Source organism: Poeciliopsis prolifica, unplaced genomic scaffold (assembly GCF_027474105.1).
Source record: "Poeciliopsis prolifica strain line A6 unplaced genomic scaffold, Auburn_PproV2 SCAFFOLD020, whole genome shotgun sequence".
NCBI lineage: Eukaryota > Metazoa > Chordata > Actinopteri > Cyprinodontiformes > Poeciliidae > Poeciliopsis > Poeciliopsis prolifica.
The window spans coordinates 3,283,406-3,341,327 of NW_026562395.1; the positions used below are offsets into that span (position 1 = coordinate 3,283,406).

The following is a 57,922-nucleotide window of genomic DNA, read 5'->3' on the forward strand; positions in this document are numbered from 1 at the left end:
GGATATTGTAATCTCTTTCCCCTAATACTTCTTGTGATCTTTCGCTCTGCACGGTTGTTTTTATTTTTTCTTGTTTATTCAAATCACATCATCGAACATGGTTTCTTATCTCTCCTATCTGGAGACCGTATGTCTGCAGCCTCCTCGGCCCCCCCGATCTAAAACTGCTTTGAATTTGGTTTGTCCACGTCTGTCATCAATTTTTCGCCTTGATAATTTTATGAATGAGTTCGTGTTAAGCCCAAAACTCCCCGGGGCGCAGCGCAGCCGGTGGGGTTCGCCTCTGTTCTACATCAAAGTGGAAAGAGGTGTCTCCTATTCAAACTGCGCGGAGATCACAAAGTGTTTTTGGGAAGCCCCAGCATGTCAGTGCGTCTGTGCCAGTGTGCTGACAGGAACCAACTCTTTCCACAGGGACTGACTGATCATGGTCGCCGTGGTCCGCTCTTTCATGGTACTGCTGCTCGCTCAGGTGTTGCTGGAAGGTGCTGCGGGACTCATCCCCGAGGTCGGCCGGAGGAAGTACAGTGAGTCTGGGAAGCAGAGCCCGGAGCGGTCGGAGAGTTTCCTCAACGAGTTCGAGCTTCGGCTTCTCAGCATGTTCGGCTTGGGGCGCAGACCCACCCCCGGCAAGCACGCCGTGGTGCCGCAATACATGGTGGACCTTTACCACATGCACTCTGCGAACGGAGACCACAGCACGAAACGACCCAAGAGCATGGGGAAGCACGCAGAGAGGGCCGCCAGCAAGGCCAACACGATTAGAAGCTTTCACCATGAAGGTGCGTATTACTGACATACCTTCACCTGTCAGCCCTCTCAGACAACCCAAACCCGTATTTAAACATGACTCAGTGCGTCAAGCTGAGCTTCAGAGTCTTCGCTGTTTTATGAAGGTTGAGTCATTTACGCACGACATGCATTCAAGTTATTTGCGACTCTTAAGAATTAGAAGAAGGAGAAGAAAAACTGTTAAAAGTGACTCGACTGATAAACAAGCGCCTCACGCACAATTTCACCAGCTCCGCGGTGACGCAACGACGAAGCCAAACACGCCTCCAGCAGCTGTCACGGGCTTCACAAACATCAAGGGGCAGCGGTATCCCTGGGGTAATTTGTTTCTTAATAATTGATGGTGTTTGCGTGGGCTGTGAAAACAGTTTTTCCAGACACGCACCACAGGCACGGGATAAAGGGCGGTGTGCTTTTTTTGCGCAGGTGATAGACATCACCCTGTAGCTTCAAAAACACCCCGCATTAAAGCAGCACGCACCGGGACAAAGTCGTCGTGTCAGACTGAGTCATTTTAAACAAGACTGAAATTATTTGTTTGTAACGGTGGAAAGGAGGGGCGGGGTGTGGTGGTGGGGTTGCCCTCCTTTTTCTTTCCAAATCGGCTCTCTCCGTCTCCCTCTCTCTCCGTGATGTGCGCAATTACGCACCTTCCTGTATCACCATAACTGCCCTCTCAGTCTAGGGGACACGTGGTGATTTCTGGAGTGAATTTTTCAGTTTAACTCCATAATAAAAGAGCTGCTAAGATGGAAAAAAAGTGGGATAAAGCAATACTTTTATTACATTCTAAAAGCACTGTTAAAGTAGTTTTTAATTGATCTATCTCTTGATGAAATGAAAACAAAATATATATATTTTTAAGATATTATTACATAGCTTTGTGTTCAGACTTGATGTCAACTAAAGCCTGGAGTCGCTTTGTAGGGACTATTCGACTTCCTATGATCCAAGTAGTTCTTTGTGCAGCATACACATAACCAAGTCCATTGGGGCCCTACACAGAGTCCTCATACAGAGTCCTGTGTTTGACTGGAGAAGTTTCCATCAGGGTGAGTCAGAAGGGTGGTTGAGTGGTTGCTTGGGTGCTCTCCAAAGCCCTAGTGCAATGACACCAAGTGGCTAAACTGACACACTACAAACAATCCTGGCTTGCGCTGCAGGGCTGAGTGACTGCTCCCAGCCGACTTCTGGAAACATCTGCTCTCAGCCAACACACCTTGACACCACTGGCCATTACAAATGAGTTTAGACTGCATTTAGACATGCTGCCCCTAGATTTTTATTTATTTTTTTTGCCTTCACTTTCAGGGCTACATGGTTCCTACTCTTCTCGTGTCGCGTCAATGACGCTGTCGTGTTTGCTGCGCCATGTAATAAGCATGCATGTACAAATGTCAGTGCAGCACATAAAAGCAAACACGAGCCATTCATCTCATCTGCCATTTGATATTCATTTCTCTTGGATAAGGAGACTCGCTGCTATCAGTTTTCAAAAGTAACCGATTTCCATGCCAAACAGAACAATTTCACTGTTACAAGGGAAGCGATTGCCAGCAACAGATCTTAAATGAATGACCTGACATTAGCTTTCATCTCCTATTTTGGCACACAGCACAAAAAGAAATTAGGAATGTCGACTCACTCATATCTGCGGTTCATACGCTTTTGACAAGCCTAAGCATGTTCACAAAGCAGTCTCAGAGAGATTGAAAATACTGTAGCAGAACCAAACAGAGAAAACAGTGACAAAGGAATAGACGGCAAGAAAAGAGGATTTGGGGGCTAAGAGAACAGAGAGAAAATGGGATTTGGGTGCTGATGAAGGAAAGGAAGAGCCGGATCGAAAACCCAAAGAGAGGGAACGAGACACAGGGGGTTTTCCCACATCAAATGAGAAGTGATGAGTCTAATTGAGCTCTTTGTGCCTTTGGAGGGAGGTTTAGGATGAGATGGTGGAATTTCCTAAATGCCTCCTTTGAAAAGCTAATAGTTTTAAGGTTTGTGTTTACTTTGCCACACCAAACAGATTAAAATGATGGCCTATACATTTTCTATGATCTTTATAAAGTAAGAGTTCAAAGCAGGGCTGCCTGAAAGAAAATTGCAGCTTTTACTAACACTTCTGTCATTTACCGTATCCAATTGAGGGGAATGCCAGTTAACTTAAGTATAAGTGTTACTTTCATATGCCTCAGGACTGTTAAGAGTAGATATATAAACGATAGAACAAAGAATTTGCAAGTTTATGGACAACAATCATGTAAAAAAAAAAGTCATAAGGATACTGGCAGCTTCAGCTTCAGCTTCTTTTGCATTTTTAAGGATCATTTTTACATAGACCAATTACTGACTGTCAGTAATCATCTTTGATCATAGTTCACTGCTTAGGCAAAAGGAAGTTTTCTACAGTGACCAATTGTCCATGCAAATGAGCCGAATGACTAACTGATCTGTCTGATCTTATCAGAAAATGTTTGCACACTGCTTTCATCCTTTGACATTTAGCTTGACTTTAAACGATTGTTTTACATCCTAATTGTCGTTTGTTTGACTCACACCTGATAGACTGATTCTAATTGCTTAACAGTGGCTTAACACCCACACTGTTTAATCGCTCGGCATAGCTTGAATCTACTAACAATGAGATCTTCATCAGGGTATATCTGGAATGTGAGGAAAATAATTATTTTCATGTCAATGCTTCTTTAATAATAAGTATTTACTTGTTAATTAAACTTTTGTTTGCACAATCTTACACTATGGCTGTCTATGTTGTTTCCTGTAGAATCAATGGAGGCACTGGCCAGCCTGAAAAGCAAAACAACCCAGCAATTCTACTTCAACCTCACATCTATCCCTAAAGAGGAGCTCATAACATCTGCAGAGCTCCGCATTTACAGGGATCAGGTCATTGGAGCTGCACCTCCTAAGAATAGCAGCTCTACTGATGGTGCTCTTGCTGGAGGCCTCCATCGTATCAACATCTATGAGATCTTCAGAGTACCAGTAGGCTCCAACAACACAGAGCCTCTGGTCCGTCTGCTAGACACCAGGCTGGTTCAGGACTCTTTGAGCCGCTGGGAGAGTTTTGACGTGAGTCCTGCTGTATCTGAATGGACTTCAGGGAATGGCCCGAATCATGGCTTCATGGTGGAGGTGCTTCATCCAGAGCAGACGGAGAAAGAGGCAGAGCATTCCCAGAGAAGAAACAGGCATGTCAGGGTGAGCCGGTCCCTGCACCAGGACCAGGACTCATGGCCTCAGGCTCGGCCCCTGCTGGTAACATATGGTCACGACGGCCGTGGGGACTCAGTACTCCATACACGGGGGAAAAGGCAGGCAGCAGTCCGGAAACAACGTAGGAAGCATCAGCAAAAGGCAAGCTGCAAAAGGCATCCCTTGTACGTAGACTTCAGCGACGTGCAATGGAACGAGTGGATAGTGGCACCCCCAGGCTACCACGCCTACTACTGCCATGGGGAATGCCCCTTTCCATTACCAGACCACCTTAATGCAACTAATCATGCCATTGTACAGACACTTGTCAACTCAGTAAACTCAAACATCCCCAGAGCCTGTTGTGTGCCCACCGAACTCAGCCCCATTTCGTTGCTCTACTTGGACGAATACGAGAAGGTGATTCTGAAAAACTACCAGGATATGGTGGTGGAGGGTTGTGGCTGCAGATGAGAAACAGGTTGTGTGGACACAAAGCGTGAGTGAGCAAGAGAGAGAGACTAAGTGTTTAAGCTCTACTATGGACACCCAGTTTCCCAATGAAGACATTTATTTATATGAAAGAAACAAAATAATAGAGATATTGAGGAAGAAGTGAAAGTATATATGAATATATTTATGTCTACATAAAGTTGGGAAAAATAAATGTTTTAATCAAAGGAATATTCCTTTACTGGTTCTGAAAAAGCATTTCTGTTGTACATTTTGAAATGGGTGCAATACCACATGAAGTATAATGCTCAGATGTTTATTTTGTATTTATTTCTATTATAACCACTTTATTTGTAAATAAATAATGTGTATTTATCATAAAAAAAACATGCAATTAGTCCAGTTTTGTAAGATCAGCACCAGCTGGGTCTGAGCAGTGGACTATAAGGTGAAGACGTAAAGATGGGTTTTAAATCCTAACACTACACTAATCGCAACAAAAGCAAGGAAATATTTAGGTAAATGTAATTAGAAACTGAAAGCAAAGATCACCAGCATAACCAGCTGCAGTATAGTGCAGGATCGCACGACAATTTACATGCCCACAAATGTAATAGACTCCCATGGGAGGATTATAAAAACAGCCAAGTGTGTTTTTATACATTACATGTCACTGCAAAGATTCCTGGGAACAATCTTCCAAGAGCTAGCTCTCGTGTTTATTCTTCTCCAAACCAATATTATCAGAGGGAAAAAAGTGTAACTGCAGTGCTTATGTGGAAGCTCTGACAGGGTTTATTTACAGTACTATTTGACATCGAAAGACTGCACACTGTGTTGAGACAGGGACAGCAACAAGAACAAATTTCACCAGCATTTTAATTCAATTGGATAAACATATACCTGCACCTGTCTATGTGCGGCACACGCACGCTCAGACAAATATCCACCACGATGTCTGTCTCCCTTTGACATGTTTAAATCAGGAGGTTTTAATTAGTTTAAGCTTTCAAGGAAATATGTTGCTTCCAAAACGACACAACTGAAGCGCATAAGGCACAGCAATGGCAAGAGACTCATGTTTTATATGGAGTATCTCACAATATAAATCCTGAAAACTTATAATGGGCATTTGAGCTACATGAAAGAACAGATATACAATCTGAATGAAAGAGAACGGCTCAGAGCTGCTCCAAATAACATAGAGGAGATATCTTGTGCTGCCATAACATCACATCAGATAATAAGAGACAAAAGAGAAACCCAAAAGAGTTTTGCGGAGTAAGAATGAGTGCGCTGGCTGCTGTGTTTGCATTAGAAAGGGTTTTGAGGGATCACAGTGCAGCTCAAAATACTTTAAATAGAATGTTTTAATGTGAGTGCACGTTGGGACCATGGAATGTTGGTTTTCAATCTCAGACACATGCATATGCTTGCATGGAAAACCAACGTGGTTGTTTTTTCAATCATCTATTCAAGGATTTCCTGGTGGGCTTTTTCTCTTTGAAAACAAATGTGCATTAAACAAAGATATGCTTGTTACTTATGTGGGAAACATACATGAAAACATTAAGAAGCCCTCGTGCTTCATATAAAAAGATGCATAAACTCAAACAAAAAAAAAGCTGCAGTCTATACGAGTTCAAGTTCCCTCTGAGTAATCATGCCGACTGAACTGCTCCTGTCACTTAAAAATCACAAGCCTTAATGTAATTTATTTGGTGTGACAGACTAACTCAAAGTAGTGCATTACTGTGAAGTAGAAGAAAAAATGATAGACGGCTTTCAAATGTTTTACAAATAAAGATCTGAAAAGTGTGACGTGTGTTTATATTTAAAAACTTTGAGCCATTACTTTGTAGAACCACAGTTACGGCAATTAAAGCTGCAAACCTTTGGGGGTTATGGCCCAACAAATATGAAATATGTATAGACTGTAGTACTTAGCCAAACTTCAGTACTAAGTACCTCAAGTTCAGTCAGATTTGATGGAGCGAGCCTGTAAACTTTGAGTGGACCATTCTAACACACGAATATGCTCTCGTCAAAACATTTCCACTGCATCTGACTGAATGTTTAGGGTCATTAGAAGAGTTTCTAATGACCCATCAGTTATCAGCAGTTTCCCTGTCCCAGCTAAAGAAAAGCATGCTAATAGCAGGATGCTACCACTATATTTTACTGTGGGGATTTTGTATTCAGGGTTATGTACAGTGTCGATTTTCTGATGCAAAAAATCTTTAGATTTTGATCTAAAGATCCTTCTTAAGTATATATGTTGAATCATCTACATTTGGTGGAGCATCTACATATTTCTTCTTTGCATACTTCTGCTATCATCCATTAGCTACGAGGGCAAACATTAGTTAATCAGCAGATTATCACAGGGATGTGAATCTCACTATCTCATCCACAGTAAACATGGGTATGTAGAATGCTTCCCTGATTAATCCTTTCCTTAAATAGCTCATCATTTTAGGTAAATATCCCCCCCCAAAAAGTGTTGTTAGGTTTGTTGATGTACAATTCTCTAAATTTTTTGCATGATGCACTGATCGTTGCTTCCAGATATGTTTAAAGCTTTAGAATACTGTTTGAAAACCCAACCCTCCTGTAAACGTTCATGAGCTTCATGATACTGACTTCACTCATTCCACATTCCAGTTATGAGTTTCCTTGTTATTTACTCCATGTGGTCCTTCTAAAATCCATTATTATTTTTGGTTGCAGTGGGACAAAATGTGAAACAGTTCAATAGATGTGAATAATTTCCTAAGGCACTTAATCAAAGCCTGTAACTGTTTAATTTATTATCTTAACATTCAAACTCAAACTCTTTTCAACGTCAATTTTTTGCACTTGTTTTTGTTCTGTTCTCCTTCTCCACCCCCTCTTGGTCCCATCTGGTGTCAATTTTTTCTTTGTAGATCCCTCCATACCACAACACTACACATGAGCTACACATACATCCCCCAGTAGCTGCCTATTTTAATAGACTTTAGGAGGAAGTCACTCTGTTGGCACATTTAGCAAAAAATCAACACAGAAAATCTAAACTCCACAACAGTTCCTGCCACAAATTCCAGCAGTAATGGCAAGAGTGGGATGTGGGGATTTTTTGGAGTTAAAAAAAGTGTTAGATTTAGTGGCTTTATAGTTCAAGTCCATAAAGCTTTCATTGGGTTGGGTGGAAATACTGCTCCCAGAGTGGGCGACACATGGGCAGCACTCCCAAAACCCTACTTCGGCACCCCATCCCAGCTGAACTGAGTTTCAGTTGTACTAAAACTCGACCACTGTTTCACCACCTACTGGGGTTTCTCGTTTTGGAGCCCTGTTAGTATCAGAAAGCTCCTTGGGGACCACTTCTAAACTTTTCACTAAGGAGAAGGGATCAGGGGTCAAAGTAATAAGGACCAATTATCTCCGCCCATTCTGACTGACTTCCAGGCTCATCACGTCATCATGGTCTAGTGGCTTCGAGTGTGGTCAGCCACTGGATGGAACTGAGAATGTGTTTGTTTTTTACAATCCATTCGTTTTATCCTACTTAGAAACAATCTTTATTTTAGCACCATTTCACCAGAGATGATGATTCAAGATTGAGCTAAAAAACACAGCTGTTAGTCTGTGTATTTAGCAAGTTTCTTTTCACCTGCTGCACAGACGTGGACAAAGGCACTTTCAGAAAACAGATTTTTTTATTTTCTTTCCCTCTCCGCGAACATCTGGCAAATCAGTTAAAGGTGTCCTTCACTGTCTTTGTTTACACACAACAGAGTAACCACACAACTGATGTACATAACACTAGGAGCTGGGGCCCACTAGCATGGCAAGACTCATTCATTTTGTTTGTTGCGCAGCAAACCTCACTAAAACTGTCTTACAAACAACCTGAATCTTAAGGGTTATAAAATCAGATTTCCAGATTTCTGGCTGGAGCAGAATTGGAAAATATGTGGCTGTGCTGTGCATCTTTGATGAAACAGAGAGCTCCTGAGATTTCAATGGGCTCTGTGCCAAAGTGGAAGATGAAAATTAGGAGAAATATAAAGAGAAAGCTGCCACTTTAGAGACCTTTTTCCAACTTGGGATCTTTTCTTCTTTATGTGCAGAACACTAATTTTAGAGGTGGTGTACATGGCGTTTCTGTATTCTGAGAACAGCCAGTGAGATGACGTCCGGCATAGCTAAGGCTGTGGCATCTGTGTAGCAGCTCTGAACACATCAAACAAGCAGGCGTCCACAGTTTCTGGAGCAGAGCAAAGATGGAAATTACTTTTCCAGAATAACTGTATGGTTGATAGTACCTTTGCGTTTATACAATTGTTGTCCTTCATTTTTTTCTCTAAATCTATGTTTCTACAAGAATGTGAGAACAAAAACGTATCTATAAGATCTTTGCAAAAAATTAAGAATTTGTGTTTAATACATTTAAGCAACTTCCTATTATAAATACATTACCACTATATGGCTGTTGGAAATAAACCTGGGTGCAAACTATGCTCTGGTACTCTTATTTAAGGGCAACATAGTAATTATTCTCTTGGCTTCTTCAAATTTATATAATAATTTGTCAGAAGTAAGTAAATTAGCAAATAATTTATTATACTAGCAGTTCTTATTCCAGATCCCTTTTGTATCTGTCAATGATCAAGAGAATCAGAATACTATCTTCTCTCATTGTGCTCTTAGCCAAGCATACCCTATCTTCTTGACATGGTTTTTAGTATTCTGTACTCAGTAATATAGGTTTATTGGAATAAAAGTTAATAGTGATTCATCTAAAAAAATAACTGCAATTTATTTAATTACTTTAACTGTATAATCAAACAGTTCAAGATGTGTGCTTTAGACTTTGAGGACTCACACTTTTCCACAGATGACATAGAAAGACTTCCATATGGCCCACATGTGGACAAACAAGCTTGAGGTTGGATTTGCCTCTAGACACTGACCTTAGATCAGTGTCGCGTTTTTGCCTCTCGTGGTTACAGTTAGGTTTGGAGTAAAGGGTAAACCCGACAGATCCTGGAACCTTGCCGTAGGGCGTCTCCTACACACCAAGCTTGAAAGAGTTATTGCGGTTACATGAGCAGCCTCCATCTTTATAAGAGGAAGTGAATAGATCAATCAAAGAGAGCAGCGTGACATCCCCCGGCATGCCTGTTAAATAAATGTCAATCTCAGACACTGTAAATCTCATGCGTCACCACATTTACAACATCAAAATAGTGTTTGCATTTAAAGTTGGCAATGAAAAGAGAGCTACAAACATAGCTGTCTTGTTAGATAGAAGAACAGTAGCAAAAGATTGAAAATGCACACTATATCAAATAAGTGCAACATATAAAGACAATACACCAAGACTTATCTTAAAAACTTGATACATAAAGCCCTAGTCAACAAAAACATAACTAATCGACATGCTGTACTGCCGGGGTTTTTAGCTGCAGTCTCAGAGAACAATTCTGATGCAACTTTTAGATGCCCATATACATCTAAAAGTTGCATATGGGTCACCAAATTCACCGAACATGAATTCGGTGACCGAATTACCTCGTCAGCATGAAAGCATGTCCTAAAGAGGTTCATGACTTTAGTGTCAAAAACAGTAAACTTGTGTCACACATTTTCTTATCTTGCCTTATGTGTTATCATATCTGTTTTACTAGAGTCTCAACATGAAGCAATGAATTTCATTTTGTGAAACATAAACTCTGGTCCACACACAGTCTGTGTGTTACTTGAGATAGGCTCCTTTTTGTTAACTCACTTTTGTTTTTAAGACATCATTTTGTTGATTTATTTTTCAGTGTTCAAGAAAACTTTGAGCTATGCTACCAAACTGGGAGATGTGGAAGATGTTTTTGAAACATGCATTTACTCACTTGCCTCAGATTTGTATCTATTCAACTGAGGATATTGAACTCAAACATTGTCATATTTTACATTGTACATGGAAGATAAACATTTTCTAAATTACAGCTGATGGTGTTATAGCTACAACTAATGAAGAGCGTGGTGACATGCCTGAAAAGTGTTGCTACTATTATTTTTGTTGAAATAATAAAAATGTAAAAAGAAATGGGATTTATTTTTAATGTAAAACATTTTCTACTATGATATTTGGTAGGAAAAAAAGTTTTACATGGATAATATTTTCAGTTTAAGAGTATAAACATCTTCAAATAGAATTATTTTTGTTTTATATATTCTTATTTATGTCAATGATTGCCGTTCTATGTGTGAGTTTATATGTTAGTACTTCTTATTATTATATTATATTATATTTACATGAAAGCATTTCATGTAAATATTAGTATTAAAGCATTGATAACTAAATTAGACACTCACTCAAGGGTTAAAAACAGCTGGTCTGTTCCACATAAATAAATATACTTAAATCAAACTCGCAAAAGAGTTTCTGTTTCTCTCTTATTCTCTCGGTTTGCTCAGCCACTGAACAATCTCTCCACAGCTAAAGTCCATGAACCTGGTATTCTGCAGATCACCACGGTGTGCAGAACATCGAGTGTGTTAATACGATCAGGACTGGTTTGAGTTTCATCGAAAAGGCACCAGAACCAGTTGAGCAGAGCTCTGAAATAGGTTCACTTGTATTTTACTATGTATGCAGCAGCAGTGACTGGTTCCGCTTTGCTCCCATTCCTGTGCTACAATATAGCTCAGCTTGGATGTAGTGCAAAATGTGCCTTGATTTGAAGTCATGTTGCTGATAGAAATGCAAAGATCTGCTAAGGAAAGCTGTTACCATGAAAACAGCTTTTTAATCCTAAATGATTCAGATTCTATTTGTCCCTTTAACTCTCTGCAACCACTGCAGACTTTGGCCACAAAGCTGTCAGACATGTGACATCAGCACAATACATTACATGCTAACTGTTTTTATTTTCATCACAAATGTGAGACACTGTACAATCCTGTGATTTTCAAGATTTTTATGAATGCCAATATCAGAATCAAATTTTATTACCATCCCCAGTTCACTGGCTAGGAAACTCCTTGGATATAATGGTACAAAATAAATAATTAATACTTCTGGCTCTGATTGGTTGTTTATTGACTGGGAGCAGTGCATTTCTTCAAATGGCAACAGAAGGAGGTTGAGGAGCTCAATCCTTTAGCAGATTATCTCTCTCATACCATACTATCATGATGTAGTCACAATTTTAACAAATACATGGAAAACATTTGTTTAACAGAAGTTACTTCCTGCAGTTTTAAGCAAAGTAAGGTAATGTGCAACTGAAAGACACGGGAGACAAGCTAAATGTAGAAATAACACAAACATGGTTCAACCACAAGATAGAAGAACAGACCCCAGAGGTAAGTACTCTCTATGCTTTAGATCTTTTTCTGGGTCAGGTGGTCCACACGTGAAACAAATGATTGTTCATTACCAGGCCTTTGCAGAACAGCATAATGAATGGTATAACATACTTGGGAAGTAACTCCACCATTTGAGACAGCTGTGTTGGCACAGGGGAAGAAACAAGTACGAACACAATTACTCTGTACCTTTCACAAGATGCAGCAAAGCTTCCCTCCCTAATAACCCTCTACAATATCTGTCTTGTGGAATTTTATGGGAGCTTCAGTGCAACTCAATTAAATAATGAGAGTTGTCATATACCCAAGACGATATAAAGTCTTGAGCTCCAACAGTGTTGGCTATAATCTAAACCCATTTGTGAAATTCATGTGAAAGTTGGTTGGATGAAATTTGCATAATTTCGCAGATTTAATTCAATTCTTTTGTCATTCTTACAGTCAAAACATAATCCAATAGAAAATGGGGAAGATTTATTTCACTACTCATCAGTAAAGGATTGGTGTTTCATTTCAAAGGTCTCGACTTTTCATGGCTATAGAACATTAAGTCTCTTTCAACGAGTGCAGTACACCATTACACCCAATGATGCTGTTGTCACGCCACTGATTCCCCACTGCCATCTTGTTGTGTTCAGGCACACACTGGCACAGCGCTGACCCAGTTTGTGCTGTGTTTGTATAACCAAAGAGAAACAGTGCAGGCTTAGTGAAAACATATTTTTTAAGGCATAACCAATGTGTAAAAAGGCCTCAGACAGAACATGGCTTATGAAAAAGAAAGTTCTCCAGGTTGTTTGTGCCTTTATGTCTAGTTGTCCTCCCTGAACACTTTTGCAATCAGTCTCTGTTTGTTTTGGTTTTGGCTGGGAAAAACCTGCTTGTTTTAAAAGTTTTGAAGGTTTGCACAAATGTACCTGCTTCGAAGGTATATGGAGACGGCCAAAAGAAAAATCTGAACAGGTGAAGTTGAAGACTTCATCAACACTTGAAACAGCTTGGATAACCAACTGTCTTTTCGCTTGTACCCTTGACAGAAGGACTTGAGGGATAATCCTGATTTTTGTCACATCTGGACATGTTCAGTCAATTAAGTTCTGTTTTTTTTAGGCCTTTAAGTCTCTTTGAAAATAATCTCCGACTAATTTGACAGGGAGACTATTATCATTACTCATTTGAAAGACCAACTTTGACTTTCTGGCTGATGTGTTTACATCCTGCTTTAATATTTTCTCAAAATGTTCTTTCTCCCATAATGCCATTGATTCTGAGAAGTGTACCCATCTCTCCTGCAACAAAACATAATGCTATGCGGCCTCTATACTTTAGAAATGGATTGGTGCTCTCATGTATGTAAGCTTTCCCCCTTTGTGCTAAAAAGTAATTATGGTTTCTATAACATTATGGAAAAATATGAATACATTTGCTTCAACAGGATGTTGATATTTTTGGGAAATTATGTAAAACAAAGTCTTTTCCAACCTAATGACAAGAAAAATAGATTTTAGTATAATAATTTGGAAGTTCGGTGTAATAATTCCATGGAAAAAAATGCTAAAATATGCATTTGTCTATATTTAAAAGCAGTAGATGGTTCTTTATCATTTTAGGTGAGCCTTTTAAGAGCTCTTTTGGAAGATCCAAAGTACCACAATTGCAGAACAATGGCATAATTGGACAGCAGCTGATTAAAATACAAAATATTTTGATATATAGTGGAAAAGACAGTTTTCCAATCTCCGATGTTTAACTAAATCTCCAGGCTGTCCAACTAATCCCGGCATGTGCAAAGAGGTTGCACATGCTTGTTTGCCTAGAAACGAATTGGGACACTGTAGGTCTTCATTAAATCCTATAAATGTTTCCAAGGTGGAATTGTAAAGTTGAATATATCAATGCTACTTTGGCCACAACTAACTTTTAGATAAAAAAAAAAAACAAATCTGAAGAGTCTCCTAAATTAGAGAAAATAAGAGGCCTTATATATTTAGAAGTTTTGACAAGCACCTTGAGTTGTCAACAAATCTCAGTTCCCAAAGCAAAAGTTGATCCTAGCTAGGAAAGTCTGAGACCTGTTATGAAGTTCAAACCTCACTTGGTGGTCTATGAGAACAAGCTGGTGCTGAACCTTTTGTTCTTAGAGCAGATTACCAGGAGGCCACTTCCAGATGCAGTACACCAGGGTAAACAGACTCCACTTCCCTGGGTGGTATGGAACCAGCCAATTCCCCACACTTTTCTCATTAGAGTAATAAGCTTTGTATAAACTACTGGACTGCCATTGTCAAGGACACATGCACATCTCCTTCGTTCATCCATCCATCTGTCAATTTGTTACAAATCTCCATGCTGGGGATTTGAAGGTTAGTAAAAACTTAAATGATGAACTGACAACATATACTTATGAGGCTAAACACCTTTTAAAGTAAACACTCTCTGAATGAAAATCACAGATGGTAAACAAATGCTAGACGTCCAAACTAATATAATAGTTAAAATGCGGAGAGACATCAGATGTCTGAAAAGTAAATAGTATTTGTTTTTGCACACCACACGCACCCTTGTTGAAAAACATGTCTGTTATTCTGGAAGGACCGAGACGACAGATGCCTATAAAGCAGTTCCAAAACCTAGGGGACTCAGCCAATTAAGCCACCAAGTATAACTCACAGCTCTTCACATTGCACTCCCACAGCCTGTCATTGGCATGGCAAAGTCTGCCTCACCAAGCTTCCTGTGACTCACTTCCTGTCCCGGCCCTGCACCTGCACTCCCCTGGGTGATGTCATGGCAGGTTTTCCTATTAGAGTCTTACACTGAGCACCCTCCCCCTCTGGCAAAATGTGCCATAAGCACGTATACATGAATGTGTTTATGCTTGTAAATCAGCATGCCTGGTGCAGACATCTTTCAGAAAACGTTTAGCGTGCGTGGGCCTTCATGACTTGGGTGATGACCTATACTTTTCGGCCAAGACGTTGGTGACAAACACAAATCAAACAGACATTTAGGGAAAAGAACAGCCTAAAGTCATTTAATTGTCATTACATTCTCCCTTCCATTCTTTGTACTCCCATATGTCAATGTGTTACATAAAAGCCTTCATCTCTGTAAAAAAAAACAAAAAAAAAACACTTTAAATAATTTTTTTTAAAACTATTTTTCACTCAATGTGCAAATGTTTGTATCAATTTGAATTAAAAAAAAAGGTAGATACTTCTTCCATTTCTATAATAATGAATTTAATTAATTTAAGGTAACGTTTTTATGATTTAATAAAAATACTGTTTTGGGGAATTGGAGAAAACTGTTGTAGTCCCAACCTGTGCCTTGGAAGTTTTTTTTTTTTTTTACCCTCAAACAGAAGTTGTTTGCCAAGACAGAGAAAGACTTATAATAGTGCAATGCTTTGCAAATGTCCTGAACTTTTCACATTCTATCACATAACATACAATAACTTCAATGCATTTCTTGGGATTTATGCGACAGACCCAACATGATAAGTTAATTCTAAAGTGAAAGCAAAAAAACAAAACCCTTCTTAATTTTTGGTGCATATAAAAGTCTGAAGAGTGTGACGTCGGTCTTAATTAGAGGGGAAAGCGGGTTGAGGAAGCAGTTTATGAACATGCACTCCACAATCTTCTTCAAATTTTCATTCATGAAAAGTCTAAAAACAACTCCGTGCCACAACTATGTGCCACTGTGTCTAAAAGCATAATGACAGTGCAATAAAATACACACAAATTGTGGTTTTAATGTGACAAATGTAAAAAGTTCCAGGAAATAATTTTATAAGGAAGCGTTATAGTTTCAGGTCCTGGGTTTGATTCTCGGTTGGAAGTCTTTCTGCACGGAGTTTGCATGTTCTCCCTGTGCATGCGTGGTTTCTCTCCAGGTACTCCGGCTTCCTCCACAATCCAATAACATGACTGTCAGGTTAATTGGTCTCTCTAAATTCTCCCTAGGTGTGAGTGCATGGTTGTCTGTACTGTCTGTCTGTGTTTCCCCTCCAACGTTAGCTGGAGAGAAGCACCAGCACCTCCTGACCCCGCTAGGGACAAGGGTGTAAGAAAATGGATGGATGGATGGATGGATGTTATAGTTTCCTCTTCTGCTCTTTTCCACCTACTTTTAAATAGTTATACATCGTGTTGACTGTTATCGCTATCTTTTCTGTACTATTTCGATTTGATTGCTGTCAGCTGACATTATAAGCTATCCTAACGGCTATCTATGGGACACTGCACTCTGTCCTCCCTGTTAGTGTATTCTTACACAACAAGTCATCTGGCTGTCAGTTTGATAAATGATAGAGTAGAAAGAGTTGAGTGTAAAGTAAGGGAAAAGTTAGACCAATGTGTTATTATTTTTGCCCTAGGATTCTCGTTACCTAAAACATTCCTCATCACCTGCACAAAGAAAAACACTCTTTGTGTATATTATACTTTTTGACGGAACAATTCAATTATTTAGTTCAGCAACAAGACATGATTCTTTACTTCTACAGTAAACATACTGCATGTATACTTAGAAACTTCCTTCCTTTATTAGAATGGGCAGTATTTAGAATACCACAGTTTACCAACATTCGGGGGTTGACTTTGGACTTCGTCTTCATCGTGTCACTGAGCAAACACCGGGCGTTCTGTTGACTGGGGTATAAAATAGTGCTGTTGGGTTTTAGGTTTCCAGAGCGGATCAGGGCTGCAGTATATTGAGTCCATGTGGGGAGTACGTTTTTAATCTGAGCTTTACCCACAGTCCTTCCTGTTTCTAATTTGGCGCTGCAGCGGTTTTGTCCCGAGGCCAAGAGCCTCTCTTCCACAGAGTGTCTATTTCCTCTGAAGTGAATAGTAGCAGGTGTGCTGGCCTAAGATCCCTTGGAGAAGTCTGCTTATGAATGGCCCACATCTCACTCTTTCTCGCTTGTCTTTGTTTTCTTTTTCCTCCTTGCATTCTTATTTTTCTGCACGTCTCATGTTCTTTTTCTTTTTTTTTCGTTTTCTGTCTTCCTCAGCTGTTTTCTCTTCACCACTTTGTGGTTTCTTTTTTGTCTCCTTCATCTTTCATTTTATTGTTCTCCTTTGCTGTATTTGCTGTCTTGAAGATCAAGCGGAACACTTTGAATAAGTCATAAAGATGTATAGCTTGTTGCGATAAAGCAACAGAACATGATAAACAAAGGCAGCTCAATAACATCTCCACAAATCTGAGACATCTGCTGCAATAAAATATAAAAGTGTCAATATCTAAATTAGTTTTTGAATGTAGTAGAAAGAAGTCAGCTTTACTTTTCAAAAACAAAACTACTTGCGCAAACACCATTTCCATCAGGAATTAATTTTGCTTATGCAACTGACAAATGTGCACATGCAGTGCAGGAGGAGAGAAACGTGTATGTGTTTGTGAGAGATAAAGAAACAGAAAGGCAATCATCCCAGTAATGAGCCTCTTGTCATCACGTCAGCTTGATGGACAAAAACGCATCCAATATTAGTGGAAGAGAAATGTTGTCATGCCGCTTCAAGGAGGCTGTGCATCTGGAATTAACCTTTAGAGACCTTCGGTCCCCTCCCTTCCCTAAAACACACGCTTTAATGAGTCAGATTCTAAAGGGTGCAGCATTTTAAGGCAAATAACTCCTATCGAGCCTATGTCATATTCTTACTTATCGCTGAGAGAAAAGCAGCAAAATAAACCATGTTTGGGGCCAACACTGTGTGACTAAGCTCAGGGGTGAAATCCAGCTGCAAAGCCATTAAGGAAATGAGAGTATAACTAAAGGGTTGTTTAACAGAAACACATGAACTCTTAATGATGTTTGTGTTTCTTCAATTTTGCTTCCACATCATTGTGCCAAGTTGAATTTGGTGTAAAGGTTATGAGCGGATGTTGCAGACTCTGTTCCCAGTAAATGCAAGAACATGTGATTTAAAAATTTTCAAATTTTCAAAGTACTTTAATAAAAAACAACAAAGAGGCTATGCACTTCATGAGGCATTGCTACAGGACAAATTACAACACTAATGCTAAAATTATTAATCCTCGATTATAATCTTCCCACCACATCACTCTAAATCAATCTATAAAATTTCATTGCAGTCATTCGGAGTAGCCTTTGACCTTCTGACAAACAATGGACATACTCCTGCTTGTGTTTTTGCTTCATCCCCGTTTCTGCTGCCCTGATTTTCTGCCAAAGTCAACTATGGGCATTTTCATTTCCAGCCGTGGCATTTCCGGCATCTGCACACGCTTGTGTTTACACAGGATGTTCAAACTCGATGCAGATTACACAAATCCAATTTGGAGGCCGAGTTCAATCACCTCCTTTATTTCAACATTAAGTAGACGAAGCTGGGAGCCAGATCACCACATCCATTTCCAGGAGGATTGGGAAAGGGTAATGAACTGTACATCAGTAAGTTCAGAAAGTATTTTGGAGAAGGCAGATGGATGTCATCCATGGGTTCCCACAAGCTTGCATGTGGTTGAATTTACTCAGTGTAGTTAAGATTATTTCTTTTTCATACATTTTTACAAAAGTTCTGATCCCTCACTGACAAAGAACTGTGAAGAAACTAAAGGAACATACAGAATTTTAGTACAATTCCCACACTTGAGGTATAGGTCTCAGTTTATGCTCACATGCCAAGACTAAACACACGTAATGCAGCTCTGTGTTATGAACCATTTTTCATCTAAAATCAGATAATCACTGATTACTTAAACTCAGGAAACACAGTATAGGTCAGACATCAGTGGTGCCAAGTCAGTTTTCACATATTGTACGACAAATTATTTCCAAGTTTGGCTGAGGGCGACCTACAGGCGTGCTGGCCCATTCACTTGTTTGAGTCCAGCTCCAACTCAGGACTGAGATGGGAAATGCAGCGGAAGACTCAATGGTCTCTGACCTTTTCACAAGTACAAAAGGACCTTCTCTGTGTCCAGAAGGGCAGTCATTTGTTCAACAGGATTTTAATTACTGCTCACTTCAAGCAAAAGTTCTTTGGCTGGTGTCTGTGCCCTCACCTGGCTCCTCTTTTGCATTTGGGAAGGGCATTGACCTTCCAAAGCACTGTTTGGCCAGAATAGGGCTGCCAATCTGTCCTGACTGAGGTAGCCATCCCACATCTTTGGAGAAACTCCATTCATTGCAGCTAGTTGTCTGCCTAATTGTATCACATTCTGCGTCTTTGTGCTAGCATTCCCTGGGCAGCTAAAGGTTGCCAAAATCTCATCCGCCACATCAAAAGGGCCCTATTAACCCCTGACCTATGGTTGGTGTGTGTGGACAAGGTCGCTCCTCACACCCAACCGGGCCCATTAACACGTCGCCCCGCAGCAGAAGAACTATTTTGACGGGCTGTAATTGGTGCTAAGTGATGGTGGACAAAGGCCCCCTCTGTGCTGCCTACTGGACTGAGCAGTTCTGACCACTCTCCGAGCTTCACGCTTGACATTTCCCTTCTGAGTCCAATGTGAGGAGAGAGGAACTGGAGAAGCCCCCTTCCTGGACAACCACCTCCTAAATTTCTTCATCTTTTCAACCCCCTTCCGTTTGCCATAGCACTCCTTTGAAAACGTGTGATAATGAGGTTCTAGAGGGGAGAACAAGCTGGAGCAGAATTGCATGGTCAAGATCAGTGGAAACTGATTAGTCCAATGGCAGACCATTCCTTTCAGAGCGACCCTAATTAGTTTATGTTAGCTAGTGAAGGTCAGGGGGCGTGTTTGACTCAGGCCTTTTCTTTAAATGCCACAATGGTGCGATGATCTGTCGATGCAGGTGCAGCTTTCGGCTGCTTTTATGTTGCTAATCTACTTTGGGTATTGCTTGTACGGTTGAGCTGCAAAATGGTGCAGACAATAAGGTCTTTTACCAGTTATTATATGACATTTATGAAAACTCGTCTCCAGCAAACCAGTTTTTTTCTGTCCCTGTCTATCTACATTGATTAGTCATGGACTGCAAAATTCTAACTTTTCAAAAAACCAGAAAGCACCTTCATTTTACATGCAATACTTATTATCTTATTATTTTAATACTAAAGGCAAGCCACATTGTCTGAACAAGCTAAAACTAGAGAGAAATAGTTTATTGTCTAATTTGGAGTCCACCCAGTAGGTTGAGCTCTATGACTGAATTATTGTCATTTTCCTGCCCCACTTCCATTGCAGTTTACAATCACCGAATTTATGTTTGTCACAAATTACAATTCTTCCAATCTATAACTGCAATCCCAAATGCCCCATTGTTGTGTATAGTGTGAGTCCATGGAAACAGCTCTGTGGACCCAAGCCAAGGCTTCTCTTACACAAAACTCTATACTTAAGACAGGTCTAACTCCCTATCCCGTAGGCCATGCCATGCTCTCATCCCCGTATTTAACATTCTGACGTCAGACAGGAGCAGAGGAGGCAGCAGAGGCGACTTTAATACTAAATCTCTCACCCTGTCATTATCGGCCTGTGTGACCGCCTATCAGGGGCCTGTGAGTGATGTGGGAAAGCCTGGGCCATGTCCTCCCAACTCCTGCAGACCAGGCCGCCTGCTCTGTCCAAACCAAACTGAAAAATAAAGGATAGGCACAACTACAGCTGACATCAATGAGATGCTGGGCTCTTTATGCCCACTCTGTGGTTAGAAGGAGAGAAGCCTGTATATTAATCTCTTTCTAGTCTTTACTCTTATGTTTTCTTCCTCTTTTGCCTGCTTACCACACAAATGGTATTTCTGGGCCCTCCATTGCATTTCTGCTAACTAAAACAAAGGCAGGGAATGTAGTTTCTAATATCTATTGACTGTATAGTTTCTCTCCACTTCTAAAACACATGCACAAAAAAAAAAGAAAAAAGAATAGACTGGCCTTGCATAGTTATTGTGATGGATAGTCAGATGCCCAAGTAACGTCTTAATGTCAACTGGCTCAGTAATTGTTAGGTTGTTCCGTTTCAACTTGAGCAAATGAGTCACGCTATGCTTCACATTCAAGACTCAAAAAAGCCAATTACAATTCATTCAATACATAAATGTTGGTAATTGACCTGTACTTTTATAATATTTTTTCAAGTTAAGAGGACCCCAAAACACTTTGCATTACATTCAATCATTCATTCTGTTGAGAATAAATAATTCTGTGTTTTCCTCTATCTCTAGCTATTTGCATGCTCATATACGCACACATGCATGCACATACATCACATGTGCGTAAAGCTAAGGTTAGAGGAAATGACATGTTAGGAAACACCCTCACAGTTATGCACTACATTTTGTTGGTCTAACACATAAGAGTCCTAGAAAATACATTGTAGTTTGTGGTTGTAACATGACAAAATGCAATAAATTTCAATGGATATGAATACTTTTGCAAAGCACTACAGTGTGTTAATATAAAAACATAAAATGGTATCTAAAGCAACAACTTTACTGACTGTAAGTTGCCACAGCATTGTCTAGACACCTGTGGTGGTGAAGAAAGGAACCAGACCATGCCAGCTGAGTCAGTCCAACGGGCCATGTGATGTGGGTCTTTATGAGAGGACACCTGCAGGACCGAGTGCCCCAGTCAGCTTTGTAAAAGCTTCGATACTGGGTGGGGGCAACAGGGAGAGAGCAACAGGGCCAGTTCCAGGTTTGGCCCTGAGGGCCATAACTATCACTCCAGTTCATGGGTTGCCTTTGGCCTTGCTAACTGTTCCATGAAATGGGCCCCAGAAACAGTGCAAACCTCCCAGAAACAGGCTGCTCACTGTTAACCAACAGTGAACTCTTTGTGTGAAAACTGTCAAAGCTGGCCTTTTCAGCACCGGTCCTGCCTTTCTTTTGAGTCTCAGCTGTGAGCAAACAAAACAGCCTTAAAGGTTTGCATGATGGTGAACTAGCTCGTCGGCTATTTGTATCTATGTTTGTGCCACTGAGAGCAATGGACTTTCTCTGTTCAGTCAGCTGGCCGTCGGAGGAGATGATAAGAGACCATTGTCAGACTTTAGAAAATGCAAAGTTAATGTGCAGTATGTTATTTGTAGTATCCTTAACATGGTATATTTTCAGAAATAAATAGACAGTAATGGTCTATATCATTATGTAAACATTTGTTTCAGTGTGCATGCTGGAAAATCCTGCAGTGTAAGTGGTTTGCAAGCCTGAAAATCGTATTTATTTAAGCAAATATTCTATGTGTTTTTGGGTCTCTGTTTGCATGCAATAAGTTTCTGATTTGTTTCCTACATACAGGTATAGGACCAAAACAATAAAAATGTCTCAAAACACTAAAGAAATATTTTTGTCTCTCCGTTACACAGAAAAGCAGTTTATTTCAAAAGAGTTTGACAGTGTTGTCAGTGCATAAAATGTTTAGTGAAAACAAAAGAAAACATTAAATGATATTTGTTGTAAGGTTTAATTTGAGGCTGAAATGGACCATCAAGTACCCCAGTGTTAATAAATTCCCCAGAAGCAATGTTCACTCTTACAGCTGCATGTAACACAAAGAAGCTATACAGCATGGCTAAAATGAGCTACAGCTACAACTGTCATGGAATGAATAAACGCTTCAATATATTTATTAAGGTGGATAAACTCTGCAATAACAGCCTTTTTTACTTTTTCTCCTGTTGGATGGAATAGAAAACCAGTAGCACTGGGCTTAACCGCGTTTCACTTTGCATAATCGTTCCCAAGGTTGCCGTTTTTTACTTCTAGGCATTCTGAGCCAATATAATTCAATTTTTGTGGCAAGGGCAAATTTTTGCAGCTCGGCTTTTGCTTCTAAACTAAGATGTAGTTTGGGTGAATGAGGTTTGTCTCGCCGCCACCACTGCTATATAGTCAAAGCGATATTCAGATTCACTTTCCTTCAACAACAACGCTGCTTCTCATCACACAAACAGTCAACATGCAAAGTTATGAGAAATACAACTTTCTCTGTTGCACTATGAAATATTTACCTAGCAACAAGGTGAACATACATAATCCTGAGCAACAAAGTTTCATTACACCTAAGTCAACATATTACTATGCACAAAGCTACATACTGGATGGTTTGATGGTAATGTGACTGTTTACTACATAGGAACAGATGACACCAACTAAATAGAGTCAAAGTCATTTACAGTTAGTTAAAATTCCCTGCTGAGAGGCCCTGTTAAATGTTTCTTCCACAGACTTTGCTGGGAAATATTTGCAATGGTTTCCATCCAAATGTGGGTCACTCAGTTCTGCATTCACGGCACAGGTGAGCTGGACCAGGTTTGTTTGGCTTTGGTCGTTGGCTGTCCTTTCCTTTCCACAGGACTGGGAAAGCAGCACCACAAACAGCTTGAGACAACAAGAGATGCTTTTGTCCAGCGTACCACAGCGAAATGACACAGCTAATCTACCTGCTGCCAATGTTGTCCAGGTCTCCTCGGACTGTCCCTAGAGGCCACAAGACCTGCTGCAGGCCAGTCAAAGACAGGCAGGAGAGTGAGAGCCCTCAGGAGAATAGGTAACACTGACAGCCAGTCATTCTGCAGTAGCATGCAGATGAAAACAACCTCTTTCACATGCCATGTTTTTTGGCTCCCAAGCCTATAATCATGCATGATTAGCTTAAGAACTCAATTCCGAGCTGGGTCTATTTCTTATTCCTGTCACACTGTCAGAAAATATATTTACCTACCATTTTCCCAACTGTCTCAAGACATGAAGGAGGCTTGAATGATCCATGGAAATTACGTTGGTGTGTGATATTTATTTTAAATATTAAAAACTACCTTTCAAACTGTGACATTTAGAAATGGAGAACTGTTATGATCAATTTTAAATTGGGATCAAATTGTTGAGGTTAAAGCATTTGAATGTGGCGTTACATCAGAAGGGTTCATTCTTATTTTATAATTTGCTCAATTTGTCAAAAATAGTTTTGCTAAACAATGCAATGTCATCCAGGTGATTCATTACATCCTTCTCTCCAACCTTTTGATCTTCCAACATTTAGAAGATGTTATTGATCAGGTTGATCAGGATCAGCTGGTGATCAGAATCAGTCGGTATTCCACTTTACCAGCAAGTGATTGGTGATCAGCCAGCCAGAAATAAAAAGAACATTTTCAATTTTTTTTCCTATATATCACTTGTAAGTTGTATCATGTCACAGTAAGTACAACACTCTTCAGTGTGGAAGTTGTTACTGAAGAAAGAAGAGGTCAGAATTACATCAAAGGAAGAGTAAAAGCTGATACAAGCATGTAGAAAGGAATCAGAGTCCTATAAAGGCATGTCAGCAACTCATTGAGGCTGCCGCTGGATTGAAACAGGAAAACAGATTAAATTAGAATCAAGCCTGAACCTACTACAATAAGGTTCACAGTTCAGTCTAATTTCATCTGTGATGAAAAATGTAAGGTTCTGTGTAAAACTCGACACTCTCGCTCCCACGGGGAATGATGTGTCTCCTGGATCGAGACACAGTGGTCAATGATTACAAACTGATTCCATAAGACTAAATTAGCAGTTCAATTAACTTAAGGGACCTGCTAATAACAACATGAGATGGCAAACCAAACTTTTTTCTTAGCTATCAAAAACGTTCAGGTACAGTTGGTTTTAAAAGGAATAAATTAGATATCATTTTAGTTATGTTTGAAACATCTGTTAACTTGGAGGAATTCACCTTGTTTGTAGATGTCTAGTGAGGCAGGTCTGTGTCCCGGTCCTTTTTTCAGAAAAATAAGATTTTATAAAGAACAAAAGAAGTTAACAAATTTGCTTATTCTGACTGGGTAATATATTTCCCCCAGAGTGTGAAAAAGCTTCCTACTACAATTGACTAGAATTAAAATAACACATTACTTAAAGTTTGTATTTTTGTCCCAATTTTGGCTTATTTAAACTTTGTAATTTTTTTATGACTATTTGCAATGAATTTTTCAAACAAAGTAAAATTTTGCTAGTTCAGGTCAGCTTGTTTTCTGCTATTGACAGCGGTCGCCATGAGGTCGTCTTGCTGCACCTTGCCATTATTCTTCACGTGAAAAATATCCAGTTAAGTCTTTTCTCTCTGTGCCCATCAGAACACTAAAACTGCTAAATATATTGTTTATTTGTATTTTTAAGGTAAAAAAAGAAAAGAGAAAAAGAAAACCGGTGTAGCGTGAAACTCTAAAGGTGTCACTCTTTAAAACATGTGAAATATATTCCTGGATTCAATCACCTTTCTAAAGCATATGCTTATTATAAAAACCCAAAATTGAATAAGACAGCCATACACAGCTGCTGGTCTAATTTGCTTTAAGCATGTACAAATAGGACGGCCCACAGTGACCATAAAAGTAGAGTGGAGGTTTTGCTCAACGCGGCACTTTTGTCTAACCAGAGGCAGAGGGACGCCTTCCAACCAACAAACAGATCACAAAAGGAAAAAGTAGCAAAAACACACACAGGGACTCTCACATGATGGTTAGAAATACAGCAAAATAACTCAAGAGGCTCACAGATCTCTTTTGCAGCACTGTTAACTAATAAAAAAAAATTCTATATGTGTTAAAAATGTTCAATTGAGCTTTGTTGACGTTTTAGGAGAGTGTCATCTACACATATCAGTAAACTCAAAAGTATTCATACTGCCTAAACTTTTTCACATTCAATTTAATCCAAATTACAGCTGCAAATATAAGTATATTACATTTGTCATTAGTTGGTCACAGAACAGGACAGTGAAGGACAGTGAAACCCGATTTTCAAATCGTGGTGTGCATTTGGATTCAGCCCTTTCAGTCAATCCTTTGTAGAACTGCATTTTGATGCAGTTACTACCACATGTCTGCTGGGATGTACATCTGCAAGCTTTGCAAGTTTAGCAAAATTGCATCCATTGGTCTTTGTAGAATAAACTATGCTTAGGCAACTTGACTGGAGAGTCAGAGAATTACATAAAGCCTGCTGCACATTTTTCACTTAATCTTACATTTGAATTTGGGGTCAATCTAACTCTGTGTTTCACAGTGAGATGGTGTCTTCAGGGTGTTGTGCTTAATTTTGGTCTAATTTGATCTGAGCGCGTTCTTCCACATGTTTGTTCTATCCCACTTGACACATTTTGAACTGCATTTCTTAATAACTACAGTTTTCTTGCTACTTGTCATACTGCATTACTCTGTGTTAGTTTACCACATAAAATATTATATCACAAAATTGAAAAGTTCATAAAGTGATGAATACTTTTGCTGCACACTGCAAAAGCCTATATTTTTAGTCTTTTGTAATAAATATTTTCTGAGCCCCTATGGATATATTTTTACTACTTTTTTAGAGTTGTTTCTCAGCTTAAAGCTGGCACCAATGTACCTCCTGTGTGTTGTCTATACAATTTATTGCACCATGAAAAGTTTTATTTGCTCTTGAACCATTTGCTCTGGAAACCCCCTGTGGATACGATGTGCTTTGTACATTTATATAAGTACACACTATGTTCCTGCACATTAATAGACACGCAAGGAAATATGCAAAACACACACAATCACCCACACAGCTGGATGTATATCTGGGATTTCCCTTTAGATACTGGAAAAATAACCAACTTCAAACAGTAAACTAGGTGCTAATGAACTGGATCCTGACAGGGTTTACTTTCCGCTAGCAGAGACCCAACCCACAATGGATCTATTCACGGTATCTCAGCCATGGAAAGTGTTGGTAAAGTAATCTCGCTAGAGTTTATGTGACCTTTTCTAACTCTCAGTACAGTTTTCTGTCCTCATGCCTTTGAGGTCGGGCCAAAAACAACACCGAACTGCATCAGCTGATACAAGCAAAGGCTACCTATTTTGTATACCAAAATGGCACCCATTCATAACTAGTTTGCAGATTGATGCGGGGAGGAAAGGAGCACAACGCCCTGCTTCCTGCTACGCCGCACCTGTGATTTCAGTCACGGTTACTCCAAGGTTACTTGTTTCTTCCAGGAAAGGCCATAGCTGGGGGGCATCTGACTGCTTTCGTGACCGTTCAGGAATCGTCGAAGAAGAACATGCAACAAAAGGAGACAATTTATAGGAAACAAAGCATGAATTGTTCTCCACAAAGCTACGAAAAAAAATAATCACAGTGCTACATATGGCTTTATTCAACAAGTCTTCAGATCGGAAATGTCAGCAGCTGCTTCAAACTTTCAGGCACACCTGCTGAAACTAAACAAAGAAGGATAGACAGAGCTTTTGGCTATAAAGGACACTGAAATTATCAGCTGTCATCCCTTTATGTCTTTGTCTTAGTGTCTGCCTGAGGAATACAATTACAATCTATCCATAAGTCTCTGTTCATTCACATATTTTTTATGCTTTCGGCAGCAAAACATAAACAATAAGAAATACAGTCAGTGACAGGTAAAGCTATACTCTGCTATGAAAGCTGTTTTACAGTAGCCACTTTTCAGAAAGAAGCACAATATTTAAATACCTGATACCCTGTTCCAAACCACACTTCAGAAAAAAAGCCTCTCTTTTAAATGTGAGGGTCACACTGCACCGACAACCTGTATTTATGGCTATCTGACCTGACACCATGAAAAAGTTTTATTTCTATCTGATGTTCCAAAGCAAAGATAAGGCCAACATGGGGGGGGAAAGTAACATTTGATGAAAAAAACCAAGATAAATGCACAAACTTGTATGTTTTAGCTTCACTTTTTAAATCTATTGAGAATATGGTGGCTTTTGGCTTCGTATGTGAACACATGCTCGTTTCCATAATGAATAAAATAGCCTTTCTCCAGAGACAGTCCTTCGTCACAGTCCGTCTGAGGAGAAGTATGAAGTCAGGCAAATACTAGCACTATTATAAACTTGATTGATGGAGCCTGTTTCTTTATTTTGTGTAGAACACATCTAGAAGTCTGCAGCATAAGAATAAAACAATTTTCTTGAAAGAAAAGTAGGAAACAGACATGCAATGGTTTTTACAGCTTCAAAGAACGAAACTGAATCCGACCTGTAACGCTTTCCAGCCCATAAGGCAGTGTAGCTTTGTTTCCCCAGAGCCCTGTGCTGTCAAGAGCCGCACTTCAAATTCTGCTTCTCATGGTTTCTGACCCCCTCAGCCTTCCATCCCCCTGGACAGAACCTGTGAGAGTATTTTGGACTGTATCCAAGGAGATGCAGGAATTGACGTGAACCGAATATGAAAGGTCAAGGTGAGGGGTGCACAGTAACGCTATGAAAACTACACCTTTGGACAATATTTACCCCTAAAATCCACATTATGTTTGATAGAGAGCCCTACATTCGCCTGTCAAATAGAACAGCGAGGTAAGGTGGGGGGTTTTTAATATATTTATTTCTCTGTTTCATCCATCCCACCTATCCACTATGTGCCTAAAAGAATAAATCCCCCCACCAACACCCCCAATTCACCTAACCCCCAAAGCGAAGGGCTCTGCAGCATGAATGGAGCATTGTGATGCTTCTCCGTCATGGCAGTGAATGTTTTCACTTCCATTTGATCCGTCGGCAAGGCTGCTAATTGGGTAAGCGTGTTCCCAGGTCACCGGGAGGTTTCTCTTTCAGAGCGCCAGCGAAGGCTTCTACAGATGTTGTTTCCCACCCGCTTCCAAGTGGGTTCAGACCAGCTTCAGGTAGTAGATGTAATTTATTGTGTCTGAAACCACACTCCAAAAGTTTTCCTTTCCTCGCTCTCCATCATCCCAAAGAGTGCAGTTTATCATTCTCCCAGGCACTGAAATAATGTTCGCTATTGTCCTTATTCTTGTGCTTGAACTCTGTGTACCAAGTTGCCAGCTGAATCCCTGGTGGGATGATGATGTGGACGTACTCTCCAGATCTTAAGGGCCCAAATTACACTATTTTCCATGTGCTGTTACATCAGTGTCAAGGTTTATGAGGTTCAGGGTTTATTTATTTGTTTTGTCATGGAATTTAAATTTCCTCTCTTACGCAAGCACTCAAGACAACCGTATGTGCCAGCACTAAACACAGCAAAGAGCAGAAAGCTCAGCAGACACATTCACAGGCACGTTTGCTACTCCTGTTCTGTAGGGTGTGGTCAAAATGGTCAAATTGTCAGAGAAAGTGTCCTTGAACTTGAATGTCTCTGGTGAAGTTTGTGTGTTAGCAAGCAACCACGAAGCTATGGTGTCCTTGAATACTCACCAGTTCTAGGAGTTGTTGTTTCTTTCCCAGCACCGGCACTCAAGATTGTCCTTCCTGTACAAGAAATATAAAGACAAGTTCATTCAATCTTAAAAAAAAAAAAAAATTACAAAAATGCTTATTGAGACGCTTGACTACTCTGAAAATCATAATCAAGATGATTAATATGTTTGTGTACATATAACCGATTGTTTTTTGTATTTTAATGCAAAGATTTTTATAGGAAGAAACAAGATTATCTTTATGCAGACAGACAGATGAATAAAAACTGTTGATCCATCTCAAAGCAACAACAGTGAATTGAAGGAAGCTGCAGGGTTGCCCTGTTTCTATTGGAAAACAAGAAAGCTTCCACTAAAAAGCTGATACTTGGGTCCCTTCAGTGACTTTTGTATGATCTAATGACGCCACCATGTGGTTGAGAAATGAAAACATTCACAATTTTCATTCAGGTTTCTGCAAAAAAGTGGAAGAGTGCAAAATGTTTAACAGATTTATATATAAAGAGGTTTTGATTAGTGGGTTTGTATTTCGCAAGAATACAAACACATTTTTGTATTCCAGAATTTTTATAATAATCAGCTGCACTAGTGGGAATATTATAACAGTTTAAACTCCTGTTTACCATTACTATGCATCATATTCAATGCAACAACGTGAAACATTGTTTTAAAATGCAGACCCAGTGAGGTAAATATAGCAAAATAAGTTATATGCAAGTAAACGCAGATTGTGGAACTTAAGCCAATAATGCATGAGTTGGTTACATGATGTTGGCTACACAAAGACTTAGGTGCGTCTAAATATATCCAAATTATTTAAATGTTAAATTTTCTGGTACACACAATGTAATGTCTTTTGATACAGTGATATATTTTAACCATTTATTTCTACTGAAACTGATAATAATAGCTTATAACTAATTATAACCCAAGTTGAGTTTGTCAAAAAAAAAAAAAAGATACAAACAGATTATTACACAAAGCCAATGCAAACATATTTTGTTACAGGAATGTTGTGCTTGTGTTATGAAATAAAAATAAAAAAACTCGAGTCTGTAATCAACGAAATTTGCAGACATAAAACGCTTGAAACAAATCAATCTGCATGTCATGAATCTGTGTAAGACATATTCATTTAAGTCATTTAGTTCCTGAAATTAACAACCTTTTTGATTATTTTCTCACTCTCTGAGGAGTAGAAATTTCACTAGAGTGCATTCCCAACTCTGATATTCCCAACTTAAGCCAGAAGGTGGCCCCCTCATCACATGTATTAACATAAAAAGAAATTACTACAAAATCGCAACAAAAACAATATATGACTGGCTAATTATCTGTGGGAAAACAAATATAATCAATGCAACTTAAATGTTTTTGTTTGTAAACAATATGGAAAGGATTAACTGAAGTGATTTATGGGATTTATCCATTGAAGAAGGTGTGGGCATTTAGAAGGTGGGCTGACTTGACTGAAGTGAAACATTACTCATCCTATTGTTGGCTTTTCTCTTTCAACAACAGTAAGACTTTTCAACCTTTCAGTTCCTCCATTTTAAAGGGGTGAATTCTAGTTCCTCTGTGTTTTCTACACACCAAAGAGAAAACCATTCAAGTTCAAAGAAAACACATTTTTAAATACATAGCAAATTTATGCTGCCATTTAGTCATGTTCAGTTCATACAAATTACTATATGCTTCTTCTTCACTAATGGTGTGTGTGTCGTCTTTTTTTACTAGATAAGATCCCAGTGATTGAGCTATTACATTACAAAGGCATAACTTTTTAAAAAGAAAAAGATTCACCACACCAATCATTTTAAAATGATATCCAAACAGTTAGAATTTGAAGTCTAAATCAGATCTAAATCAAATCTAAATTTTAGTTTTAAAAATAAATACAATATATAAAATGCACTGCAAGGAAGACAGTGTTTGAGTTACAACACTTACACAAAAGCTGCTTTGGTATTTATCGAGTGCAAAAACTGAATCTTTGGGACAAGATGGTAGTTTAGCCAAACATTAGGTCCTAAACTGGGACCCAGTTAGGCTGAAATAGGAAATATAAGAAACCAACACAAAGAGCACAATAACATGTACAGGTTTGATAATGACAAAATAAATAAAGTAAAAGAACTTTATTCTTTTACTTTATTTTAAAGTACTAAATTGTCTGTTATACTTTTGGATACCTGCTAAATGAGCACTTGGTGTTCCTGGGTTGTGCAAAGTATTGTCTCCTTTGTCTTTAACAGTACACAAATGTGCTATTTCACAGTTTTTCAAAGTATCTGGAATATTTTATCATCTCCAGTTCAGAAAGTTAGCCAAATCTGAACTGGATACATACAAACCCAATCGAAATTCTGAAAAAGCTCAAGATTTGTGAAAACTGCTTTGAGTGAACCGTGCTGCATAATTTCTTCGACCACGATTACTTTAGACAACCTTGTAGGTTGCTTTGCAACTCTGACAAAGTGAACTGAACCAATTTAATAGGTAACTCAGTCTTCCGCCTCTATAAATACTCCTTATGTCCCTCACTTTCAATAAAAATGCCAGCATGCACAACTTGCTGCTTTACAAACTCCTCATTAAAGATGCCACTGACTTTCTGCTGACCATCTGTAAGTTCACAAGTTTCACCCATGGTGGGGTAACATGAAGCTTCTCGATTTTTTAAAATTTGTATTATTTGGTAAAAGTCATGTGCTAATAGACTCATATGTTTCAAACGCATTGCTCAGTGAGGGCGTCACTTTATTACTGTACTGCACTGCAACTTTTTGAAGTCATGATTTTCTCGTTTATTGATATCGATATGTAAGGGCTATTTCTAAAAACCCCACACATAATTAATGACAGTATGAGCAGTTAATTAGAATAATACGCTTCCTTTCTACATATTCTCGCCTTCATTTGGCAATTTTCCTGACTTCATTTAACGTACAGAAACTTCTTAGGCCCTTATGACGTCACTTGTAAGTAAACTCACCTTTGCGACTCGTTACTCGTGTCGATAACGTGTCTATTCGGTCACTTCCTCCTACGTTTCCACCTCCTCTCCCTCTCCTACCTGTCTCAACTGGGCGTGTTTTTCTTCTTCTTCTTTTCTTCTTCTTTTTTTTTTTACTTCCGAGGGACCTTTATTCCCCAATTCATTTCGCTTGAAAAGAAATATTCTAAGAATAGTTCGCCGGCCGACAACTTAAAGCTGAGGTAAGAGCGCTTTCATACTCGACGTGACCGCGGTGGGGAATCACGTCCCCCCAGTTGTGTGGGGCAGTTAAACGCGCAGCTGCGTTTGGTTGGAGCTGGGAATCCCTCCGCACCTGAAGCTACCAGCCCAGCTTCGGTGTCGGGAGTCGGTGTTGGGCCAACAGAGGAGGAAGCGCATGAAGCGTCACGTATTGATGGGTTTTAATGAAGACAATAATAATAATAATGATAATACAGACCTTTGGGCAATTAAATAACCTAGAAACAACATAATATGTCGGAGAAAACATAAAACACAGAAACCCTTCAGCTGTGAGTTTGACAATGTCTGTGATTTTAACTAAAATGAGCAGGTTCATCAGACTGTGATTTACAAATGTCTGCTGGAGCTCAAACATTTCTGTCTGGGGCTTCAGATTCTGTTTTTGGAAAATGCAAAACTGTTCATGTGTAGTTTTAGTGTCATAGATCAGCTGTAAAAGAAGGTTTTATGTGTAATTCTACTTGTGTGTCATGCTTTTGTACAAAAACATCTGGATAAGTTGGTATTGGAGACATTTCCAAGTAGGAAATCCGTAATGTTCTTTTTTTTCTTCTTCTTCTCTTTTCCTGTTGCTAGTGCAATATTCTGTGTCCCAATTCATCATGCTCTAACACATCTCAACAAGCCTTCCCTCAGCAGGCTCACACTTTAAAACTGTACCCTGCAGCAGCACAAAGAGAATAGAGTGTGTTCATTAAATCAAGCCTCTTTGCAGTACAGCTCCACACAGCACTCTCTTTCAGTGAGCTGTGTGGGACAAGACGGAAACAAGGATGATCACATTGCTCTAGGTTGGGTTGTGTGAGTCTCTCTCTGTGTGTGTGTTTACTCACAGTGTTTCAGACTTCTGATTAACAAAGCCTGGTGCAGTGTGGGCTGATTGTTGTTTTCTACATTCCCTCTTGCACCAGATTCGTGTCCCTGCTCGTCACATTCCACAGCCATAGCCCTCTGTTCTCCTCCCCCCTATTCTTCTCCCCCGACTTGCACACTTCAAGTCTTTCATTTGTTCTCTTAGTTTATATAAAATCAGTCAATTGCCCGGTAGATCTTTGCCCTTTTGGAAAGGGAGTTCTGTAGCTTCATCTCCTCTTTTTTTTGTGGTTGTACCACCCTGCTTGTATGTTACACTGCTATTAAAAATGTATTGGCTTATACTGGAGTAGACAAGGGGGCTGCAGTATCATTGCAGAGACGTTGCAGTACAGTGAGACAAAGTTGTTTCACAAGTGGCTGGATACAGACTGCATGCGTCAGTGGAAATGTTAAGGACATTTAATCCACCAGCACTGTTTTTTTTATTTTATTTATTTTAACCTAAGACTTTCCGTATTTGCTTCCATACAAAATAGCTCAAGGAAAGACACATTTTAATGATGAAAACTTGAAATCTTAGTGCTCTTTTATTTGAATAAAAAAAATTGATCAATCAGTCCCAAAGCACATCATTTTTTTTCTCTGCCTTTTCAATGTCTTTACAACAAGGCCATGATCAAAGGGTCAGCGATAGAAGAAAAACCATGGCAGCTGGCTATCCAGGTGGATCAGAAACAAGGCGACGAGTCCATGAAGTTCAAACTCAGCGTGACAGGTGACTTGCACATCGGAGGACTCATGCTTAAGCTGGTGGAAAAAATTAGTAAGTGTCTAAGATCAATAAGAAATTGAACAAGCTGTGTGAATGTTATACATATTTATATTAATACACCATTTAGAACGTAATTTGCTGCTCAAGCATGTTGTGTTGAATTTGCCTTGTGTCTGCTGCTGCTGCTACAACAGCTGTGTTTGTCAAGCCACGCCTTTGTTTGCACTGTTTCTCTACAACGCCGTGCCATTGTTCAGCCACAACGCATCGGTATGTGTAGCCTTAGGGGCCAAAGTATATTCAGAGCCTTATCTGCTTTCTTTTTGCAGTCCTCTGTAAACATAGCGGAGCTCATGAACGTAATATAAGAGGGGACTTTTTTCGTGAGGTGGTTTAAAAATCATGTGATGTGAGAAGATGACTAAACGTCACGTCATCAACAGATGGATTTAAGCCCAGTATTACAAGATGATATCAGGTAGACTCAAACCACACCACCTACACACCAGTGGGTACAAAGAGTATTTCTGCTGCTAGCAGTTTTTAAGCACAACTCCAAATAATGAGCGGGTCAGATAAAGAGCGGTAATTCATGTAAACGAGCAGGCGGGGCAAGAAGTCTCGTCTAAAGTCTGCCTCGAGTCAAGTACGGGACACACCAAGCAAGAAGGTTTTCTTTTCAGATGAGAGCAAAATGGGAACTTTTTGACATATGTGAACTGCTATGTGTGGGTAAAAACTAACACGGTACACCAATCTGAACTCCTCAACCCACACCACGGAATATTGTGGCAACATTATGGCACTGATATATGGAAGTTGATCTCTGAAGGATGACCCTATGAAGCTTAGTGGGTCATCCTGGTTGAAAACTTGTTAGAAGTTGCAACTTTTGGCAGTACAATGACCCAAAACACGCAGGAAAAGCTACAAAGGAATGGTCTCGATACAAAGTTTTTGAATGGCCCAGTCAACGCTTTGTCTTGCAACTGGAGGAGCAAAAGGTGGTACTACAAAATACTCATTTAGGAAATAAGGAAACAATGTGTCCCTTTATTCCATCTTGACAAATATGCACTACTTTGGAAATGTTCTAACACATAAAATCCAATTAAGGTGCATTGAAGTTAGTAATGTGACAAAATGGAAAGGTTTCACAGTAATTTGGTAAGGAATTGTTTAAGTTATGCCTGGTCCAGATTTCACTGAGCTAATAAATAATTTGACCTACTAAGCTAAAGTATTTAGGATTTTATCTCTTGTTATTCTGCAAATAAAAGTTGCATAATAGTGAGATTAAATCTAGATTATGCGTTTGCCTACAGAGACTCAGCAGGACTGGTCCGATCATGCGCTGTGGTGGGAACAGAGGAAATGCTGGCTGCTCAAAACTCACTGGACATTGGACAAATGTGGGATCCAGGTAAACCGAATGACATAGCAATTCACAGTTCTTGCGGTTTCCCTGAAGTGTGTGCAAGCAGTCAGAGAGCTATCTCCTTGGGAATGTCTCTTTAGTCAAAGCATAATAGATAAATCCTGTGTGTGCTTGCAGGCTTGAAATGTGTGGAGTTGTTAGTTATAGCTGAGCTTGGAGGCTACTAAGCAAAAATCATATCCACCTTTGAATAGTGATACCTCATTTATAACTGTTTAGTGGAGCAAGAACCATCTCATGTTGACATTTATGTCCCAGTTGTTTAATAGCACACAACAATGAAAAATGAATTGTTTACCATGGCAAACACATATATGTCAAATTATTCCAAAATTAAATTCAATAAATATGTTTGAGAAAAGTTTATTTTGTTTTTTCATCTAAACTATGTGCAACTTTTGTCCACAGGCTGATGCCTTTCTGCGCTACACTCCCCAGCACAAACCACTGCTGCTGCAGCTGCCCAATATGAAAACCATCAGAATGACAGTCTGCTTCTCCAGTATGGTGTTCAAGGCAGTGGAGGAAATCTGCAGAATTCTCAGTTAGTTTATATGGTTCCTGAACATGGGACTTTTCTGTCCAACGAGAAAAAAATAAATAAAATTAGGACATCTTCTACTTTGCATATTCTGCTTGATCGCTCACAACTTTTCTTCTTTGCTCGTTTGTAGATATCAGAAGATCAGAGGAACTCTCTCTGCTGAAGCCTCCTGAGGATTGGAGCAAGAAGAAAAAGAAGAAAGACAAGAACTCTCCTCAGGAGGACCTCTGGGACATATGGGATGCACTTAACGTAGGACAGGGAGGAACAGGTACTTCAGGTTTGGTTCTGGTCAGGTTCAACAGGATAGCAATTAGATATAAAAGTGGTGTGAAACAATGTGAGAGCATTTATGTCTAAAGGATAGTTATCTTTTCTTTCAAAACAGTGCAATAAATATATATTTAAATCCAGTAAATTTGTAAAAGATTGACTAAATGTGACCAAGACATGGTCATCAACCTAAACTGATAGACAAAGCAGAGAGAACAATAGTCAGAGAAGCAAGCAGGAGGTCCTCTGGTTAATCTGGAGGAGCTTGAGTTGGAGAATCATTCGACGTGAAAGCTATTAACTATGTACACTTCAACTCTAGTCTTATTGGAAGAGACCAAAACTGAATATGCAGAATGCTTTGTAAGGAGGGATCCCCACACTGCACCCTAAACAAACTGAACCCACCTTGAAACATGGTGGTGGCAGCATTATGACGTGGGGATGCTTTTGTTTAGCGTGAACAGGTAAGATAGTTAGAGCTGGCGTGATGACGACCGAATTTAAAACTTCAGATATAAAGGAAGCAGCTGTTGGGCATTTGGATGCTGCTGCCTTTATATTGTCGTCATGCTTTGAACTGTTAATGTCAGTGTCACATTTTCATTCAGAATTTTGTTTTCTGTATTCATTTCTGCTAGCATACACCAGACAGCTAATCTAGATTCCTTTGAATATAAGTTAATAGGAAGTTAAGTTAAATCTTACTTTATTTCCCAAAATCTCACTGCGATTTTCAATAAATTAGGCCCTATGTACAATAAGACGATGACAGCAACCTATGACCCAGAGAACGGGATGCCCGTGTCTGCCACCAGCCTATGGTTTGGAGAAAACCCCTTAGCTGAGTCGCAGCCAAACCTACCGCCTGCAGAGCTGGCCAAGATATACAAGCCGCTGTCGCTTGTGGACAAAGCAGAGAACAACGGAGGGTAAGATCAGAAACCTTTCTGCTCGATTTATTTGTATTTTTATCCCCTCATCATCTAACTGCTTGTTGCGATCGACAGGTGGCTCGACTCGTCTCGCTCACTCATGGAGCAGGACATTCAGGATGATGACAAGCTGTTACTTCGCTTCAAGTACAATGTCTTCTTTGACCTCAACCCTAAAGTAAGATGTTGTTTTCCACTGGGGGGAGAAAAAAACCCCTGTGCATTTTATGTAGGAAATTCCCTGAAACAAAGACTGAAATGTGTAAACGCAAGGTTGTTTGTTTGAATTTCAGTATGATGCTGTCAGGATAACCCAGCTGTACGAACAGGCCCGGTGGGCCATCATGCTGGAGGAGATAGACTGCACCGACGAGGAAATGCTGATGTTTGCTTCTTTACAGGTGAACCTGGTGTCTACACTGTAATTGCACAAGTTGATAAAATAGCTGAAGAATGTTGGTGTTTTCATTTTGTGATGTAGTTCATTGCAAATTGCAAATAAATACTATTATAAGAATATAAACATTCACTTTATAATTTAACAAATATGAAAAAAGTACAACTTGTATTCCAATTTTCTGCATATTTCTTGATTTAGATGTAATTTCTTTCTTAACACCTTTCACCGTTAATGCTCTGCTATAAAAGGTACTTCTCTTTTTATTTTCTAACAAATCACCCATTTGTCTTTCAAAATAACCATCTTGTGTACAGTGCCTTGCAGATGTACTAAAACTTGTCGATCGCAGTATTTTTATGGGAGATTTACTATATTAAACAGAAGTCGAATCCATGTTCAAATGAGCTGACAAAAGCAATTGATTACAGTGGATCAAACTTAATTTTTGCTCTTTGTTAAAAAAATTAATGCATACTTTTCATTCTACGGCACAATAATTCACCTATTTGTGCTGTTTTATCAGAATGTGATTGTAACATAAAAAAAATGGCATAAAGTTCAAGGGTATGAATACTTTTAAAGGGGAATTGTATGAATTCCTTGTTGGCCTTTGATAACCAACATGATACAAATCGAAAATATCTGATATTGAAAAACACAAATTTTGTGGTCTGGATGGCTTTTTTTCATCCTGGGCTAAATAAGAAAATACAACAGTTAGATCCATAGAAACTCTTGCACAACTCAGACAAATTTGTTAAAAAGGTCAGAATCTGGGTTATTAAGATGTAAATGTACGACAGAAAATTACACAGCATGACCTATTAACATGAAATTTACACAGCAGGGGTTGCTTTTAAACTTGCACTGGAAATAAATGATTACAACTCTGTTTCATGCCAGTTTATCAATATGCATGATTGTTCCTCAGGGCTGCAGCAAATTTGACTAAATTGGGAGTGCATTGTTTTTATGCCTGGAAGCGCAAAATGAAGGGTACTGAGTTTGGTATGTAAATACGTGAGTAGACCTGTTTGGACGTGTGTTAAATCACACTGTGTGGGAAGACAAGACAAAGGGAGAGACCTGAATGCAGACATGAAAAGGAGTACCTTAAGCTTGTACATTAATCATTTTTGCTCTTCCACAAAAAGTGCTGAAAGAATCTGATAATTACCAAAAGTTCAAAATCTAATCTACACTGTAAACAAATCTCAGTCGTCATCAACTCTTTTTGCCATGGCAAAAATGAAGAAAACAGTAAATCTAATAGAGGGTGTCTTGACCTACACACTACTGCAAAGGCTGACATGGACAAACAGTTCTCTGACTCATGCCAGTCTTTTTTAATTACTACATTACAGAAATGACATGACAGAAACTCCTTGGGATTTTGTGAGAGAACTCTTCCATTTCTCTAATAAAAAGAAAATGTCTTTCTCAGTATCACATTTGCAAACTGACCATGTCAACTGAGCCGCTGGACAACTCCAGCGAGCCAGAAATCGATGAAGTGGAGGCTGCCCTGTCTAACCTGGAGGTGACCCTTGAAGGTGGACACACAGACCGAATTCTGGTAAATATGTGTTTGTGAACCGTCAACCACTGTTGTGAAAGCCAAGTAAAAAAGAATTCGTCTTATTTTAGTCTTTAGTTCCAGCAGAACATTTGGTTTCAAATTGCTACTGTTAGGTATGACTTTACCAATTTGTTCCAAGATGATGTAAAACAGTGACTGAATTTTGTTTTTCTTGCCTCCAGGAGGACATTACCGACATTCCAAAGCTGGCAGACACCCTGCGGCTTTTCAGGTAAAAAAATGTCCTACAAGCATCATTACTGAGGCGTGTCGCTACCATATTTAGCTTGGTTTGTGTTTAGACATTTGTAGGGGAAGTACAGCTGGTCATATTTATTTGCTTAAAAGGTTGTTGTCAAAAGATTCTATCGTTCACATGCATGTCTTGGTTTGTTTTAACAAATTAAGCAGCTTTAAGGGCGTTTGGGTAAATGTTCTGTAGGAGCAGTTGGTATTTATTAAACAAATATTTCAATCTTATCAGCTGTTCATGTTGTTTGGGTTCTACTGGTGTGTGTGTCTGTCAAAACAGGCCCAAAAGATTGACCCTGCGACCATACAAAGAGTATTGGTTTGTGTTCAAGGACACCACTATCTCCTATTTTAAGAGCAAGGAAGCCTCCAGTGGAGAACCAATCGAGCAGTTGCAACTTCGAGGTCAGTGGTTAAAAGAATTAGAAACTAGCGTATTAGCACTTTGAATTTGAATTTATGCCATTGATGTGCAGGATCACAGAAACTGGAAAGGTCCCAGATCTTTCTCTTTATTCGACAGTTTCTGGTAACGTATTCATACCATTAGACATTACAACAGCAGATGTCAATGTGTGCATCTTTTGAGAGAGACCAACACAAAGGGAAGCATGATTGTGAAGTGTAGGAAAAAATATACTAAATTTTTAAAAAACTTTTTCAAACAGTCTGTAGTGAACCCATTTAACTCTAAAAAGAATCCAGTGAAATCATTTTCTAATTATTGAGTAGAGGCCACCTTCGTGAATTTTTATATCTGCTGTTTGAAAGATTCAGATGTTCGATAACATCAGTAAACGAACAGCATTATGAACACCGCAGAAAACATGAGAAAAATCAGGCATAAAGCAGCATTAGATTGAAAACACAACTGCCAAGAATTGGTTGTATATTTAAATTAAAGGCAAGAAGAGCTTTAATCAGAGAATCAGCCATTAGGCTTGGTGTAACTCTGGATGTAATGCAGAGATTCACAGCTTAAAATGGAAAGTTTGTCACCAGAACAACTATTAGGCATTACTTTTATTCGTTGCTGTATTACATTTCTTCAACTTGAATTCACAGGATGTGAGGTGGTCCCAGATGTCAATGTCACAGAGAAAAAGTTCGGCATCAAACTCCTGCTTCCAGTCGCCGACGGGATGAATGAAGTGTATATCCGATGCGATAATGTAAAAGCCCACCTGCTTCCCTAAGAGTTTTACTGTATCTATTTTAAATGAGGACCTCACGTAAGTATGTCTTTTTGAATCTTCTTCTCTCCTGTGTAGGAAACACAGTATGCTAAGTGGAAAGCTGCATGTATCCTCGCCTCTAAAGGCAAAACAATGGCATACAGCTCCTACAAGACAGAAGTGAAAAACATCATGTCGTTTTTGCAAATGAAGAGCTTGGCGCCCCCTCCTGGTCAGGCGGCTCCAGACCTTGATGCCATGGAAATGAATGCAGAATGTTTTGTTTCCCCTCGCTATTCCAAGAAGCACAAGACCAAGCAGGTTTGCTTGACAGATGCCTCAAATTCATCTGATTTTACTAGCAGCTATGCTAAATTTTATTGCTAAATCTGCTTTGCATGGCCGCGTCAAGCTGACAGCGCGGATCCTGGAGGCCCAACAGAACATAGAAAAGCTGTCCTTGATAGAGGCCAAGTTGCGCTTTATCCAGGCCTGGCAGTCTCTTCCAGAATTTGGCATCAACTACTACATTGTCAGGTAGTGTGCAAATATTTTTGTTTTGCAACAACTACGCAACTGGGGTCATGTTTTGTTTAAACCATATATTTTGAATATTATATTTACTTGCATTTCAGATTCAAAGGTAGCAAGAAGGATGAAATTCTGGGGATTTCATATAACCGCATGATTCGTATTGACATGTCCTCTGGCATGCCTGTCACCACATGGAGGTTTGCCAACATGAAGCAATGGAACGTCAACTGGGAAATAAGACAAGTGAGACTTCATTCCTCATGAGGAATGTAAACGTTTTGGAGTGTTTACTCCCACACAACACTGCTTCATGAGATGAAAATAAATCAGTAATATGTTGCATGTAATTTCAGGTGACCATAGAATTTGACCAGAACGTGATAATAGCCTTCTGCTGTGTGAGCTGCGACTGCAAGGTGGTCCACGAGTTCATTGGTGGTTATATCTTCCTCTCCACCCGATCAAAAGACCAGAATGAAACACTAGATGAAGAATTGTTCCTTAAACTTACTGGAGGCCAAGAATAACCTAAGAGATACATGATTGTCCGTTTCGTACTGACGTTCTTGTTCATATTAGCATGAAACTACCACTACAATATTAACTATAAGCCTCGAACAAACTGCTGCAAAAAAACATCACAGACACATATTGTCCTTCACAGAACCATTTAATGGGTTTTACCACTTTTTTTGTCATTTATGCACGAAATAATGTTGTCAATGTAATTATGTTTGGATTGTCTTTCTAAAACGAGTGGATGAGCTGATGCGTGAGAAGCTAGCTCTTTTTTAATGTCAAATATTTCTTAAAGTGACAAAATTTGAAAACATCGCAAAGCCTTAAATTCAATTATGTTCCATTCTTCTTCAAAATGTGTTTATTTTCTTTTGTTCATCAGTTTTGTTGAGCTGTGTTTACAATGATGAAATATAAAATGTCTTCTACTACGTACTTTGAAGCAGATAATTTGTCTTATTACACTACTGAGTTGAAACAAGATATTGACATACACTATGTTCAGTCCCTGACATAAAACCATAATACACTTCTGATTTAGGTGAATTAGGATTATTACAATTATATTTGATAGTTGAAAGAGTATGATACTAACTAACAGTAGGACTTGGATGAAATGTTTTGGGTAACAAAATATAATAAATATATAATTGTTTTATTTATTCATATCAGCATAAAGCCAAATGCATCTCCAACTGCAGTCTATTAGAGAAATATTATACAAATTTAATGTCAGGAAATAAATGCGTAAAAACTTTGAAATTATATATTTACAAATTAATAAATGCCCTCAAAATAATATAGTTTTAATTTGTTTATTTTATTTGTCTGTTGGACATCAACAGAAATTAGCATATATTTAACTAATGTCTCTTGCATATTTAAATATTACAGTTGGAAAAATTACACATAAAAAAATTATTTCTCCCAGAGGAAAAGTTATTTCTTATTTATTTATTTTCTGTTCAGTTGTAGCTGCAGTGCTCTTTTTTTCTTCTTCTTCCCTTAAGCTCGCGCCTTGCGCCTATTGGTCAGAAATATGATTGACGTTCACTCGGCCAATCAGTGGCACCTATTCCGAAACGTCATTCCGCTTTTGTTGAACACGTCATTGGAAGCTAGGGAAGTGAAAGCTAACACGTGTGAACGTCAATTTAAGACATTTTTGTTTACAGCTCAGGGTAATTCAGTGCCTTTTTATGCCTCCACTTGTTTAGAGCGCTTTTAAAGATTACGCTGAAGGCGGCGTTTCTCCAGCAGCCGCGTTTTGAGCTGCTTTGCAGAGTTTATTATGGCTCGGAACGAAGATGACGATTATGAGTACAGAATCAAAGAGGGAGACCACATAGTGTTGAAAAGAGGGGACGTCTACAAAGCGGCGCAAATTCAGCGGAAGAAGTAAGTCTGAAATGTTACACTTTCAGTTTATTGTGCGATAAGTCCTTATAGAGAGGGGCGCGCTGAGTTTGCCTGGTGACGGCGATTGACAGGACTTGGTTTGCAGAAAGGTGATCTTTGAGAAGCAGTGGATCCTGCTGGATAACGTGGTGGGACATCTGTACAGCACCACGTTTGAGGTTGCCTCCGGAGGAACATTGCAGCCGAAGAAAGACAAGGAGTCGGAAAGCTCCACAGGTGTGCCAAACAATTACGATCTGACTTTCATTTTTCTCCCCATGGTAGAGTGGTAAGAAGGGAATATGCAATAGTGGTAGATTTACACTAACCTTTCTTTGCCAAGCTGAAAACTGAAATTCTGAGGAACTTTCAAAACTAGGGAATGATGAAAATATGCTAATCAGATAAGACTGGATAGTGAATAAAATAAATCTGCATAAAATATTAGTGAACGACACACAAAGAAAAATGCTGAAGGATCAGGTTGCTTCATTTAGTTTTAAAGGCGTATTCAGGAATTATTGATACAGTGATACATTCATCAGAATTGACAACCTGGCCAAATTTGTAATTTTCCATCAACAAAGTCAAATTTACACAAATATTAAATTCAAAATGAAGAAAATCTGTCTTTGCATCCAGGTATTTTTAATACCCCTTGACAGATTTTGTAAATAGATACATGGTTAGATGCAGAGGTCCTGATGAGCTTTTCTTTTGTAACTGTGCTTCACTGTCTCTCCGTGTGGCTCCTAGATGTGAAGGTGGCAGGTACGGACAACAGAAACATCATTGACGATGGAAAATCACAGAAACTCACCCGGGACGACATTGAGACGATGAAAGAGCAAGGTCTGAAGAACGAGGTACAAATGTAACTTGAACAAAGTCACTGAGCAGTTCCTCTCTAAAAATCCACAAAGACACAAATCGTGTTTGCTCATTTATGAGGGAGATTATACCTCACTCAGCGATTCTTCCTTCTTGCTCACCTAAGGATGGAGAAGAAGAGCCAGAAAAAAACTAATTGATGACAAACAACAGTCATGAAACACGCTCAGCTCTAATTTTTAAGTCTTGGTCCTTCAGTTGCAGCTCCCAAGGACATTGTTGTCAATGTATCTAATTTCTGTCAAGGTCTGGCACATTTACTAATCTGAAAAAGGTCAGACTCCCTTTCCAGGTAATCAATCCCCAATCAGAATTGGTCACGCATTAAATCGTCTGATATTGATCTCCAACTGATTTCTCAGCGTATATTTGGTTCATAATGAACTGAAATGATGAGAGTTAATGCATTATTATTTTATTTGTGTGCACCACAGGAAATCATTCAGCAGCTCATAGATAACAGTTCAACATTCAATAATAAGACTGAATATGCCCAGGATAAGTACATTAAGAAGAAGAAGAAAAAGTGAGTCACAAACACTCAAAACTGTTGCAGGCATCAATCAGTGTACTGTGTTAATGCTCCTGGTCTCATCGCCTGTTCTCGTCTCACTCCCTCCCAGGTATGAAAACACAGTGACGGTTCTGAAACCAACCTGCCGCGTCATAGCCATGATGTACCACGGCCGTGAACCCGGGAAGATCTGGTGAGACTGCACGTTGACAATCGGCAGGGTTTTTGAGAGGATGAAATGTCGGTTTGATTGCAACGATGTGTGCGTTTCCATGTGATGCAGCCATCTGCGGTACGACACGCTGGCGCAGATGTTGACTCTGGGAAACATCCATGCTGGCAGTAAAGTTCTAGTGTTTGAGACGTGTGCTGGACTTGTGCTGGGAGCCATCATGGAGAGAATGGGAGGCAGGTTTTCCTCAACAAGCCATTCTGTGCACCATCCACGCTTTAAAGAGTTCAGCGGAGTTTGACCGAAGCCTTTCTTCTGCCCTTTATGTAATTACTTTCTCTTCCCTCCCCGTCCAGGCTACGGCTCGGTGATTCAGATGTACCCAGGAGGTGGGCCGGTCCGGGCGGGGGTGGAGTGTTTTGGCTTCCCCGCACATTTTCACGATATGCTGCATGAGTTTCCCATCTGCCACGTCAACGCTTTGCTGGCAGGCACCCTGGACACCAGTGCCAAAGACCCCACTGCTGGTTGGGCATTCTTTCATCACTTTTGACAGATTTACTACAAATTAGAGCTGAACTGCCAATAACATCCAGGATTTATATATCTTTTGTTTTGTTTTGTTTTTCACTTGCGCCTCTACAAAAGGTGTTCATAACCTTTCAAGTTTTTCTCACTTTGTCACTTCACAGTGGCTCCTCCATGAAATGTTCAGTGGGGTTGCCACTGAAACTTCGGTGTATGTTATTGGATGTTTGTCTATAAATACAAAATGATGCATAATTATAAAATAGAACACAAACTGACTCAATTACCATCTGTTGTTTGCTTACCATCTTTGCTTAAAACCTTTAGTATGGTCGAATATACTGCTGATGCTCAGCTACTGTGTTTTTAAAAAGCTCCCTGTCTAATGTGTTTAGGTTTGATTACTTTGAGACGGTAAAAGTGTTATTTTCATTGTTCTGTTTTCAGAACTGCTTAGCTTGACTTCCCAGATCAGGATCCTCATTCTGTTGCCCTAAATTGTCTCCATTTATTTATGTGGTTGCTGTGCTTTATCTCTTCCAACATTGCAGAAGAAAAGCAGCACTTGAATGCAGCTGCAGAGCAGGAGCAAATCCAGCCTGGGGCAGAACAGCAGGAAGGCTCTCCAGCCAAGGAGAGGATGGAGACAAACGCCGGCGATGGTCAAGACCGGGAGAAAATTGAGAAGGAGAAACGCCAAGAAGCAAAAGTATTTTAACGCCACACCGCATTCTGCTAATTATCTATCAAATTAAAGCGATGCGTGTTTTGTAACTGGACTGCTTTTCCACTTTTAGGCTCAGGAAAGGAAGGTGAAGCTGGAGGAGAAGCGCCGGAAGCTGGTGGCCACAGCTGCCCTGCTGGAAGGCAGAAACGCTGACGGGTTGGTCTCCGATTCTTCGCCTCTGCGTTCAGATTCGTTTCTCTGCAGCACTCTGCTTCTCTCAGCAGCAGCCTCCTCCTCCCGTCCTGGCCCAGTGTACCAAGCAGAAGCCATTACGACACATTCACAGAGGGGAAAAATTATGAATGATTAAATCATTAACTATGTCCATAATAGTAGTTAAAAAAAAAAAAAAAAACGCCTTTCTCTGGGCTGGAAGTGATTACTGTGCAGTGCTCTTCCAAGGTGAACAGATTGATTGCTTTGCAGTTAACTCCCATGTTAAATAAAAGACCTTATAGCTTTTATGACTGATGGCTGAGCCATAAGAAGCTGACATCTCTGCCAGAAGTACAAGTATTGATCTTGTTCACTCATAGACTTTTCTATAACATACAGGCTTTACTGGAAGCTATAAACAATAAACAGAGCACAGTTTTCCTCTCTGTCCTAAGTCAGCCTTTTCGACAGCTTCTCGCGCAGCTGTAAGATGGTTTGTGGGTATTATGTTGCTTGAAGCACTGATGAGTTGAATTACCATCTTGCCGTGTTGCACTTTTCCAATTACATAATGTGCTGTTGAAACCGCTTTCTTTCGTTAGACATGTATGTTTGATCATCTGTTTGTTTTTTTTTGTCCCCTTGCTTGCAGGTTGGTGATAGCAAGTCAGTTTCACCCTTGCTCTGTTCTCTTGGGGTTGATTAAATTCCTCTCCCCTTCTCGGCCTTTTGTAGTCTTCTCTCAGTTCAAAGAGGTAAGATAATTCATGTTTCTACTTCTTAAGAATAAATGTTTATGTTGCAAAGATAATCATATCCCTTGGACTCAAACTGTCTTTTACAGAGGATCAACTTTTTGAACAAAAGTCCTGAAAAGTCCCTTTTCAATTGTAAAAAGAAAAAAAAAAAAACATGAACACTGCACATGACCTTGAACACACTGTTCCTCAGTGTGGAACATGGTGGTGGCAGCGTCATGCTGTAGGGATGCAGAGGAGAATAGAGATCATTTTGTTTTATCTTTAGATGTGCAAAGCTAGTGGTGATTTACCCCTCCAAAAAAACTTGAAGTTACACTTTTCAGAAGTTTATTCACAAAAGGTCTGTTTTACTTATTTTATTTTTTTATGTTTAAATTGCACACTATTTTATGTTACTCAGTCACATTAAAATTCATTGAGGTTTCCATTTCTAATGTGACAAACCGGAAAAGTTCAGGATGTATGAGTAATTGTGTCTTTGGAGGATAATTTACTATAGGGGAACAATTTAAAATAATAGCTAGTCTGTTTTTTTTTTTTTTTTTTTTTTTAAGATGTCTCATTCAATATCACTTGACTTCCTGTAAACGTATAAATTAATGTATTTTTTTATTTAAATCCTTTTGTTCTTTTCTGACTCCACGTCTTCAGACGCTAATTGAGTGCTACACAAAACTAAAGGAACAAGGTGGAACTGTCAACCTCATGCTCACCGACACCTGGCTCAGGCATTACCAGGTAAATGCCGCCACCGTGAATAAATACTGCATTGTTTGGTGTAAAATCCAGTTGGATCAGATTCAGTGTTTTACTTGTCAGGGTTCCTACACGGTCAGGAAAAAGCATAAAGTTCATGCCAGCTGGTTTCCTGATCTGAATACGTATTCAAAAAGAGTTTGTGAACTCCTTTTTATACGCATTTTATGTATGGACCTTTATTCCCTATCCAGTTATCTGCCTGATCAAATCAAAATCAGCATTTCTAATAAGAACCTGCAGCTGTCAGATTGCTTTTCTTCTCATTTTTTATTTAAAAATAATAAAAGCCATTCATTATTTGTCCATCTAATAAGCCATGTATCCACTGTTAGCCATGGTGAACCTTTATTTCCATCTCGAAATTTACTGAGAAATGTGTTAGTACATCTAAATTGTAGAATTCTGCATCAAAAATATGTAGGAAAAATGTTTTTTAATAGTCTCCAATTATATAATTTTGCACTTCTGATGTTTGGTTTAAACCAACATGAGCATCATTGGTTTGCAGAGCAGTTAGTCATATTTATAAGCATATCATAATTTCTGCACTTAGTGTTAGAATTAGCAAATTGACTGTAAAACATAATGACGAAACATCCAGCTTAACCTCTCATTTTCTGTCACTTCGTTCATCTTTTTACACTTGTGTAAATACTCCATTTAAAAAACTTTTCTTTGCGCCAGTTTGTGGTACAAAGTAGAGAACAGGCGGGCTTGTTTCTCCCAGAGTTAATTCCTCCCGACTTGTCTCTTGTTTTGTCTCCAGGTGTTGCCTGACAGGACACATCCTCTGCTCCTGATGAGCGGGGGCGGGGGCTACCTCCTCTCAGGGACAACCGTGGCCACGGACCACTCCGAACCGGCAGCCGAGGAACCAGCTCCAAAGAGACAAAAAGTGGAAGACTCCTAGGGGCGAACGCATGCAGAAGGATCCGATCTTCTCCGAGGCACGTTGGTGTCACCTGCAGGGACTTTGCTCCAGACTCTGTCGAACTGAAGTGACACCGCTGCAGAAAAGGAGACTGGGTGTCTGGTTTGTGTTCATCAGAACACCTTCTCCTGTCTTTGTCCTCAGATCAGCTGAGAGGTAAAGTGTAACCCTAGAAACACTCCATGTGCTCCTTTATGTAAGAGATGGCTGAATTCATTTCTTTTAAGTGACAAGTTTGTGTTATTTCCCTTGACAGCTATTGCTGAAGTTGTATTTTATTTAGTAACTTCCTATACAATTCAGTTGCTATTGTAGGTTTATTTTATCTACTTCTGGATTTATACACAGTAAAAAAAATCACTGGAAAATAAACGGTGGAATGTGAACCGCATCAATTCTGGAAATAAATTCGACTTTGATTTGGTCCCAGGATAAATCATTTTGCTTTGTTTTATTGAATGCAAACAGAAGGAGAGCCGTCGAATACATTTAAATCATTTGTCTCTGTTGATATTTTCATATCATCACAAAGCGCATATAAACATCCAAGCCGTTCCCATGCTGTTTTAATTTCGACGTAACATCACAAATACATCAAATAAAGCACGTAGGATGTGAGCTTTGCAAATTTTTTTCTTTCTTTTTTTTTTTAACACAAAGCACATTAAATAGGTAGATGCACAGTAACTTGGCATGGATCACAGACGGTAGTTAAATGCTCTGGGATTATGCGGTCTTGTCATGCAACTTGGCTGCGATTTTCTGCAGCTCCATGTCCATCGCTGCCAGGTTTTCCAGCTGTTTCTCCTGTTGGGGAGCAGAGGGGGATAAATTATTTATTTTTAAGATCTGGAACCAACAAACATTACATAATTACTACTTTATGCCATTCAACATAAACAATGTTCAGTTTGACTTCACCAGCACTTCAATAAAAGTTCGGTTGAGTTGGGAAGAAGGGTCCCAGTTTAATTTGTTGGGCTGAAATGTGACGCGCGTCCACAGAAAACTGGCAATTATGAAGATATAATTGCCCACAACTATCAAAATAGCAATTTCCTTTGCATACTTACCAAATTTATTGTCATATTTTAAAGAAATCTAAGATTAAAATAAGAGTAATTTGGAAAATATTTTAAGTGAGCCATTCCAAAACTGTCAGAACTCATTTCTTACGTGTGTCCCAGTGTTTGGGACCCTGAGCCTTTGCCTGGTTTGCTACAGCATTTATGTAAGCCTGTCCCTGTGTGAGGAGCACCCCTGTAATAGGTTAATAGCTCGCTTGGGTTACATATTCCCTTCTTATCCTGCAAGATGCAGCGTCGTGGAACGAATGAATCACTTTGATGCTGTCTCTGTAATTTGTTTTTTCCCCGCTCTAATGTTTGAGATGAGATAAGCCTCTAGTCCTCCACACTTTTATGAGCATCTTTGGGCTGATTTCTCTCAGAGACTCCAATCATTCACTCCTTGGTATGATTACTGCAGCAGTCATAAAATACCGGCGCGGGGAAGTCAAACGGAATAAACAAGAAGACGCGCCGTAGTGAGACCGAGGCCGAGTCAACCAAGTACAATGTGTCATTTGCAGAGATGTTGTGTAAAATAAATGTGCTCTGCTCAAGCCTCGCAAATATGCATAAACCTGCTACGCTTTGGCTGCTCCCTGGTCTCAAATGACTTGCATGCAGTTGAAATGATGCACTTCCAACAAAATGAGTTCTGTTGTTGCCTCTGCAAAAATATTAAATCATGAAGAAAGCTGTACACTTGGACAATTAGTCAAAAAACAGCATGACCGAACCTCCGGTGGTGTAAGCTCTCTCTGCTGTGAACTCCTCTTGTCCTCCTCTTTAGCAGACTGGTTAGCCAGCTGGTTTAACTTATAACTAAGCAGCTTGGACAGTTCATCCATCTAAAACAATGAAATGGAACAATTAGACATCTTAGCAATGAGGTCTGGGATTGTAGAACTTCAGGGCATTTAAGGCATGTTCTAAAACTTCTGAAAGCTTCATTAAAGTCTTTATTAAAGTTTAATGCAAACAGGTTAAACTAAAATGATCATTGGAGGCTCACCTTAGCGGATGTTGCAGCATGTTCATCTGAGTCTCTCTTATACCAGGCCGGGTGGTAATAGCCTCTGTAAATCCAGGGATTGCGTTTCTCAGCTAGGTACCTAAAAATGATCAATTGAGATGCCACATATATTTTGTTAGTTCATTCCAACAGCTTCACGTTACTCCATTTATGTCTTGCAACAAAAATGACGAAATCCACAATCCCCTGCATATAAGGGTCAGCAGCAAAAGAGTAAAGTAAGAATACCTCAAGGCTTCGTCTCTGTTCTTTTCCTCGTCTGTGTTCTCTTCCGAGTCGCCCCTCGGCTCCATCTCTTCCTCTGACGATCCTCGTTTGTGAAGTCTCTTCTTGTGGTGGTACCTGTGTGTGGGCTTCCAGATCCGCTTTTCTATCTCTACATCTTCTTTGTCGTCTCTCTTGTCAAAATCCCAATATTCTTGACTGCGCTCTTCCTCTGGCTCTTCCCTGCCGTCCTCTCCGAGCTCTTCGGCACGCTTGTGTTTCCTCTGGTGGTGCCTGCCGGGCCTCCAGCTCCTCTTATCTCGTTCTGTGGCAAAGTCCCAGTATTCCTGGCTCCGTTCTTCGTCGGGCTCGTCTCTGGCTTCTTCCGAAATCTCCTCGTCGCGTTTGTGTCTCCTTTGGGAATGCCTGCCAGGTCTCCAGTCCCTCTTCTCTCTCCCAGTATCAAAATCCCAATATTCCTGGCTGCGGTCCTCGTCAGGTTCTTCCTTGGCGTCCTCTGAAAGCCTGTCTTCGCGTTTGTGTCTCCTTTGGGAATGCCTGCCAGGCCTCCAGTCCCTCTTATCTCTTCCGGTGTCAAAATCCCAATTCTCCTGGCTGCGGTTTTCATTAGGTTCTTCCTTTGGCTCCTCCGAAAGCTCCTCATCTCGCTTCTGTCTCCTTTGGTGATACCTTCCCGCCCTCCACTCCCTCTTTTCTCTCCCAGTGTCAATGTCCCAAAGTTCCTGGCTTCGGTCCTCCTCAGGCTCTTCCCTTGCTTCTTCCGATAGCTCCTCGTCGCGCTTGTTTCTCCTCTGGTGGAATCGGCCAGCCTTCCAGCTCCTCTTGTCAACGTCCCAGGATTCCTGGCTGCGGTCCTCGTATCCCTCACCCTCGGATGGTTCGTCGCTGCGCCTGTGGATCTTTATCTTGTGATGATAGCGATGTGTGGGTTTCCATATGCGCTTTTCTCTCGCCTCCTCCTCGTTCTCCAGCCTCTTGTCTGCATCCCAGTACTCTTGACTGCGTTCCTCCTCTGGCTCTCCCCCGTCCTCCTCGTCCCGTTTACTTTTCCTTTGGTAGTGCCTTCCGGGCCTCCAGCTCCTCTTGTCTCGTTCTTCACTTTCTCCGTCCTCTTCTTCGTCGTCTGACCTCCTTTCAGTGCCTCCCCAGCTCTCCTGACTGCGGTCGTAATCTTCCTCTCCTCGTTTGCTCTTCCTCTGGTGGAATCTTCCTGGCCTCCAGCTGCTCCGCTTCTCTCGTATTTCTTCCTCCTGATCCCCATCCCGCTTCTCGATCAGACTCCAGGATTCCTGGTTCCGCTCATCTTCAGGGGTTTCCCTCTTTTCCTCCACAGATTTCAGCAGTGCCTCAATGTCTTTGACGTCCGCCGTCTTTGCCGTAGGGGCTCCCGCACGAGAGATTTCCTCCGTAGTCTCTTTGTTCACTGGGGCATATTTGACACCTAAGGAAAAATAAAGGGGGAGGAGGGCAAAGAGCAAAATTGTTAACTTTGACTGGATTAGCTGATTTCAGCCTCTAGAGTCTGTCATAGGGTCTTGCAAACTTAATCTACGGCGTAACATTTGGGAATCGATCAATTTCTGGAGAGTGGAAAGAAAGTTGAGTTACTTCAATCTGAGCTTCATGAACAAGAAAGTCAAATGACGTCCCTTTTTCCAGTTTTGCACAAAGGGATCCAGTAAAGATGTTTACTTAAAAGCCAACAAGCTCAGTTGTTGGCTTTCAAGTAAAATGCTCAGTATGGAGGAGAACCGACACATCACTATGAACTCTCCACTATGAAACATGGTGGTGGCCGTATAATGGTGCGGAGATGCTTTGTAGTAGCAAGTAAGCTGATCATAGTTTTAAGGAAAAGCTCAATGTAGTTAAATGCAGGGACAATCTTTTATCAAACCTGCAAAGGACTGAGAAAAAGTAGAGATTTCAGCACAATTAACCACCTTAAACATGCGGCCGATTTAGGAATCTGTGGCAAGACTTGAAACATTTTTTTATGCTTTTCATTCAGTTCGACTATATGACTTATTTTTTAGAAAAATCTACAAAACAAAAAAATGTAGTCACTTGCAAAACTCCTACAGAAATACCTCCAAAAGATTTGCACATAAAATTTTGGCAAACAGTGGGGTTTTATTATTATTACAAAAAAATTATTAAAAAAACAAAGCACTCTTCTCCCCCCACCTCATAAAGAAGTCACTGTGACCTTAAATTAACAAATAAATTCCCCAAAATATCCAAATTTATAGTGCGTTTTAAACCCAAAACGCACTATTTGAATCTTCCTTATAGTTTCCAACTCCATTCATTCAACCCGACAGAGAGCAACAACAACAATACACACACAAAAAAATTGTATCGATTATACATATGTATGTATTATAAACGCCTAAGTTGTATTTTTCCAACAAACCTGCTTGGAGAACATCTACGCATTCCTGATCCAAATGAACATCCGGCTTGGACAGCGCTTTGGTCAAGACTTCGACCAGACATCGTGCAACCTGCGGGGGTCAAAGACAGCATCTTATTCTGTTCCAAGACAGTTGAGTTGAAACTAACAAAACCATTACTATATTTTTGCATACCACATCTTTTTGCTCCTCTTTGCCAACTGGGAGCGCGACGGTTTCTGTGCAGGAATGGAAGAAAAAAAAAAGTGGGATTTAGTCAAACGCGAAGCTGCGAGGCTGATCTCTGTCCTTGGTGCTGAACTCATTATCAACTATCTGTACGGACGCAAAAAAACAACACAAAACACAAAAGAATAGAAAAAGAATTGTGAATAAAAAACAACAACAAAACCATTCGCTCTTACCTGCAAGAAGAGCAAAAACCACGATAAGCGCAGGCTTCATTTTGCAGTAGTGAGGGGACCGCCGGAGAAAAAGTGGCCCCGCTGTAGCATCAGGCTCTCGTCTCTCGTCCCTCTGCAGCGCCGACTGGGGAGGTGGAGCGAGGAGCGCCTTCAAATAGAGGAGGGGAGTGGGCCGTGGGGCTGTTGGGCTGCGGGGAGCGTGGGAGGAAGACTCGGGGCTCGGATGATGTCACGACTCATTAGAGCCGCGAAGGAAAGTGACCTGAACGAAAGTCGATGCACAACGTGGTCGATATTTATTCGGGAGTGAGTGTCTTTAATCCGGTCGGTGTCGCGATGCATCCAGGTGATAATTTACAGGGTTTTGTTTTTTTTGTTTTGTTTTTTTAATTAGGGGGATGTTGCAGTTGGCAGGGTTTTTTTTTTCTGTCGTGCTCATCATGAGAAGCCTGGTGGGACAGGGGTTTGTTGAACAAAAAAAAAATACATCACGGAGGTTTATATAATTTGATGCCTAGTCCCTGAATAACCTGAATAGTTGAAGATTCATAAGCAGGGGGAACTACTGAAAATGAAAATCTGGCGAGGCGGATCATGACTTATGGTTGAAACAATAACTGGTAGAAATACAGTGACTCCTAATTTTAATTTATTATTGCCCCTGTCACTCAAATATACTTTCCCAGAACTTACACACACACACACACACACACACACACACACACACACACACACACACACACACACACACAACACACACACACACAAAGTTATTTCCGTGTGTTTGTACGACTTGGTTTATTTCAATAAAGCCTGCATGCGGGGCATCGATAACACTGCCACCCACTGTTCAATCTGTGTCATTGCACACGCCGTCCCGTTCGCCCTTCCTCTTTTGACTTCACTCCAAAAAGTACAATTGAAAAACGAGCAGGCATTGAAAGCTAAATTAACTTGGGAAAAGGATCATTCACTTCCTGCACTTTTTAAGTTATTCTGCAGCCTTAATATCAAAAATAAATCAGAACATAATGAGTCACTCAGTCGCCCCATGGATGGATGGATGGATTTCTGACTTTAACATAAAAATTAGATGCTGTGCTTCAACCCTCCATAATTGCTACTAAATAATACAGTTAGGGTTTGATTTGCCTGTGTGTAATTTCTATGCTTGTTCTGATGACGAGAAAGCATTGGAAATAATTTTTCTCTCATAAATATTGGAGATTTTTGTTGCTATGTCTTGATTTTGAAATCCATGTGAAGTTACGTGAAAACATATCAATGCTTACATCTGCAAGCATTGCTGTACGGAAAAAAATTATCATCATTGAACTGTCCACTGAGCTGAACAGCAAATCCTGAGCACCAATCATTGCAAGATAGAGAAAAAAAAAAGCACAACAAAGAGCCAGTTTCTTCTTGCACGAAACTGAGTGCCGTTTGAGGGCATATTTTCCAATCTGAAGGCAGAAGTTTTCTTCTTTTTTTTCCCCCAACTTTTTTTTTCTTCTTCACGTGAAACTATCATAAATTTGGATCGGGCTGGCGCAAACTGAAACGAGCGGCTCAAACGCGCGGAACCCAAACGAACATTTCATCTGACGCGACTTCGTGTCTGCTCCCTCCTGCAGCCAGCCGCCTGTTGCTCCGCATTGCGCGCGCCTTCATTCACGAAAGTTGAAATAATTCCGCCTCAAGTGTGGCGACGAGCGTGTGACGATGACATGTTTTGCACCGCGACCACTGTGCCAGAATGCGCACATGCAAATCCGATCATTGTCTCATAGGAACCTGGGGGCCCAGAAACCACAGTGGCTGCAGGCAAAAACGGGAGCGACGTGCTCCATAAATCTGCCCGGCTGTGCTTCTCATGCGTACGCGACGGGTTACAGATATTTGTGACTGCAGACGTGGTAAAATAATAAGTGGCCCGTGCATGGAACTGTGATGCTCGATGGCGTATTGCGCGTTCAAGCAATCCGTGCTCATCCGAAGCGTGTCCACAGTCTTGGTCTTTGCTGTAATTTATAGGGAGGGGGCCACTTCAGTTTTGCGTGCTGTGTTCAGTGAGCAGGAGCAGTGTAAAGTTCTGCTGCGGATAAAAATCTCTTGAAAAGGTCTTGTCACGGCTCACGATTCATCCAGTCGGTATTAAAAATCGCTGAACCACTTTTCACACACACAGCACTTTTCCTGCGTGGTTCTCTAAATGTGTGTGCATCTGGTCCTCTGTGGCTTTGTGCTCTTCTTCCAGCCCTGATGAATATTTTAGTGAGCCTCAAAGACATAAAGCAGTGTAAAGGTGGCGCAGGAGGGATTTGAGATGCACAGCCCAATGTGTTTTCATTGTCTTAACTTGCATTTGGAACAACGGCCGCTTTCATCGCGGCTCATTTTTCATCAATGCACAAAAGGCAAGCTGCTGACAATGAACACAACGCTATTGATGCATGAAAGCTTTGAGTGAGCTTTGATCTTTGGTCAAAGACGCGTGTTTCCAATTTATTCCAGGCCCTTTTTAACCACTTGAACATTTTGCTGAGACGTTTTTGTCTTCTCTGGGGGGAGAAAACAAAAAGATTGTAGGTTCAAATTCAGCTTCCTTCTTGCCCTAGGGTCACATTATCGTGACTCTAGGGCAAATCACCAAGTTGCCCACAGAGCTGCATATCAGTGTATAAATGCGTATGCGAATGGGTAGAGCGATTGGTTCAATGATTCTGTGTGGTGTCAGAAACTCCTTTAAACAGAGTTGCAGGTTGTTTCAGTTCAACTCTTCAACTCCTACTTTCATACCACGCTGACAGAGTTAATGAATAATCCAGGGAGGTTAAGTTGCTGAAAGCAGCAGGCCATTTTCTGTTCACGTTTTTTTTGCATGGACGGCAACACGCAGCAAGTCGACCCAAACTCCACTGAAAGCGTCCATCGAGTCCAATGCTCGCAAACTGAAAGTCACCATTTCTTCACTCAAAGCGAAGAACATGTGCTTCGTCTTGCGTCTGAGCATGTACATGTGGCGTGGAAAACACAATGGCAAAAGACAAAATCCTTAATGCGCACATCGCATTCTTGACACCTGTTTTCGTGCCCAACGTCAAATCTCGTTTGTGGAAAAACTCGTGAAAAAAAAAAGGAATTCCTGACATTCAGGGTTGGAGTTTACGTCAAACCCAAAGGTGTCATTGAACGCCACGCCGAAAGTAAGAGACAAGTCCCCCTCAGGGAGGGAGCTGAGGTCAGTGTGACTCTCTGAAGCTTTACACCGATTGACAAGAGTTAAACCTTTGAGCCCGAAGGCAAACTCAGACAAAACAATTTAATTCCTCTCTCACTGCTGCGCGGGCGCTGACTTCAGCCTCCTTAATGTTATCACTCCTGTGAGGAACATTTAACATCAGTGTCAATTAAACCAAGAACAAGAAGGTCACAGGAGTGAAGCCACTTAAGGGCAAAATCAGTCATCTTTACCAATGAGAGACCTTCGAGTTTTTAAACATCTTTCTGATGATTGGACATATTTTATTACTCTGAAAACTTGCACTATGCATATGATCTTATTCAAACTCTACTAAAGTGTCAGATTAAGACTCAGTATAAAACTTGACCATTTAAAATATATTCTTCAACATGAAAAATGTTTATGCATGCATTTTTTTTTTAGAAATTAGAAGCTTATTCAACCCTGATATACCATTAATCCAGCTTCTACCTCTTTACCACTCAAAGTGCAAAGGTTATCAGAGTGTATTAATGGGTGGAGCCAAATATGAGACAATCCTACAAAAGAAAAAAAAAACACTTTAAAGGCTGCTAAAAACTTGAGATTGGGTGGCCCAGTCAAAGTCCAGACCTGAGTTCAACTGAAACTCTGTAGCAAGACTCAAAAATTGATGTTTACTGAGACTCTCCCTACAATCCAACTATGGTGAAGACATTTTACAAAGAAGAATTGTGGGTTTTCTGTAGGAAAATACACCAAAAACACTCACTTGTTTTTTTTTCTGCGATTATTTTGGATTTCTGTGTCAATTGAGTGTTGTCCTGTCTACCCCTTGATTGGTCTCACCTGTTCCTTGTTTTCCCCGGGTGTCTCCTTGTGCTATGTCCACTGTTTACTTGTCGGGTCCTCGTCTTATCTCGGCTATTCTATGCTACGCTATGCTATGCTACCGTCTTATCTGCTGTCAAGTCTGTCGTCAGACGTCTATTTATGAGCTCTTAGCTTTCTGCTCATTCTGTGCTGCCCGGACTCTGGATTATTGTGCTTAAATCATAGTTTTCTCCCCATAACCTGGGTCAGGCACTAAGGTACTCTGAATATTAATGTTAATAAAAAATGTTTCTAAAAAAGAAAAAAAAAAAGAAAAATCATAGACTCATGAAAGATTATCAGACTTATGGATCTGCTTTATTCCACTTCTGAATAATGGGCTACTTTGTGCGGTTCCATCACATTAAATC

General features: G+C 40.0%; 4 protein-coding genes and 1 long non-coding RNA gene across 7 annotated transcripts in view; 3 read left to right on the plus strand and 2 right to left on the minus strand.

Moving 5' to 3' along the window:
• The window catches only part of bmp2b (bone morphogenetic protein 2b), a 7,072-nt gene extending 789 nt beyond the window's left edge, over nt 1–6,283 (plus strand). Inside the window, exons 2-3 of one of the 2 annotated variants that reach the window (XM_055044279.1) lie at nt 415–782; nt 3,581–6,283. In XM_055044279.1, the coding sequence (XP_054900254.1) occupies nt 428–782; nt 3,581–4,485 (1,260 nt within the window). In that variant the 5' untranslated portion in view covers nt 415–427 and the 3' untranslated portion in view covers nt 4,486–6,283. The remainder of the gene's footprint in view (nt 1–414; nt 783–3,580) is intronic. The other variant, XM_055044280.1, reaches the window with a different exon arrangement.
• A 20,419-nt stretch (nt 6,284–26,702) lies between these two features.
• Nucleotides 26,703–32,073, minus strand: LOC129369022 (uncharacterized). The gene is made up of 3 exons (XR_008606911.1): nt 31,969–32,073; nt 28,972–29,025; nt 26,703–26,799 (listed from the first exon to the last, which is right to left on the minus strand). It is a non-coding gene; the product is annotated as an uncharacterized LOC129369022 (long non-coding RNA).
• fermt1 (FERM domain containing kindlin 1) lies at nt 32,027–41,907 on the plus strand. Its single transcript, XM_055044276.1, has 16 exons — nt 32,027–32,192; nt 33,721–33,874; nt 35,149–35,246; nt 35,670–35,805; nt 35,936–36,076; nt 36,827–37,010; nt 37,089–37,191; nt 37,307–37,414; nt 38,858–38,989; nt 39,175–39,224; nt 39,525–39,649; nt 40,310–40,416; nt 40,516–40,740; nt 40,832–40,956; nt 41,055–41,196; nt 41,307–41,907. The coding sequence occupies exons 2-16, from the start codon at nt 33,724–33,726 to the stop codon at nt 41,478–41,480; spliced, it is 2,001 nt and encodes a 666-aa protein (XP_054900251.1). The 5' UTR covers nt 32,027–32,192; nt 33,721–33,723; the 3' UTR covers nt 41,481–41,907.
• Nucleotides 41,908–42,584: 677 nt separating this feature from the next.
• trmt6 (tRNA methyltransferase 6 non-catalytic subunit) lies at nt 42,585–48,733 on the plus strand. Of its 2 annotated transcripts, none has more exons than XM_055044277.1 (12): nt 42,585–42,870; nt 42,977–43,107; nt 43,627–43,736; nt 44,196–44,287; nt 44,385–44,468; nt 44,559–44,683; nt 44,804–44,974; nt 45,527–45,684; nt 45,773–45,858; nt 46,511–46,613; nt 47,271–47,357; nt 48,145–48,733. In XM_055044277.1, exons 1-12 carry the CDS (start codon nt 42,764–42,766, stop codon nt 48,286–48,288), a joined length of 1,398 nt encoding a protein of 465 aa, XP_054900252.1. In that variant the 5' UTR covers nt 42,585–42,763; the 3' UTR covers nt 48,289–48,733. The 2 variants fall into 2 exon arrangements, with proteins under 2 accessions (XP_054900252.1, XP_054900253.1); XM_055044278.1 differs by having other exon boundaries at nt 42,826–42,870; nt 42,963–43,107.
• An 8-nt stretch (nt 48,734–48,741) lies between these two features.
• Nucleotides 48,742–55,111, minus strand: chgb (chromogranin B). The gene is made up of 8 exons (XM_055044692.1): nt 55,062–55,111; nt 53,456–53,673; nt 53,226–53,269; nt 53,051–53,141; nt 50,638–52,075; nt 50,389–50,488; nt 50,114–50,224; nt 48,742–49,116 (listed from the first exon to the last, which is right to left on the minus strand). The coding sequence occupies exons 1-8, from the start codon at nt 55,109–55,111 to the stop codon at nt 49,036–49,038; spliced, it is 2,133 nt and encodes a 710-aa protein (XP_054900667.1). The 3' UTR covers nt 48,742–49,035.
• Nucleotides 55,112–57,922: the final 2,811 nt, after the last annotated feature.

Coding starts and splice junctions, on each gene's coding strand:
- fermt1 (XM_055044276.1), top strand. CDS start 33,724: ATGATCAAAGGGTCAGCGATAGAAGAAAAACCATGGCAGCTGGCTATC. Junction 37,415..38,857: donor TGATGTTTGCTTCTTTACAG/GTGAACCTGGTG, acceptor TGTCTTTCTCAG/TATCACATTTGCAAACTGAC. Junction 40,741..40,831: donor AGAAGCACAAGACCAAGCAG/GTTTGCTTGACA, acceptor GGCCGCGTCAAG/CTGACAGCGCGGATCCTGGA.
- trmt6 (XM_055044277.1), top strand. CDS start 42,764: ATGGCTCGGAACGAAGATGACGATTATGAGTACAGAATCAAAGAGGGA. Junction 45,859..46,510: donor GAAGGCAGAAACGCTGACGG/GTTGGTCTCCGA, acceptor CCTTGCTTGCAG/GTTGGTGATAGCAAGTCAGT. Junction 47,358..48,144: donor CCTGGCTCAGGCATTACCAG/GTAAATGCCGCC, acceptor TTTTGTCTCCAG/GTGTTGCCTGACAGGACACA.
- chgb (XM_055044692.1), bottom strand. CDS start 55,111: ATGCGGAGCAACAGGCGGCTGGCTGCAGGAGGGAGCAGACACGAAGTC. Junction 53,142..53,225: donor AAGAGGAGCAAAAAGATGTG/GTATGCAAAAAT, acceptor TGACCCCCGCAG/GTTGCACGATGTCTGGTCGA. Junction 49,117..50,113: donor GAGAGCTTACACCACCGGAG/GTTCGGTCATGC, acceptor GCTCCCCAACAG/GAGAAACAGCTGGAAAACCT.